The 72,089-nt window shown below is 39.6% G+C and overlaps 2 long non-coding RNA genes across 3 annotated transcripts; one reads left to right on the top strand and one right to left on the bottom strand.

Annotated features, from left to right (window-relative positions):
- The first annotated feature begins 41,398 nt into the window (after positions 1 to 41,398).
- LOC121143096 lies at positions 41,399 to 49,300 on the top strand. The gene is made up of 3 exons (XR_005880206.1): positions 41,399 to 41,548; positions 44,299 to 44,379; positions 49,055 to 49,300. It is a non-coding gene; the product is annotated as an uncharacterized LOC121143096 (long non-coding RNA).
- Positions 49,301 to 51,270: 1,970 nt separating this feature from the next.
- On the bottom strand, positions 51,271 to 64,035 carry LOC110342379. 2 transcript variants are annotated; one of them, XR_005880308.1, is made up of 4 exons: positions 63,988 to 64,035; positions 62,364 to 62,540; positions 61,634 to 61,743; positions 51,271 to 51,801 (listed from the first exon to the last, which is right to left on the bottom strand). It is a non-coding gene; the product is annotated as an uncharacterized LOC110342379 (long non-coding RNA). The 2 variants fall into 2 exon arrangements; XR_005880307.1 differs by lacking the exon at positions 51,271 to 51,801 and adding an exon at positions 59,382 to 60,271.
- Positions 64,036 to 72,089: the final 8,054 nt, after the last annotated feature.

Raw genomic sequence — 72,089 nt, 5'->3', positions numbered from 1 at the left:
CTAGGTAAAAACTGTGGTGGAATTCCAGAGTGTTCATTGAGGCTTGGGGTAGAAAATAAAATGTAGGAATGAACTGATGTATAGTTTTGTGCCTCTGGGAAGCAGAATAATCAGTTGGAATCAATTTTGTACTTTCCTCAAGGTGTCTGGGTTATTCAAAATTCCTGGTGTTAGATACAGGTAGCCCAGCAGTTATTTACTATCTCATAATGTTATGTCCAACTTCTTTGTGCAGCTAACAAAAAGACATACAATAGAAGTAGTGAAATGTGCATTTGTAGCAAAGGCATAGTATATAATCTACAGTGCGTGCTGAGCAAGCATGCCACTCAAGGGCATGGGAATGTTTAGGGGTGTGTTCTATGATGTCAGGCAGAGGGAGGGACCAATCAGGAGGCACAGAAAGGGGTTGAGTCCTTACCATGATCAGCAAATGGACTATCATATGATTTTTAACATTACACGTGAGTAGTCCATGTATTTCATCATTTTAAGCATATGTATCCACTGTCACGTGTACACCTGAGGTGGAGAAGATGCTCTAAAGACAGATTTGCCATTACTGTGCCTGTGTCTAATACTGTTAAAATTGGCCTCATTTGTTAATTGTCTAACAGGACATAACTGGCCCCAAATTACTCACTGGGTGGGAGGTTCTACATGAGGTCTTAATAGAAAAAGGCGGACGCATTGTGCCAAGGAGCTTTGTCCTGGGTTATTGGCTGTCTCTTTGTTGAATGTGTTCTTTCTTCCTAAGTAAATATTGGGATCACACTGGGTATAAATCTAACCTTTCCAGACCTAGAGGACATGGGTGCTGCCCTGTCCTCTCTTTTCCTTGTCTCCCTCAAAGGAACTCTCTGGTCAGGAGAGGAACTCTGACAGAACGAACTGGGATAGAAGAAGGAAGGGAAGGGACTATGATTTCTAATCTTAAAGAATGCCAACAGTTGTCACTTAACCCCTATAGCTGCAAACATCAAGTTTTGTTTATTTTTTCCCTTTAGAATGAACTTCTTGGGGACTCATTCTTTTTGGGGTCTGACGAAAGGCTCACAAGAGGAAGTAATAATATATGTTGATTTTAAGTACAGATGGTGGATTTTCCAGTACTTTCAAGGGTCAAATATGTCCTAAAGTTGTGACTACACTGGAAAGAACTAATTTACTTCCTTCTAGGAAATAGGATGAAATAGATGGAGGTGTTGAAGACCATGGAAGAGATCTGTTTCTGTTTCTCTCCTGTGTACTCTTCAACATTTTCCATCTGTTTTAAAGGTTTTAAAAGATGGAAATATTCTCAAACCAGAAATAAATATCTTCACTTAAGGATTACAGATGAGAATATGTTTTTAGTAATAATTTTAATTGAGTAATACGTAGTAAAACGTTTATTTATAAAATTTGAAGAAATAATTTGGCAGTAAATCTTAGTTAATCTACTCTAAAGATCATTTTGAAGAACCTACAATTTGAAGCTATGATGGCTGAGTCAAATTCAAAATGCTACCTGCACTAGAGCACAGAGACATAGACATGAGTTTCCAGTTCAAAATGCTACCTGTACTAGAGCACAGAGACATAGACATGAATTTCCAGTTCAAAATGCTACCTGTACTAGAGCACAGAGACATAGACGACATGAGTTTCCAGTTCAAAATGCTACCTGTACTAGAGCACAGACACATAGACGACATGAGTTTCCAGTTCAAAATGCTACCTGCACTAGAGCACAGAGACATAGACGACATGAGTTTCCAGTTCAAAATGCTACCTGCACTAGAGCACAGAGACATAGACGACATGAGTTTCCAGTTCAAAATGCTACCTGTACTAGAGCACAGAAACATAGACGACATGAATTTCCAGTTCAAAATGCTACCTGTACTAGAGCACAGACACATAGACGACATGAGTTTCCAGTTCAAAATGCTACCTGTACTAGAGCACAGAAACATAGACGACATGAATTTCCAGTTCAAAATGCTACCTGCACTAGAGCACAGAAACATAGACATGAATTTCCAGTTCAAAATGCTACCTGCACTAGAGCACAGAGACATAGACGACATGAGTTTCCAGTTCAAAATGCTACCTGTACTAGAGCACAGAGACATAGACGACATGAGTTTCCAGTTCAAAATGCTACCTGTACTAGAGCACAGGAACATAGACGACATGAATTTCCAGTTCAAAATGCTACCTGTACTAGAGCACAGAGACATAGAAGACATGAGTTTCCAGTTTCGGACGATGATGCTGCCCTACATGCAGGAGATGTTGTGTTGTTTTTGTTTATTTATTCCTGCATTTTTGTGGATATTTAATCAACTCCTTACCTGATTTTAAGTCGAAGGGCTGTGTGAGGAATAAAAGACAAAAACGTCTTGCTTTCATGAAGCTAACGTTACTGAGAAGGATATAAGAGGCAAGGGTCAAATGAAAACAAAGGAAAGCATAGGCCTTGATTTTGACTCTAGTCAACACAACTTCACACTGCAATTGTGATGGAATTCAGAGATGATGGAGATGAGATGTTGTAAGAGGGACAGGACATGGCACGCTGCCCTTATGTTCTGAGGAGAACAAACAGACTGTTGTGTTGGGGTGACCCACTGGACAAACCAGAAGATAAGCAGGTGACTGGAACCTAGAAGAAAAACTGGCATCTAACCGATGAAGTGTGTGTGTGCGTGCGTGTGTGTGTGTGTGTGTGTGTGTGTGTGTGTATGCGTGCGTGCGCGTGTGCGTGTGTGCATTAGGCACATAACTTTATATATGTGCATATACAAATAAATCGTAGGTACAAAACCACAGCAATCAAGTAGCATAAACTGGAGATAAATACCATAGACAAACAGTAAAGAAGAAGGAGGACCAACTTCTCAATTCCTAGAGATGGGGAATTATGAGTTTAAGTTATTGGAACCCGCAAAGAAAAGTTCCCCTTTCTAGACTGGTGTGCCGCTTAGATTTTTGTCCACAGTACAAACACGCATCCTCTGGCACCTCAGCTGAGGAAATGCCTCCATCAGACTGGCCGGTAGCCAGGACTGACATGGAAGGACCCAGTTGACTGTGTCCTGAGTCACCATGGGCAGGTGGTCCTGGAAGTGTAAGAAAGGTATCTGAGCTTGAGCCGGGCAGTCGGTCAGTAAGCGGTGTTCCTCCTGGGGCCTGTGCGTTAGTCCCTGTCTTCAGTGTCCTGCTGGAGTCCCTGCCCTCACTTCCCCCAGTGATGAACTGTGATCAGGAGGTATAAGCTAAGTAACCCCTTTCCTGCCCTGCTTAAAGTCATGGTGTTTATCATAGCACTAGAAAACAAACCAGGAGAATTAGTTAATTTAGTGTTCTTCATCTTTCCAGCCTGCCTTCGCTCAACTCGGGTCTTCATTTTTTTCCTCTCCTAACTTCACCAGATATGTGGTGAGCATTTTTTCCTCTTCACACATCATCATAACACAGTGAAGAAAACAAATGTTTTTATTACCTGCTTTAAAGACCCCCCCAAGAAGAACATTTAGGTGGTTTTTTTTAATAATTATACTGGCAGAAGATAGACAACATAAATGTGCATGAAAATAAAATGCAATAAAGGAATATATAACGTCACATGCAATTACTAGAATTTTAAGAATTTGGCTCCCAATTTTCTGGTAAACAAAGGCTGGAGAAAAATGAGGGATAATCACAAAGGAAACTTTGTTGGATGACACAGCAGATTTCTGACAGCCTGTGGCAGCTTCTGGTCATCTGTAAAATAGCATGTCTCAGCAAGCTCCTAACCTTCTTGCTTTTCTTTCTATCACTGGTAATTAACTACTGAAAGAGTGTAAGCCTAAGACGCTGGACTTCATGCTTTCCCTGAGGGTGTCTACCACACCCCAGGAAAGTTTCCTCTTTTAAGACACAGTGTCACACCCACTCTATTTCACAAGTCAATATAGCCAAGGAAATAGTAATTCACTGAGAACTGATATCATAAAGACTACCCCTTAGAACACACACCTTCATGTGAACATTGATTTGAGAAAAGATGGAAGAGAAAAAAAGGTTCTACTGAAGACAGCTGGCATGCTACAGTGCAGGAAGATACAGCCTAGCCCGTTTTGGAGACAGTAAGGAAATCCCACTGACTTTGCCAGCTGTTCCAGTTTGTGAAATAGTGGGGCGAAACCCGGGACATATGGAAAAAAAATTGTTGGCTGTAATATATAGTATTTCTTTATGTAAGAGTTCAACCTTTAAATTTCAAGTTCTACTCTGGGGTATATGGATGGAGTTGAAGATGCATGCCTCTGGAAAAGCGGGGAGAGGAATTAAAATAATCAGAACACCTTCATGTGCACAGTCAAACAATAATAGTTTAGAAGCATTTTCCAATGGCTCAGTTATCCCTGGATTCTTTGTAACCTGAAGAATGTCTCTAGACTTTAATTGAAAACCTATTCGAGGTTATTAGAATAAGCGATTCTCTACTTCGCATAAACAAAATAAGCAAAATGCTCACGTATTATGAAATTATATTAAGAACCTGTTCTTGATGGGTAACAAAAGAAGTCCAGAATCTTACTAATGTTGCTTTTGTCACACCAAATGAAACAATCTCAAGACTTTGGCAGATAGAATTTCCCAGTCTTAAGTTTATCCTTCCCAGGGGTTCTCTAAGACTCCTAAAAATGAGTTCCTGTTGAGGGACTGTGTTGTCACATGAGGATCTTATCATCCATCTCAAGTTTTCATGATTATATTTGTTACCCAATAAGGTCATTGCGGCACAAAGATCAGCAGCATCTTCTACCATGAGAATTCAACTATCCTACTAGAAATTCAAATACCCATAGTCAAAACAATAAGGCAAATTCATAAAGGCTTACAGAAGATGATGACAGGCAATAAAGTCATTATCAGGAGAACAGAAGAAATAAAATCAACTGAAATTACTTTAGTATTCAAAAAATGGCTTCTTTCGAACCTAAATCTCTAAGCAAACCAAATCTCATGCAAATTAAAACTAATTTACTACACCAGTTGGCATTGTTTACTTTTGAGTAATTTACATCATTCTTCTTGTGTTTCCAATTACAAAACAAAGTTACCATTAAGTTAAGCTTTATCTGATAGCTGATTTTGCAGTTAATTCATGAAAACAAACTTACGTTTTTCCATAGGAAGTCTCTAAATTATGGAAATTTCATAATGTGGTTATATATGATCACCTGTTTTTACATAGAGTCTTGCCCTTGTTGGTTCTATATGGCTGGATATTTAGTTATGATCTTTCAAACCTAGAATCTGGAGGAATATGCTACATATGCTCAATAAAACTTGCTGACTGATCCTGTGATCACTTACAAACAAGGCGACTGATGTTTCTGTCAGTCACTTTGCTATCTGAAGAAGATCCTGCCCTCTGGCCCCTGGCATTGCTGATATAATCAGGGAGGTGAGCCTTAAGTCAGTCCTACGTTCCTTCTTATTTTTTAACCTTTATAGACATTTTTGTGTTCTGCCTACATGGAAGTCTCTTATCCAAAGACCTTGTATTACTGTTTCCCAGGCAGCAGTGCGGGACAACCTCCCTTCTAAGAGGCATCTTTGTAATGATATCAGTTCATCATCCCATGTACTCAGCCACACTCTGTCCTAATCTCCTCACTTTCTGAGACGCATGAGAGAGTTGAGGAATGGGCCTGGTGATAGAGACCTGTAATGCCAGCTACGTTTGAAGGCTAAAGAAGGAGGGCCATGAGTTCAAAGACTGCCCTGGCTAGACAGGTAATTCAGGGTCAGAAGAATAACTCAGATCTTGTTTCAAGTTTTTTTTCAACTGGGGTAGGATCTAGGGCTGCAACTTGGTGATAGAATGGTTGATCACCATGCACAAGGCCCTGGGTTCAATCTGCAGCACACCAAAATTAAAACAAGGAAAGAGTTATTGCTTAACGGGTGTGCAGTTTTCAGTCTTATGTTTGAGATCTGTAAGCAGATGGTAATTATCAGTCAATAACTATCTAACAATGCACTTGCTTCAGAAAGGGTATTATAGGCTGGGTGTGTCTGATTGAAAGAATGCTTCCTTGGCATGAACAAACCTGGATGTAAGCCACAGGTATGCAAAACTAAAATTAGAAGATTATGGTAGTAAATGTGCTATGCAAGCCTTATCACAGATTTAAAACATTCTTAACCTACCACAAGCAACCATTTCCTCTTTTATAGAAAAAAATGGGACAAAATTTAATATCTCCTAAATATTTATAAAGCATTTCTGAAGTATTTTTCAAACCCATTTAATAATCCCTTCAGTAACTAAGTAATGGCTATGAGTTAGTCCAGCTTTTATAGCCCTCTGTGTATGGGCTCAACTTATTTTTCTGAGGTCTCACAAGTATATACTGAAGCCTTGTTTTTTTAATATGCTAGTAATGTTTAGATATGAATTTTAGCTCATTCGTGTTGTTCTCTCCTTTTAAGAATGCCTTCTTCTTTTATAAATGGTTCTCACCTTCCAAAATTCATATAAAATATTCCTACAGCCTTAAAACCTTGAGGTATTCCAAAGGAAACAAAAAGATCAGATTTCTCTACAAACTTTAAATAAATGCAAATAACCTTATTGAAAACCATTATATCACACACACACACACACACACACACACACACACACACACACACACACAATTTATACCTCCCAGTAGGCTATTTCATAAATGGTTAGCAAGAAAACATTTATTAACCAAAGGGTACAACTCTCTACCTCTTAGATTATTGTAGTACACTACCATAGTAAATGTAAGTTATTACCCTTTTGACAGTACAGCAAGCTGGCAATCAAAACAGAAATACATTGCATTATTCTATTTTAAAACCATTAATTAAAATTATAAAATACTCAGCTTTATTACAAAATGAAGACTTTGTCTGTGACAACTGAATTATATACTTTATAAATTTAGCAAATTGCTCATTGAAGGGAAAATTCCAGATCCCTGCGAAATGTTGTAAAACATGAAGCTCAGTAACTTGGCTATACTATATAAATTTCTGTACTTACTTTGGCTCACATTAGTTTCCTACACTGCTATTCCGTTCCACGTTGCTTAATTCTGGAGTTTGCATGAGTATAATAGCCTAGCTTTTGGTTTAAAAGTTAGATTTTAAAGCCAGTAACTGCCAGGAGTTTGGGTTGTTTGGTCTCTGTGGAAACCAGTGTATGGAACGGGTGCGAATCCGCTTCTGAGAAGTGCTGTACCGTTTTGACACTGGGGGGGGGTGATTTTCTGTCCTGTTCCAGTCCATGCTCATCACTTACACTTTGCAAAACTAATCACGGCATTTGTGGCCCCTACTCCCTTCACTGTGTGGCACACGCTTCCCTTGTGTTGTATGACATTGGGCAGAAGGCCTTAGTCCATTGTTAACAGGGCATGTCAGGGACTCTATCTTTGCTTCCAGTTTTGGTGTGTCATAGGGGCCAGCTTAATCAGAAACCGTGGGTAGGATGTTATCATTTACTTTAATGGTTTGGCTAGAACCTTGACAATAGATGTATTTGCTTAGCACAAGAGTTTAAAGTTACAGAGAGGCTGTTAACGTGTAAATGCTTTCTTCCACACTGTGTCATTCAACAAAGGGGCAGCCAGTACCCGTCAGCAGACCTTTGTGTCCATGTGCATAGTACAGATAACCAAAATGTGTATCAATTACTATATTTATACTAACCACAGACACTATACACATTTTATGCGTCTTAGCTTTTTTTCCCCACTAAATTATCCTGCAGGTTTTTCCTCTCAATGTGTGATGGATAATTCACTATTTTTCTGTTACTCAGTAACTTCTTTTAAACTAGGATCACGTCCTGCATGTGTAGCCATGTTTACTTCTACATATGTATGTGTGTAGCCCCTGACTGCTGTATAGACCATGAATAATACACTACCCGTGAACCTTGTGTATACCTTCCTACTTTTTAAATTCATTTAATTCATTATGTATAGCTCTTTTAAAAATTGACTTTTATATTTAACACTATCTTGCTTTCTTCAATATAATGCATTTATACAATCATCTCATGCTAAATATTAATACTGTAATAGAATCTAAGTCTTACTTCATTCATTTAATACAATATTTAATATACTTTTCATATCAGGTATCTGATTAATCCATATAAATGTACATTACAATATCTCACTACTTTTCATCACCACAGTGGAAAGGAATAAAATTAACCATGCTCTTATTGCAGGAGTCTTCAAACTGGTTCTAAATTTTGTTATTATGAACATTATTATGTTATTGCTACTTTTTGGCTTTCCCTATGAATATGTGACAGAGTTTCACTATAACATATAACTAATAGTGGAACTTCTGAGACCCACACAGGGTGAGCACTAAGGAATTTACAGAAGGAATTAAATTGTTTTCCCAAATGATTAGGTGGCTTTTAAACTACCAACACCACTTTCCTACATTCTCAGAATACTTTTTAGCTTTAAACCAATGAATATAAAATTACAATTCGTTTCTTTTCTACAACTACATACTAAATCAGGCATACTTGCATGCATTTTTAGACACACAATGTTTTCTCTTCTTCAAAGCATGTTTGTGGGATGCACATAGACAATAGGTGAAAATACATCTGCAATTTACAGATTATGACTTGCATGTTTGTATACATGAATGACAAGAAATGGGACTTGTGTAACTACTGAGAAAATGCTGATGGCCCATTGAAGACAGCATTTACACATCTCGTTGAGCATCGAGAAGGATAGCCGGTACCTACACAGAGCCTTCATCTCCACGTGCTGGTGTCCGTCCTCCACATAGAAGAATGAGAAGTCTAAGTCAACCCAGCATGAACCTTTGATCTACAGTGGTGCCCCACCCTACAAGACATGCTAGGGCAACAGTGACACAAAGCTAGTGCGAGTAACCAGGCAGCACTACCTGATTTGATTTAAAGCCTCCCCTATGAGTTGGAATTCTTCCCCTGACCAAACTCTAGAGACTAGACGCCAAGAGAGCCAGAGTAAAACCCAATACTAATGTCTTTCAAACAAACAAGCAAACAAAAACAAAAAAGTAGCCGTAAAATGACTGACTTCCGGTAACAGGCTGCTCTAGTCGCAGATAATTCGAGGCGTGGGAACACTTAGCCCTCAACTGAATGCCTCCATCAAATTCCTCCCCTCAGAACTCAGGGAACGCTGCAAAAACGGAGATCCTAAGAGTGGAAGAGCTGGAGCCAAATGATGTGAGTGTCCCTGGAACTGTAGTTAGAGGCAGCTATAAGCTGCCTGATATGGATGTTAGGATCTGAACTCACAGCCCCTGAAGAAACTGTGCATCCAATTGAACCATATCCTGGTACTTCAATAATAACTACTGTACTAATTGTCCAAATTTCCTAATAAAACACATTGGGTAGCAGATTGCATTAGAATGCAGGATTTATATTTTATTGCTTCCACAAAACAAACAAATCAACAAATAATGAAAACAAAAAACAATCAAACAAAAACTTTATTACCAATGATAGATTCCCTTCAGGTAAAAGAATAGAAAGAACATTCCAAACAAATGGAAGCAAGAAACAAGCAAGAATAACTATTCTAATATCTGATACACGGATTTCAAACCAAAAACAACTATTGGAGACAAAGAAATACATGAAAATAGAAGGAAGACTCAGTGGTAGAAAAAAGTAAACAGTGTGTGGGGGGAAACAAGATTATTATATAGGCTTGGACATGATCAAAGCATGTTATATACATGTATAAATGCCATATGGAACCCCTTGTTTTATACAATTAATAAAATGAAAAACTGTGAAAAGAGGTTCACACCATTCTCTTCAGAATATTTTATTAACAATATATTAGAGATTTAAAAGCAAACCCACTGAAAACAGATATATGCAATTTCATATAAGAAATACTAGTAGTTATAAAGCCTCATATTAATTCAAACTCAGCAATAATAGGTGATTTCAATACATCATGCTCACCAATAGGCAGTTGTGGTGAAAAATGCAGATAAAAACTACAAGTAACTAAGGAATTATGAGAACTTGAGAAATAGTCTTTGTCATTTAAAAGCCTACAAATTTATTACCCAATGCCAAATCATGTAAATATCATATAAACCAACATGAAATAAATAATCTAAAAGATCTGTCAGCAACAGAGATATTGAAGCAGTAACAACATGTCAACCAATTTAAAAATTCCCAAGACCAGAATTCTATAAAATTTTACTAGAACTTCAAGGAATAACTAATAAAATGCTTCTCAAATTATTTCATATGGCAGAAAAGAAAGAATGCTTCCAAATTCAGTTTATGAATACTATTTACCTTGATACCAAAGCCAGATAAGACCTCACGCATGGACATAGGATACATATGTGTGTGTTCAAGAGAGAGAGAGAGGGAGAGAGAGAGAGAGAGAGAGAGAGAGAGAGAGAGAGAGAGAGAGAGAGAAACTACATACCAATCCCTTGATGAAATGGTTGCAAAATGGATCCCAAGATGCAAAAATTGTCAAAAAATACAAACAAAATTCAGCATCATATTTAAAAGTATCATTCGTTGTGACCAAGTAGACTTCATTCTAGTGATGGGGGAAAGATTTAACATAAATAATTAAATCAATAAATGTAATCCATTGAATTGATGGACTGAAAGACAGAAATCACATGATTATTCCAATATACAAAGGAAATTCGTTTGACAAAATCCAATATCCTGTTATGATAAATGTCTTGGAGATATAAGAATGGAGGATATATGCCTTAATATAGCAAAGGCTACATAAAGCCTATAGCCAACTTCATACCATATCTTCAAAACGTGAAGCATTTCCACTAAAATCAAGAACAATACATGAGCGTTCACTCTACTTTAATTCTAATAAGTGCTTGATGTTTTGACTAGAACAACTGGGCAAGGGGAGGAAACAAATACACATATGGAAAGAAGAAACCAACATTCCCTTTTTAAGGATGATAGACGCCAAAGACTACCAAAATCTCTGACAAATACATTAATCAAAGTAACAGGATACAAAATTCACATACTAAAATAAGCATCATTCATATAACCAATGATAAGCATATGGAACATGAAATCAGGAAACCAATACCATACATGATACCCACAAAAACATACTAGTGATAGACTATAGGAACTCTGAGGAAAGTGATAAAAGGATGCTAAGATGAAGATTTTAAGACATTGAATAAATAAATTGAAGAAGGCACTAGAAGCAGTAAAGACATCCTATAAACATGTATTGGAAGGACAAATATAGTGAAAATGATCATCCTACTCCAAACAATCTACCTGTTCAAGAAATCCTATCAAAATCACAGGAACATTCTCTATATACATAAAAATATTCCCCTGCTCCAAAAAAAAAAAACACTGTATGGAGATATAAAAGGCAAAGAAAAGCCAAGAGACTTAATCAAATTATACTGTGGAAGGTATGAACATATCTGTTTTGAAATTGTACTATAGTGCCATAGTAATTTTAAAAAGGCATGATGGTGTCATAAAAAGGACACACATATCAATGGAGTAGAATTAATGACACCAACATACAGTGACCCTACAATAATTATTTTGTGTTTTACAAACATGCCAAAAATATTTACTTGAGAAAAGACAAATGATTCTCAGAAACTGTATTTCACCATAAAGAGAAATAAAATAAAACATGTCTCACCCTGCATGAAAGTCAACTCCAAATAGATCAAGGCCCACTGCATTAGACCTGATCGTCTGAAATAGCTAGAGGAAGAGAGAGTATACTTCAATTTATAGACACAGGTGAAGGTTTTAGGAATAAAACACAATTAACACAGGAAATAAGACAATGAGTTAACACCAAGAACCTTACAAAACTAAAAAGAAGCTTCTGTACAGCAAAAGAAACTGTAAAGAATGGATGACAATATTTGCCAGCTGTCTAACCTACCGAGGATCAGTGTATAGAATAGCTACAGAAATGAAAAACCTAAACAACTTCCTGAGAACCCACAGGCCACTCTGGCCAAGGAAGCAGGTAAGATAACTAAGTTCTTCCTGTCTCCCTCTATCCCTCCAGAGCCAATCCTTCAGCCTCATCCCCAGACCTATAGCAGAACACCTGCTGCAGCCTCTTCTACTCCCGAACCCAATTCCAGTGAATCACACAGATCTTCCCCTCCAAACTTCCTCTCCCCTACTCTCTGCTTTATCTGCCATCACCAATCAGCAGTCTTTATCTAGAAACCCACAGGCCATTCTGACCAGGGAGGCAAGGAGATAAACCACAATCTCCTTCCATTCCTCCAAATCCAACTCCTCAGCCTCATCTCTAGGTCTGTAGCAGAACTTCTACCATGGATAATCCTCACTTTCTGACCCTATTCCAAGGGACAACACAGATCCTGGTGGAACACCCTGCTATCCACCCTTCAGTGAGCCCCCTCCCTAACCCCCAACCCCTCACCTAAGTGTCAACTCCCTATAATCAGAATAACATTTTCCCTGGAACCCCCAGTGGCCACACCTATCAGGACCAGACAATACAAAACCACACAGTCTTGTAAAAAAAAGAAAAAAGAGGGAACTGAAACCAAGGAACAAAACATTCAGAACATTCACTTGAAAAAGACCAGATATCAGATATCAGCACCTAGAATTAAAAATCGTTCTTGATGGTTAGATACCAGCATAAAAATGCAAACAATAGCAGCCAGGACGATATGTTTCTAGTACAGCCCCAGGACCCTACCACAGCACTTGCTCAAGTATTTTACCATAGATAAAACATGGGGAAAAACGCCGGGCGGTGGTGGCGCACGCCTTTAATCCCAGCACTCTGGAGGCAGAGGCAGGCGGATCTCTGTGAGTTGGAGGCCGGGCTAGACCGATAGCCTCCGAAACAACACAGAGAAACCCTGTCTCATAAAAACCAAAAAACAAAACAAAACAAAACAAAACAAAAAAACATGGGGAAAAATGGCTGCAAAACAATGTTTATGTATATGATAAAGGTCCTTAATGAATAAACCCTTTAAGGACATGTGTGGGAACAAACAAACAGTAGAAGGAAATGAATAAAACAATTTAAGATTTGAAGTAGAAATAGAATCAATAAAGAAACACAAACTCTGGTATATCTGGGAATGAAATACTTAGCAAACGGAGCAGGAGCCGCAGAGGCAATTGTCAACAGCAGAATTCAAAAGATGAAAGAGAAAACCTTGGGCATTGAAGGAACAGTAGAAGATAGAGATACCTCAGTGAAAGAAAATGTTAAATCTGAAAACTTCCTGGCACAAAACATTCAGAAAATATGGGAAACCAATAAAAAACCAAATGTATGAAAAATAGAAATAGAAGAAGTAGAAGAAAACCAGGTCTAAGGCACAGAAAATATTTCATAAGGAAAATTTCCCAGAAGTAGATGCCTATCAAAACAGCATATAGACTGGACAAAAAAAGAAAGTCTCCTTGGCTCATAATAGTCAAAACACTAAATGTAAAGAACAAAGAAGGGGTATAAAAAGCTGCAAGGTAAAAAGAGAAAGTAACACATAAAAAGAATTATTAGACGTGCATCCGACTTCTCAATGGAGATTTTAAAAGACAGAAGAGCCTGGAGAGAGAAGATATCTTCTCTAAGAGATGAGAGAATGCTGCCCAGACTCCTATGCCCAGCAAAACTTCTGATCAAAATAGACGAGAGAAAAATAAGCCTCAGTTTAAGAAGCATCCATCTAAAAATCCATTCCTGCAGAAGGTGCTAGTAGGAAAACTCCAGCCTTAATGGGTTGTCTACACTCAAGAAAAGAAAAGGGATGAAAGATCCCAGAGCAGCGGGAAGAATACACACAGACACACACACACACAAACACACATACACATACACACACACATACACATACACACACACATACACACACACAAACACGCATACACATACACACAAACACACATACACACACATATACGCACACACACAAACACACATACACACACACAAACACATACACACACAAACTCGCACATGTGTGCAAACACATACACACACACCAGGAATAAACCATCATTGGACACTAATATTGCTCAACATCAATGGTCTAAATTCTCCAATAAAAGACAGACTAACAGAAAGGATGCAAACACAAGATCCATCCTTCTACTGCATCCAAGAAACACATATTAATCTCAAGAATAGACATCATCTCAAGCTAATAAGATGGAAAAAGATATTCCAAGAAAATGGGTCTAAGAAGCAAAGATCTGGCAAAATAGAACAAACCAAAAGTAATCAGGATAGATGGGTGAGACCATTGCATAACCATTAAAGGGAAAAGGACCAAGAAGATAATGCAAATTTTAACATCTATGCCACAAAATGAGGGTACCAGATATCCTAACTGGAACTCTATAGATTAATTCATACATGACCTTCACACATTGATAGTGGGAGACTTCAATACCCCACTCTAGCAAATAAATAGATTATCACGTCAAAAATTGGACAGAGAAATTCTGGTGCTACCTGACATCATAAACCAAATGGGCCTGACAGATATTTACAGAACATTTCACCCAAACACAAAGGAATATATTTTAGTCTCATTACCTTATGAAACTTTTTCCAAAACTGACTACATATCCAGACACAAAGAAGGTATCAGCAGGTACAAGAATAATGAAATAACTCCCTTACTCCTATCTCACCATCAAGGCTTAACGATGGATACCATCAATTACAGAAATCTTAGAAACCTAAGGAAACTGAGAAACTCACTACTGAATGAGAAATGGGTCAAAACAGGAATTAGGAAACAAGTAAATTACTTTCTAATATTGAAAGAAAATGAACACAGCATACCCAAAGGAGTGGGACACAATGAAGATGTTCTAAGAGGCAAGTTCATAGCTCTAAGTGCCTACCTAAAATACTTAGAAAGATTTCATCTGAGAACTTAAAAAGCATACCTGACAACTCTAGAACCAAAAGAAGAAGTCACACCCAAATGGAGTAGACAGCAAGAAATAATCAAACTCAGGGCTCAATTGAATAAAATAGAAACAAGCAAACACATAAAAAATACTAAGAATAAATAAAAATAATTTTCTTTGAGAAAATCATTAATATTGACAACTTATATCCAAATTAGTAAAGGCAGGGAGACAAAATCCAAATTAATATTAGAAATAAAGAGGGGGGACATAACAAAAAGACACTGAGGAAATCCAGAGAATCATAAGGACATACCTTAAAAACCACTACTCCACAACATTGGAAAAACTAAAAGAAATAGATAATTTCTCAATATTAATTGGTTGGATTAATATAGGAAAAAATGAAAACCCTACCAAAAGCCGTCAGAGGGTAGATCTCTCCCTCGATAACTGAAAAGTTCAGAGAGAGAGTTCCAACGAAGCTGCATTCCTTTACCTCCCATCAACAGAGTCTAAGTGTCTCCCTTTGCCTCTGCTACACTGCCATTAGTGGCTGTGCTCCTGCCAGAGGCCATTCTGACTGATATGAGGTCAAAAAGTGAGTGTGTTTTAATGTGCATTTTTCTGATGATTAAAGATGTTTGCTTCACATGTCAATCCCAGCTCCCTCTCTCTCCCACTCTTCCCTCATCCTCCCAACAACCCTCCACCCCCCTCTCCCAATCCTCACTCTTTTCCCCAGGGAAGGTGAGGCCCTCCATAGGGGGTGTCCATAGTCTGTCATTTCAACCTGGGCAGGGCCTAGACCCTCCCCCAAGAGTCCAGGCTGAGAGAGCATCCCTCATTGTAGGATGGGCACCCAAAGTCTATTTGTATGCCAGGGATGAATACCCAAGGCCCCATAGATTGCCTAGGCCTCCTCACTGACACCCCCATCAGGGGGTCTGGATCAGTCTCATGCTGGATTCCCAGAGATCAGCCATCAGTCTGGGGTCCAAGAGCTCCCCCTTGTTCAGGTCAGCTGTTTCTGTGAGTTTCACCAGCCTGGTCTTGGCCTCTTTGCTCATCAGTCCTCCTTCTCTGTCACTGGGTTCCTTGAGTTCAGCTCGGTGTTTAGCTGTGGGTGTCTGCCTCTTCTTCCATCAGTCATTGGTTAAAGGTTCTGTTTCCCACACTCTATGACAGTGGGACTGTAGGCTGGCACTCCCCAGATCTATGTCTAAAATCCATATATGAGAGAGTACATACCATGTTTGTCTTTTTGTGACTGGGTTACCTCACTCAGGATGGTTTCTTCTAGTGCCATCCATTTGCCTGCAAATTTCAAGATTCCATTTTTTTTCCATTGAATAGTACTCCATTGTGTAAATGTACCATATTTTCTCTATCCACTCTTCAGTTGAGGTCCATCTAGGTTGCTTCCAGGTTCTGGCTATTACAAATAATGCTGCCTATAGCACATTTTAAAATAGAATTGTTTATTTTCTTTTAATTTAAATTGAAGACCTTTTTTGAAACTATCACACATGAATACTTGTTTACATCATTTCCATACCCTCCCCACCTATCAAGTCTTCCTTTGTTCAGTTCTACTCTCATTCAAATTACTTTAATTATTTTAATATTAATATTTACTCATCAAATATAATATTTACTATATATTCTTTAATTTTAAAATAGTCTTTAATGTATTTATTATGCAAAAGGCTTTTAAAGGATAATAATAAATTATAACAAAATAAAATATAATAAATGAAAACCAAAAGTTTCATATCAGAGTTGGGCAAGACAAACAGATGAAAGGAAAAAAAATCTCCAAGACAGGGCATGAGTATAAGAGTCCCACTTACTCCCACACTCAGGGAACTCCTAAAAGCGCTGAACTGGGAGCCACAACATATGCGCAGAGGACTTAGCACAGACCCGTGTAGTCCCTGTGAGTGTGGCTTCAGCCCCTGAGTTCATACGAGCTTTGCTTACGTTAGTTGACAGAGTCAAAACAACCCTTCACAATAAAGGAATGTCTGGAGGCATCACCATCCCTGACTTCAAGCTCTATTATAGAGCCATAGTCCTGAAAACAGCTTGGTATTGGCACAAAAATAGACAGGTAGACCAATGGAATCCACATACCTAGGAACACCTAATTTTTGACAAAGAAGCTAAAATTATAAGACAGGAAAAAGAAAGCATCTTCAACAAATGGTGCTGGCATAACTGGATGCTGGCATGTAGAAAACTGTAGATAGATCCATATCTATTGCCATGCACAAAACTTAAGTCCAAATGGATCAAAGACTTCAATATAAATCCAGCCACACTGAAACTCTTAGAAGAGTAGGTAGGGGATACCATTGAATGAATTGGTACAGTACACTGCTTTCCAAACATAAAACCAGTAGCACAGACACTGACATTGACAATTAATAAATGGAACCGCCTGAAACTGAGAAGCTTCTGTAAGGCAAAGTGTGATATCTAGTCAGGTGATTTCTCCAGTCCTTTTCAATCTTTCAAAGTCTTTCTCTCCCTCTCTCCCTCGCCCCTCTCTCTGTGTGTTTATCTGTCTGTGGGGATATCATGCTTGCACAAATAAAGCCTGTCTGAAGATCAGAGCATGGAGCTTGCCACTAGCTAACCATAGAGGTCTAGAGGTCTGCCATTGGGCACCAAAATGTAAAAGGAGTTCTTAACTGGTCTAAGTAATGAAAACACAGAGTCAGATACTGAGGGAAATGCTGAGAGGTCAGAAGAAGGAGCAAGCCACAGCCACACCTCACCTACTCAGAACCTCAGCAGACCAGAGAGGGAGTTCCTGTTTCTTTCCTCTTACATCCTCTCCCCACCCAGCCACCTCACTTCCTGTCTGTGCCAGGCCGTCTCATTTCCTGTTTCCACCTAGCCACCTCACTTCCTGTCTGTGCCAAGCCGTCTCATTTCCTGTTTCCACCTAGCCACCTCACTTCCTGTCTGTGCCAAGCCGTCTCATTTCCTGTTTCCACCTAGCCACCTCACTTCCTGTCTGTGCCAAGCCATCTCATTTCCTGTTTCCACCCAGCCATCTCACCTCTTCTCTTTTTCCCAGCCATCTTACTTCCTGTTTCTGCCCAGCCACCCAGCTTCATGTCCATCTCCACGGACCTCCAAACCTCTATGGTTAGCTAGTGACAAGCTTCATTCTCTAGTCTTCAGACAGGCTTTATTTGTACAAGCAAGGTATCACCATATCTGTCTGTCTTTTTGTATGCATGTATGTATGTATGTATGTATGTATGTATGTATGTATGTGTCTATGTGTGTCTGTGTGAGTGTATGCCCTGTGTTTGCTGGTTCTAGGGTTGTCCAGAAGCGTGTGTCTGGAGTTGCAGGCTGTTATGAGCTGCCTGGGATAGAAGCTGGTAACTGAACTCATGTCCTTTGAAAGAGCAGCAAGCATTCCACACTAGTGAGCTATCTCTTCAGCTCCTAACATAAATTCTTTGACTTAATAAATCAAATGACACTGATGGGTTGAATTAATTTTTTTGCTGACACGGTATATAAATATTTAACTTTTGTTTCTCTAGATAATTTCCCCCTTTTATCGTGTTTTATAGGATTGATTAATATAGTGTGTGTCAAATATGATCAGTAAAATGAGTATCCTTTACTTGATACTGACTTTAAAGGAAATGGTCTTTATTGTATCAGTACCTAGTGTGACATTTCTCTAAGCTTGAGTAGATACCACGGACTAGATTTGTTGTAAGATAGTATCATTATAGAACTCGGTGGGCAGTGAACTCAAAATTTTCTTTTCTATCTTCCCAAGGGCTCATATTAGAATCCTGTACCACCATGCCTGGTTTATAAAAAATTTTAACTATTTTATTACTACATATAGATTTTAGAAATAATGGGTTTCACTGTGGCATTGGGTTGCATATAGCATAATATAGATATTTAGGCCACACATATTTTTATGTATTTGAACGTAGATAAATTTAAATGTTACTGAAACATTTTGCATTGAAATAATCAAAGAGTTGAGAGCATTGTTTTCTCCTTCCATTTCTTAATGGGATGATGTTAAATCGATTTTATTTGTAACTCCTATTCTCATGTATTTCTTTAGAGAAGAAATCCAATTTCCTATTATATTTGTCACAAAACTGAAGTGTCACATGAGCCAAGAATTGCAATAAAACCTTCTGTGATTCAGATACCCTGATCTCAGTGGAGTAGTTCAAAGTTGGATCACATACTTATGTGTGTGCTGAATTATGATTTTATTCTTTATTCTATAACTGTGAACAGTATAGGTATGTATTTAGGGTGCCTTCACTCTCCTCACCCAGTCTATATAATTTTAATAGACTGTGGCACTTTGAAAGCACATTTTTGAGTGAAATGTTTAGCTAACTACCTGATATTTCATAGGATTGGTGGACATTTTCATTCTGATCTACTTTTACCTCATTGCTTGCAGTATGGCTCAAGTATTAGATATTTTTGTCACTATGACAGGCGCCTGAGAGGAACATACAGGGAGAAAAATTTATTTGAAGTCAATATTCATATATTTCAGTCTAAATTCAATAAGATCTACTACTTTGGGCTGGAGGCAAAGTAGAAAATCATTGGTAGAAATGTATGGCAGAGGTTGTTTACCTCCTGATGTCCAGGAAGAACGTGGAGGCAGAAAGGGACTATAAATAGTGAATATTTTTCCAGAACATACCTCAATGACCTACTTTCTTCAGTTACATCCCAAGAGCTGCCATTTCCATCACAGAATGAATCTACCAAGGATTTAATATTTTAATTAGTTCAGAGCCCTCTGGATACAGTAATTTCTCCAAAACCTATCAAATTTTTGACATATGACACTTTTGTGGAATGTTTTATATTCTAACCCAAATATTACTCAACAGTGATTTTCTGGTTTTGGTATTATTATTTGCTCATTATTTGTAACAGAGAATATATTAATCAAAATTTAAATTTAAATCTTCTGCTTTATATGTATTGGAATTGCTTTTTAAGTTGGATATTCTAAATTGTTGCTTTTACCATCTTTTTTCCCTTAAATTCATTGTCATTTTGGTTCTCTACCTATAACTTATGAGTATACAGGTCAAGTCTGGTTCCCTGTAGATATCTGTTTTTGCTATTGTGAGTAGTTTTAGAGAGCCCAGGATGAGAAGCACTCCTCCGCAGACACTTCATTTCCAAGATGTTAGAATGAATTATAGCATTCCTTGAGCAATTGTGAGTTCTTTCAGTAGCTGAATTTCTATGAGTCATACATACATAAAGAAAGACCACAATTTTCTATGGAATGAAAGTATTGCCAATTATGTATGAACCAGGAGAATATCATTCAAAGTACCATCAAAAGATAGGACAGGATCTCTCTCACTTCAACATGTTTAGAACATAAAGACAGACACAAAAATTGTTAGTTATGGTTATCATTTTAAAGCGATATCATTGACTCCTATTAGCTAAGATCTCTGTGATTGTAAAGTCATTGAACAGTAGCCAAGAATTTTCTTTTGCACCTAACTTGTTTGATCCCGTCACTATTTCAGATGCCACATACCTCTGTGACAATATTAATATTTCCGTCTTTAATCCTATTTTAAAGTTGTATATATGAGAGAGAGGGGCCAGAGAAAAGAGAGAGGCACTCTGACAAATTCTTGTAAATTTTTCAACCTTGGTGTAATGATTTGTTATTCTCCTCTAAACAGAACTATTTCCTGCATGTGTTAGAATGAAATCCATAGCTGTAGGCATACAAGATTATGTGGTCGTCTGTCAACATGTAACATAGCAAGCGTGAAAACGATGGTTAATTCTATAATTTGGAAAAGCATAAGTAAATTAAGCACTCTTTTGTCTGCCAGGAAGACAAATTAAATTGTCTGAGTTGGTTAAGCCGAGTTAAATTAAGACAGCTGGAATGTCCCTGACATTTTTATCTGACTTAGGAAACAGGGGAATATTTCCAAGTCATTTAGCATCTTATCTTTTATTTTTCCTATCAAGTTAAATGTCAGTACAGTTGAAGTATGTATATAAGCACATCATCCAAAGAAATCCAAAACTATGTTAGCCCACCAAAATATGGAAAGAAGACAAAACTATGCTTACACATTTGGTTCCATTTGATTTAGGGTAAGTTTTTCTAAAACTTTTTGTGTTGTTAGCTGATCTTCACTATGGTGAGTTTCCAGAGGTTACCATGAGGCTCAACTTCTTAAGTAAGTTTGTTCTAAGACAACACTATTTGTAGTAAGCACTGCCAGCTCAGGTAGAAAATAAATCGAAAACGTGATATCACCCTCATTGTCATAATTAGACCTGTCATCTATCTGGAATGCTTTTGTTGTTATTAGTCCACCATTCAAAGCTGCGTGATGGAAATCATGAATCATTGTGATATTTTCTGGAGGAGGAAATCCTCCACCAAAGAATTTCCTACGTGTATGACAGGTAAATACTGAGTAATTATCTCATCAGTAGAGACTTTTCCCACTGCCATGCTGTATATTAGTTAAAATATCTTTTTAACACGGCATAAATTAACTACTTAATTTACTGAAGATGGTAAAGAGAAGACAAAGTCTAGAGGGTTAAGAGACACTCTGATTTTTGTGTTTCATATACCTCAGAACCAGGAAGGTAAAGTTAAGAAAAAAACATAAAACTATGAATAAGCTACATAACAAAATTTTCGTTTTCTTTAAAGTTATCTGTTTCAATCTCTTTATAAGTCTATGTTAGTCACTTTCTAATGTTCTGCTTGGTCTCACTTTGTTTTACTTGATTCACAACCAAATGAGTTCCAGCTGCTCTCTTTCCCTCTGCTGGGGTGTATTTCTAAAGGCACCTCCTTCCAAACTACACATGAGATGGTCTTAAAATATTGTGCACACGTTTTGGCATAATTCTTTTTTCAACAGTAAAAATTAAAAGTTAGCTTGACTCAAATTATAAACTATTTAAAAGAAAGCACAAATAATTTTTATGTACTCTGTTTACAAAACAACTCCAAAATAATATATTCTCACACCCATATTATCAAAATGAATAGCTTTTATGACTGTAATAAAAACTTAAATATACTCAAAACCTATGTATATATACATATACATTGATGCCAACATGTGTATGCGTATATTTAAGGATCATGTACACATGCAACAGCAGAAAGAGTAATACCACAATACTTAATGGTGTTTATGATGTTATAGTGGGGTTATATCTAAGTTTTAATTGTTTTTCCTATTATTTTAAGGTGTGTTCCTTTCGTTTATGTTCTGGAACATTTGTTTACTGATGCAAAGATGTGTTTGATCAAATAAACTTCACCTGTGGTCAGTTGGCTGGATCAGCAGCTGACAGAATGTTACAGGGAGGAGCCAGGTGGAGAAGGGTTTATAAGGAGGGGCAAGAAGGATCAGGAGGACTTCTTGGGAGATGAGAGAAGGTGAGCTAAGTGAGCTGCTTTATATTCAGTCTCTCTGCGAAGGAGGATTCTACCTCAACCGTTTGAAGCTTGAGTTCCTTGGCAAGGCTGAGATTTAAATAAATTTCTTTAGTAGTTTTGAAAGAATTGGTGCTTGAGGGAAGAGCCTACCTGCTGCTGGTAGCAGCTGGGTGCCAGTTGCTGAATAGGATAGCCATAGCTTAAAAGGGCAAAACAATTAAAGAAAAACAACACTTGTGTATTATAAGGAAATCTCTGGTGGGGAAGAGTGTGAGTTAAAGGTGGAATGCTGTCCATTGTCCTTGACTTAAATTTAAGGTGGTTTTTCAGAGAGGGCAGGAAGTCATTCAAGAGCCAAGCTGTGTTTGTTCAGTAATCAAGCAAAGAACTAAAGGAAATAGGAAGAAAATTCATAGAACGCCCAAACTAAGGACTGCACAAATATTTGAAAAAGGACTACATTCTGTGAGAAGTTATCACACTCAAAATCTACATTTAGACTTGTATATCCAAATCAACTTTCAAGACCATTTTTCCTCCATTGGGAATGGATTGTTTTTTTTTCCTCACCACCCAGAGAGCTAACTTGACATTTGTGAAAATACTGCCTACAGTGTAAGAGAGTTCTTAGAGAAGGAAATGAAAACTCATCATCAAAGTACATCGTGTTCTTTCTTGCCATTCCCATTCAATACCATCTTCAAACACAAATGTTCCTTTCTGAAAAACTGATTGCTGCGGTAACTTTAGTGTCATGTTATTTTTGGATTTTGTTTGTTTTGTTTCCCGTAAAAGAACTCTCCATTTATTCTTAGATTAGGGATTTTTTCCCTTAGTAATAGATCAATTTTGAAAAAACAAAGTTTATTCTTCTAAAAGGAAAATTAAGCTAAAAAAATCACAGAGAAACTAAACTATTCTTTTAATTAAGCAAAGGACGAAATACTAAATTGAAAGAAAAAGTGGCATATGAGAATGAACAGTTTATAATACACTGAAATTAAACTCACAGTAGAGAAAATCCCAAATCAGAGAAAGACTGATATTAAATATGTTTTTCTATTTGAAAGACCATTTTATCTTTCAAGCATGTGAAAGATGAATTATCTCCCTGCTAATATTTTTATAGTATCAAATGACCTTATTGCACCAGAGAATGACCAGAGAAGAGAACATGAGTAGTTACACGCTGCGTAAATAACTGTACCCCCATTATGTTTTGGGAGTTCTACCAAGCCCTCTGAAGCATTTATCATTCTCCTTCAGGCCATTTTGTCATCCGGTTCAAACATGTTTGAGGCCAAGAAAAAAATACAAGATGTTACAACGATTTTTTAAAGCTCAAAATACTACATTTTATCAAAAACTTACTTTGTTTTACTTTTCCCCTTCTCTATTTAGTGAGCAACTATTAAACTGTCCTGAGTTTATCAAGGAAAAGTTTAAAAGTGATGCACACACGTGTGTATAGCACTCTGAAACTAGCAAGGATCCAAGAAAGACTACATGCCAGGACTTTTACTTTTCTAAAGTTTAGTTTTATTCTTACTCTGTCATAGAGCCTCCAATAGTCATTAAACAGGCCACTAAAGATTTCAGATTATACAATGATAAATAATTCTCAAAATCAAGAACAAATCATAGGAACAAAATGGTCTCCTAAATTTCAGTGGACTAATATACATCTGTAAAATTAGGGCCATAAAAAGCTGTAAGTCAGTAATTGCTTGGGTTGAAACTAATTTATCTGATGTTTGGATAAAGATCAATCCCACTCATTACATTTGTAAAAACACTAATTTTGGCTCTGTTATTTTGTTATATTGGATAAATTTGCAAAAATCTTATGGCCACATGATCTCATTCTATAAAAACAAATATTTCAAGTTCTTAGATGAGATTTTTAAAAAATAAACAGAATTAATTTTGAGCTTCAAGTATAAAGTACGTCTTGGTTTAGCCATCCTTCACCTCTGGCTGAGGTACAGAAATCAGAAGACAAGGGCAGCCTACTCAGAACTCAGCATTGATGACCCACTGTATTAGTGTGGAGAAACTGTAAAAGCAGGAAGATTCTTGCCATGAGTTTTACTTGGGGTTTTATAAATTTAGAAATGAAAGGAGTAAACATTTCATTGCAGAGGCTCTCTACACCCCAAGTAGTAGAAAACAAAGAAAGCTAAATATGGATGTACAGGATTTAAGCTTGTGAATTTAGGCAACATAAAATGGTGTGTGTGTGTGTGTGTGTGTGTGTGTGTGTGTGTGTGTGTGTGTAGGTGTGTGTGTATATTCATTTTGAAAATACAGCTTTCCCATCATCATAGAGGATTTCATCCTGTAGCAGGTGGGAACAGTGCAGAAACCCACAGCCAGATGTTATGCAGATAGAGAAACCTTAGAACACTCAGCTCTAAATAGGATGTCTCCATCAAATCCCTCCACTCATTGCTCATGGAAATCCATGGAAGAGGAGCAGGAGTGAGGGAGGCAGAGAGGACAGAGGAATCCAGGAGAGCAAGGCCTTCTAAAACAACTGAGCAAAGCTCATGTGGTCTTACAAAACTGGAGCAGCAAGCACAGGGTCTACACAGGTCTGCACAGGTCCTCTGCATGTGCTATAGCTTTCACTTTGGTGCTTTTATAGGACTCCCGAATGTGGGAACAAGTGGGTCTCTGATTCTCGTGCCTGCTCTTTGGGCCCTTCGATTTTTTTCTGTTGGCTTGTCCTGTCGAACTTTGAGGGTATGGCTGTTATTTTTCCTTATTATATTTTATTGTCTCATATTTTGTTGTTATCTCTTAGAAACCTGTTCTTCTCTAATGAGAAGTATAAAAGGAGTGGATACAGATAGGTGGGAAGGTGTGGAGGAATTGGAAGGAGTAGAGGGAGGGGAAATGGCATTCAGATTATATTGTATGAGAAAAGAATATGTTTCATAAAGTATGTGTGTATATATTTACACTTTAAAAATGAGAGAAAATGTGGATTTCCCTCTACAGAGTTTAAAATATGTTTCTAGTCCCCAAATAATTTTCCTTGTTTTCCACAGTATATGCTCCCCCATTTATTGAAAATAGGTTATTTTTCCCATGTAGTATATCCAGGTTATGGTTTTCCCTCTGTCTACTCTTCCCAAGTCTCTCTTTAATGCCCTCCTTTACAGATCCACTCCCTTGTGTCTCTCAGTAGAAAACAAATAGGGTTCTAAGGGATGATGATAAAATATAGTGAGATAAAGGGAAAACATTGGAATTGGGCAAAACAAGCAAACAGAAGGAAAAGCACCCAAGGGAAAAAAAGAACAAGAATAAAAATCCCACTCATTTCCACACTCAGGAATCCCATAAAACCGCAGATTGGATGGCATAATATATACACAGGGGATGTAGATGGACCTGTGTGGTCCCTGTGCATTCTGCTTCCATCTCTGAGTTGATATGAACTTTGCTCACGTTGGTTTACAGGCATCCTCCATCCCCCTCCAGTTCTTACTCTCTCAGTTCCTCCTCTTCTGCAGGGTTCTCCGAGCCCCAAGTGGAGGGATTTGATGGAGACAGCCACTTTAGGGCGTCTCTCTCGCTCTCTGCTTAACGCCTGTCTGTGGATCTCTGTATCTGTTCCACCCGCTGAGGGATGGGGCTTCTCAGATGATGGCCTAGCAAGGCACTGACCCATGAGAATAGCAGAATGTTACCAGGAGTCGGTTCTTTTATTGCTGTATTTCATTTTGCTTGCTTGTTTGGTTTGGTTTTACCTTAGGTCCCTCATGAATCTAGTCTCTAGTTCTTGGTCACCCAAGAAGTGTCAGGAAAGAGTTCAATCTCATAGAGAGAGACTTATGCCCAATCAGATACTGACTGGTTACCTCTACAAGATTTGTGTCATCACTGCCCTAGCATGTCTTGTAGGCAGGGTACCATTATAGATCAAAGCTCCGTGCCTTGGTGATACTTGTTTCCCTGTCCTGTACCACAGAAACTAGCTTGTGGTACAGGAATATTATGCACACACACACACACACACACACACACACACACATTTCAGATTTTTCAATGTTCAATGAGTTGTGTAGGTGTTGTCTTCAGAAATTGGGACCATGACATAAATTTGTGCAAAGCAATCTACGGTCTTGGCAATAACCTGGGTTGTTTGGGGGAATTCATATGGGGTCACTTTCACCAAGAACTCAATTAGATATAACCCAGTCATGGAACAGGAGGTTTCATTTGGGGATGTGAGATGACAAGTTAGGACTCTGTTTCCTCAATTATTTGGTGATTCCATTTGGATCACCTCCATATATGCATATGATTTAATATATTTTAGGAAGCTTCCGTGCTACCCTCTCTACAGCCTTTAATTTTAGCTGTCTCCCTCTGTCCCCCCTTAGTCCCCTTGAATCCTTCTCCTCCCCTGTTAACCCTTCAGATCCATCACCCATCCACCCATAACTGTCTGTTTCTATTTCCCTTTTCTACCAAGACCTATCTGTATCCCTGTTTTCCCTTATTCCATACCTAACCTTTGTGGCTCTACAGATTGCAGTTTGTTTATTATTGACTTAGCAGATAATATTCACATGTGAGCAAATAGATAGATTTGTCTTTCTGTGTCTCAGTATGTTTTACTAGTTAGATTCAATTTCCTACACATTTCATGGCATTTTTATAATGGCTCATAACTGTGTTCTCATAAAAAAATGGAGCAATGCTCCTTCTGTTTCTATTTTGTGGAATAATCTGAGGAGTATTAGAGAAGTGTTAACACTTCTTTGAATGTCTGGTAGAATTTTGCACTAAAACCATCTGATCAGGGCCTTTTTTTCTTTTAGTTACTGCTTCTATTTCACTTATACTCATATGATATTGATGTTTACCTTTGTAAGCTGTATGTATTGAGAAATTATCCTTTTTTTCTTTTTTAGTTTTTCCAACGTGGTGGAGTACAGATTTTGAATATATGTCCTTATGATTTTCTGCATTTCCTCAATGTCTTTTTATGCCCCTCTTTTGATTTCTAATTTTGTTAATTTGGATATTAATTACATGCCTTTACTAGTTTGGATAAGAGCTTGTCAATATTACTGATTTTCTAAAAAAAAACCAACTATGTTTCATTGATTCTTTATATTTTTTGTTTGTTTGTTTCTATTTTATTGAATTCAGCCCTGAGTTTGATTATTTATTGCTGTCTACTCCATTTGGTTAAGGTTATGTTCTGGAGTATACAGATGTGCTTTTCAGTTGCTAGTATGAGATCTAAGTTTATTTTTTTCATTTTTGTAGGTGCTTAGAGCTATGAACTTGCCTCTTAAAAATGCATTCATTCTTGTCCATGCTTCTTGATAGGCATCTCCTTTAGGTTTGGGAAACTTTCTCTATAAAATATTCTCTGTCTTTGCCCTGGTTTTCTTCTCCTTCCTCTAGTCCTATTATTCTTAGATTTTGTCTTTTTAGAGTGCCTCAGACTTCCTGGGTGTTTTGTGCCAGAAATTTGTATGGTTTAATGTTTTCTTTGACCAAATTATCTACTTCTATCATGTCTTCAGTGTCCCAGATTCTCTCTTCCATCCGTTGGTGAACCTTGACTTTGAGACTTTTGTTCAAGTTCATAAATTTTTCATTTCCAGATATCCTTCTACATGTCTGTTTTTCATTAATTGTATTTCCACTTTTAGATTCTGTTTTATTCATTTTGCCCACTAGCTGTTTGCATTTTAGTAGAATTCTTTGAGGGATTTATTCATTTCCTCTTTAAGACCTCTGTCATACTCATAAAGGCTGTTTTAAGGTCTTTTTCTTGTGTTTCAGCTGCTGGAATACTCAGGGCCTGCTGTGGTAGGGTTGCTGGGCTCTAGTGGGGACGTGTTGTCCTGGCTGTTCTTGAATGTGTTTTACATTGTCATCTAGGCATCTGGGTTTGGTGAGATTGCAGTTCTAGGTTCTGGTATCTGCTCTTTTCTTTGTTGGATGGATATTTTGTTCCTTGGTTTCCATTGCCCTCTCTGGTTCTTAGGAGACAGTGATGACTGTATGCCACCTGGTAAGAAAATCTGTTATCCTGATGGATGTGGTCACTATTTCCCTGGCTAGAGTCCTGTCCTAAATTCTTATTCTAAAGTGTCTGTTAGAAAAGGACTGTCTAATTTTAAGTCTTGAAAAAATTTTAAAGACATCATTATCCACTCTGTCAGATTTTACACAAACTAATGCCTGGGAGAATGTGCAATCATTTTCATGGTTACATATTAAAAATAGCCATACGAACTCACAGTTCAGTAATATAGACCCCAAGGTACTCGTTGTGAGTATTTCAGTCACAGAATAAATACTGAAGTCAAAGGAAGGCAGACATGGTCAGCCACTTTGTAGACATCTGGTTACCCACAGGCCTCGCCCATGCACAGCCACATTCCCAGAGACTTAGACATGTCTTGTTTCATAATGAAACATACTTGTTTAGACAGTTCAACAAATTGTCAAATGTGCACAATCTACCTATACTTCAAGCTTCATGCATATGTTGTCCAGTTAAAATACAAGCCACAAAGAGAAACGTAATTATTCTATTAGCCTGGAAACAGAAACCGGTGACACCATGTGTTAGAGTGGATTGTAATTTATTCTAGTCCACTAAAAAATTTATTTCTTTTTTCTCAATATAAGCTACAAAAATTTGTTACCCTGTTTTATGAATACAGCATATATTTGATACCAGCAAGTTAGTAAGTTGGACGCTAAGCTCGTCTCAATCCAGACAGTAACACACCAGGTATCCCGCAACGTTTGTGGGCAGTGGCTGCCACACTGGACAGTGAAATTGACACTGTGTCTCCTTCACTTACCTTTTAGCTTCTGAACTAAAAAAATGGTAAAATAATTATAAAGTACAAGAATTCCTTAACCTGACTTGAATAAACAACTGACAGACTGTTTCCATACCGGGCAGTTGCAATAGAGCATTAAAATTATTGTCTTGCCTGAGGCCATGTTGGTCTTTGAGGGTCAAGCTGCAGCTGGGGCCATACAGACCTAGGAGGTCTAAGCCACTACCCAGGGCCACCGTGTATTCTGGACCTGAACTGCTGCTCAGGGCAATGCCTGGATCTGTGGCACTTCTACAGCCAGGGTCTGTGTTTAAGTTAGTGGTTCTGGTTGTCACTGAGGGCCAGCTGGATGCCTGGAGTTTGGACAACCACCTGGAGACATGGTGGTGTCCCAGCGCCATACCACCACTGGAGCCATGCTAATAGGGACAGTCTGCAATGCCAGCTAGGGCCATGATGACATCCGGCCTGGGGATGCTGCCAAGGACCATATCTGGGCTCACCGTCCTATTGCAGCCTAAGTCTGTGTTGATGTCTATGGCCCGTGTTGCCTCCAAAGGCCACAGGGAGTCCCAGGATCTGGGCTGCCACCTGTGGCAACGTTGGTGTCAGAGACCTGTGCTGCTGCCCGGCCCACTCAGACTTGAGTGACTTCTGTTGTCACCCAGGGCCATGGTGTTTTACGGCCCTGAGCTGTGGCCTGGAGCCAAGTTTGAGTCTGTGATCCTGCTGCAGTCAGGGTCTGCATTGAAGTCCGAGCTTCCTGTTCACAGGAAGCCGTGAGGACAGGGCTGTATGGATTAGGCTTCACCTCTCACTGGCTAAGGCACCAGGGATAACCGACCTTGCCTGGGCAGTGTGTTAGAGCTGTTCCTCTGGGCAGGGGTGAAGGTGAGCCAGCCCTGAAAGCGTGAGAGAGGGGAAAAGCTAGCTCTGCTATCTGTCCTGTAGCGCCAGGGATGAGGGAGAGGTACCCACCTCACTTCCTCGCCCCTATGGCAGGCGGGATACGCTGGTCTCAGGGTCAGTGGAGTGGGAGAGCTGACCCCGTCCCTCGCTGACTGAAGTGCCCAGGAGAACGGGCCCTGCACCTCACCCGGGCAGCACAGTAGACAAGGTTGCAAATGATCCACCCTGTAAAAGTGGATGGGAGACCCGGCCCCACCCTCATGCACCAAATGGTAGAGTGGGCAAGAAAGAGAAGACCTTTCCCTTCCCCAATCCCATGCTGCCTGTGGGGAGGGAGAGAGCCACCTTGAGTTCATATGAGTAGGAGAACCTGGGCAGCTGGGCAGCACCCCTCTGGGTAGGGTCACAGTGAGCCTGCCCTCCGGCTTGAGAGAAAAGTTGACCCTGCCATACGAGAGCCACCACACAGAGACTTTTTTCTTCTTGTTCACTTTTTGGCGGGCTGTATGTTTTTTGGTGGCTATGCTTTTAAATTTTGTTTTGTTTTGGTGGTAAGGTCTCAAAGGCAAAGGAGGGAGTCAAGGGGGAGGGGCCATGAGTGGGACTGGGATACATGATGTAAAATTCAGAAAGAATCAATAAAAGATAAAATACAGTGTTGTATTATTCTGATTTGCTAGGTTTTTGCCTTATTGTATTATATTTTGTTATTATTCTCTATAAGTCTGTTTTATTTTCTTATAAGAGACAGAAAGAGGATGGATCTGGGTGGGAGGGGAGATGTAGAGGAAATAGGAGGAGTTGAGGGAGGCATGAACAGGTAAACTATGTGAGGAAAAAAACTGTTTTTAATAAAAGGATAATATTGTACTTGAAGTTCTAGCTAGAGCAATACAACAAAAGGAGACCAAGGACATACAATTTGGAAAGGAAGAAGTCAAACTTTCACTATTTGCAGATGATATGATAGTTTATATAACTGACACAAAAAACTCTACCAGAGAACTCCTACAGCTGATAAATACCTTCAGCAAAGTGGCAGAATACAAAGTTAACTCAAAACAATCAGTTGCCCTACTATATACAGATGATAAATGTGCTGAGAAAGAAATCAGAGAAACATCACCATTTACAATAGCCACAAACAACATAAAGTATCTTGGGGTAATGCTAACCAAACAAGTGAAAGACCTGTCCAGTAAGAACTTTGAGTCTTTAAAGAAAGAAATTAAAGAAGATACCAGAAAATAGAAAGAGCTCCCATACTCTTGGATAGGTAGGGCCAACACAGTAAAAATGGCAATATTGCCAAAAGCAATCTACGGATTCAATCCCCATCAAAATCCCGAGACAATTCTTCACAGACCTTGAAAGAACAATACTTAACTTTATATGTAAATACAAAAAACCCAGGATAGCCACAAAAACACTGTACAATAAAGGAACTTCTGGAGGCATCACCATCCCTGACCTCAAGCTCTATTATAGAGCCATAGTCCTGAAAACAGCTTGGTACTGGCACAAACATAGACAGGTAGACCACTGGAGTCTAATTGAAAACCCTGATATTAGCCCACACACCTAAGGACACTTGATTTTTGACAAAGAAGTTAAAATTATACAATGAAAAAAAGACAGACATCTTCAACAAATGGTTCTGGAGTAACTGGATGCTGGTGTGTAGAAGACTGCAGATAGATCCATGTTTATCGCCATGCACAAAACTTAAATCCAAGTGGATCAAAGACCTCAACATAAATCCAGCCACACTGAACCTCTTAGAAGAGAAAGTGGGAGGTATCCTTGAAGGAAATGGTACAGGAGACCACTTCCTGAACATAACATCAGTAGAATAGACATGGAGATCAACAATTAATAAGTGGGAGATCTAGGAATTCTAAAGATGACAATCAACTTTGGTGTTAATGATTTATCAACAACAAGACAGATTCACTGGGGCAGAAGAAGAAAAAAGAAACCAAAGGCAAAAATAAATGTTGCATTCTGGGAACATTTTGTGGATTTATGGACCTCCTTAGCCAACACCTCACATATGCTGGACAATTGGCTATAGCCTCTCACCTGAGAGAAAACCAAATAGAAGGTGATTTTTCTCCTTGTTTGTAAGTGGAAAAGGAGATCTGGAGAAAAACAAGCTTGCCTATATCTATAGACAATTAAATGTCATGGCTAAAGTGTCTGAGAATAAAAAGCACTGTTGAAATAGTCTTAATAAAATTCTTGTTCCACATGATTAAATGTGCCCACAGTAATAGCTACTTCCATGCTAGCAATAGTGTCGGGGCATCTAGCCAGCATTATGAAACGCCAGCTTCTGTCCTGACAGTTATCTTAACCACCACAGCATTTCACAAACAAATAATTGCACAAAGAATTTTGTTACTCATTCATATCCCTCAAACTAGCAATAGCTGAATTCTCCTTGTGCATAAGACTTATCACTTTGAAGCTATATCACCACCCATTGCACTGAAACATGCTGCCCAAGACTTGGTGGTTGGAACAGAAAAGGGTGGGGGTACTTAATGGGCAATAAAAAGAATGAGTTGCCCAGCAAAGAGGTGAACAGTGGATTTCCAAATGATGACCAACCTTTTAAAACCCAGAGTGTATCCATTAGCATCTCTTTCAGAAAGCAACTACTGTGCAAAAGTGTATTTGATAAACTGACTACTTAGAAATATATGAAATTGAATACGAAGAAACTTGATATTTGAAAAGTCGTGTGGATGATTAACCTCAAGTGTATCTCAGGTAATCCTATATAATGTTTTATCCCATATCCCCAGTGGTGGTGTGGAAGATTAATGAGAAAAATCAGTTTTCCCTGTTAGTGGGTTTTCAGGCCATTTTCACACATTTCCTCCATGTTAGCTATTTCAAGTCTCTCTGGATAATTACAGCCAGATCTCCTTTTGTGTAGCCGATCAATCACATTGAATCTTGTCATTCTCAGGCCCAGCCCCAAAGCTGCTAACGAGGATGAGCTAATAAGAACAGCTAAGGGTGTCAGTACACCCCTGTGGACAGCAGGAGTCCCAGCTCTCTCTTGACCTCGAATGTCACGGTGTAGCCGGTACTCAAAGGCTGAACTTGTGTGAGTCCCTCAGCCTGCTGCCCTTGAGCACATGTAAAGCTCCTGACACTCCACTGCGACCATCTCCTTATCCCCCTGACTCCCCAGCGGATCCCAGTTACAGGCTCTTGGTTTGTTCCCACTGTGCCCACGGCGAGCCATCCGCGGGGGGGGGGGGCCTCGACAAGCTGCAGAAGCCCTCAGCTGCCGTTCGTGCCTTCCATCAGTGAGGATGCAGACACCGGTGCCACTTAATGCCTCAAAGCCATGACCCTGCAAACGACACCGAAGAGCTTGCTGCCTTTTCCTGTACCCAAGTCCTAGTCATTCTAACATTAGCATCTACATCAGGGGCAAAAGATCTTTCGGGTGCTAATGATAACAACAACAACAAAAGTGCTTCACTCCACACAAAACGGTGGGCTGTGCGGCAGTATTTGGGACCTTATACGGAATCAGAGTCCCAGGCTCTTGTACGCTAAGAAACTGTCCCTTTACCCACCCTCTATGAGACAAGTATGAAGAAGGGGCTTATGATCTACTAAGCTCTTCTCCCCCCAGCATTGGATTCTCTCTCTCCTGGCACAATCAAATTACATATATATTATTTAATTATGGTGTGTGTTGGGGGGGAGGTATGTGCGTTCGTGTGAGTGTGCGTGTATGTGTGTACATGTGCATTTGTATATGTGCGTGAGTGTGTGTGGGTGCCACGGACTACCCCAGTCGGGTATGGGGAGTCCCTGGAATGAGGGTTCCCGAAGACTTGGTGGGTAAGGATTCGGCGGTGACAAACACAGAGGCGGTTTGAATTGAGTGTATTTTTCAGTTCTCAAACAAGCTGTTTTATAGAGGTATTTCCTCAAGGGATGTTTTTGTTAAACAAACCCAAACATATGACATAACTGTTACTTGCCACAGTGATGCCGAAATCCAAAACATAAAACATCTAGGGTTAAACACATATTTCTTAAATCAAATTAATATAGTTTTATGGTCAGTTATTATTTAACATCTATTACCTGTCCTGGCGAGTTTTTGAAATATTGAGCTATTTAAACTATTTTAGCTCTTCCTCATTAAAAGCTTTCATTACCAGACACTTAAGCCCACTCTCGATGAAACATGTACAGCCATAGGAAATGTTATTGTTGGGAAGGTTTTTACTATTTGTACTTACGAGAATGATGTGAATGATTTGGAAAGCACTGGTTTTTCCTGAGATGAGGTCATGGCTAGTGACCCCACCTCAGGGGATGGTTCCTTTTCTCTTTCTTTTGTTTAAAATGTCAGCGTAGGCTTTCAGGAACATTCCATTAATGTGAATTAAAGGAGTGGAAGAACAAACAGAAATTGCCATGAGAATCACAGACCGAGATTTTTCTCCAGCTGGGAGTTCCACAACCATTTCCAGGAGACCTCCTACTTTTGAAATTATCACCTCAGTCTGGGGAACTTGTCACACAGAATCTACTGGATTTGGTGTGGCATGTGGGTGCATGTGTGAGTGAGCACATATGTGTGTCTATACAAGTGTGTGTGTGTGCACATGAGCACATCACAGTGCGCACTTGTGCAGGTCAGCATAAAACTTTCCAGAAGCACTTTTTTCTCCTTTCATCACATGATCCTAGGGAATGGACTCAGGTTGTCAGGCCTTGGCAGGAGATGCCTTCGAATCCCAAGCTGTCTCTCTAGCCCAAGAATGAGTTTCAAACCACTGTGAGATTTGCCTTATTTTCAAATGTGCATTGTCCCTATTCCAGAAGCACCAATATTGGTCTGTTTCATGGTGTTCTACGTGAGCAAACTGCACTTGATAACTGATAATGAATTCTATAGCACTGTCAGTGAACACAAAAGCAGTTGAAGAAAAGATAAGCGAGCTTAGGAATAGAGTTATTTTTACCAAGTAGCTTAATTTCTCACCTATGTGGCTAATCTATGATTAGTCACACCTAGTAATGGGATTTTATTACTATATATAATTATGTCATATCTTCAATTTTAAAATCACAGAAATACTCTTCAGTCAAATAAAACATTAACAATGCATCGACATAATGCATTTTTCAGAAATTCATAATATGCAGCATAATATGCTTTTCTAAACTTTTGGAAGTTATATTTATAAATGTCAAGACGAGATTTTCATTCTCACCAACACCCAGGTTTGGATAATGAGTTAAATGCCCTCTATGTTATGTCTTGTTAGTTCCAACAAAGGTCTACCGTGCACACCAAGCTCCCTGTCACTTGTGGCTGTTGTAATCACCTCTCAAATGGACTTCAGTGCAATGATGTAAATGCAGTGGTCTGCTTTTCTTTTCTCTCTGTGCTGTGCAAAGCTCCCTCTGCTCACGCCACCATCACAGCCATGAGAATGAGTGGGAGTCCCAGTGAAGCAGAAACCAGCAATATAAGGCACTGTCTTTGCACCCCTTTCAACATTGGTCTGATAACTGCATGAGACAGAGCATCAGGAAACATGATGTATGGCTTGGCATGTTCATAACTGGGAAACCTATATTATTCACAATGATAACACTCTTACAAAGCAGGTAAAGAAATAGTTGCACTAGCCTCATGTTAAGACTGCAGTGGGTGTCTCAAATGATTTTATTTAGTTACTATAAAATGGTCCTTTTAAGTTTGTTTTAGAAAAACACTCCCATTTTCATTTTAAAACATAATCCTGCTTTAGTGTGGATTACTTTTGTTCCTGTGGTACCAGTTAAATTACAGCCTTGTAACATGAAACGCTCTTTAGTGACTAGCTTTCTGACTAAGAGTAAACACAGCTTGAAAGCGCTGCCAATGTATTTCGATCAGTAACTCCTGGGTGCTCTTTATGAGGTTCTGTAACACAGGCTCATCCGTGGTTTCTCTCTGTCTCTGTCATGGAGTCTTGCCTGACTTATTTCGAAGGCATAGGTTGTTTGTGTTAGCATGTGCCTAATGAAATGGCCAGGAATGGCACCAATGGCTAGATTATACCTTGGAATGATGTTAATTTAATGCCAGAAAAAGTAGGTAGGAGGGAAACTAGTAGCCAATCAGGAAATTTTGTACACAGTTCAATTGAGGAGTTCCCCTGCTTGTCTTGTTTTGATATCTATATTTTGCAGTTCACTTTATAGACAGTCCAGTTTTAAATGCACCCTCTATTTAGAGTTTGACACATTTCTTTCACGTGTGGTTTTTGTGCTAGCGGTGCTGAAAAGATGTCTAAGCTATTACCACTGGATGCATGAAGGGAACGCTAGGTGGGTTTCTAAGCCTGTGACACAGCAGTCAAGACCTATCGATAGAATATCCAGATCGGTTTTCTGTGCTTATTTGGCTAGTCAATAGTAGGATAACTTACTATGAAGTAAATCCTAAGTAACAATGTCTCTATAAACATTTCCGCTTATATACACAAAGACATAAGGATTCTTTGAAGTCCAACTCATTTCTGTAATTTTACACGCCTTTGAGTTATTAACTCTGCCAGGCTTCCTCACTAGCCCATTAAAAGGCAAAATTCCTGAGGATCTGTACGTTGAAATCCTTTTATGACTATTTGCTTTCCCTTCCCCCTTCCCCTCCTTCCTCCCTCTCCCCTGGTCACCTTTGTAAACTATATCTGCTGACAAACAGCAAGTCTGACTGAATTCTGGAATTCTGTAGCTTCGTTCAACACACTAATCATCTCCCGTTTATTAACTCTTCGATTAAATCTAGGTAAAATATGAACATATCTGTTTTCTGCCTCATTGTTCATCATAGTGCATAGAAAACTAGAAGTTGATCGTGAACTTCATTCTTGGTCCATTATTCCTTTCAATACATCTACAGGAACACACTGGCTTATTTTCCCACATAAGGCAGCTGAAACAAGACAGCTCAGAGAGAGGAAGATTAGAGAGTGGGCTGAAAGAGATCCTCTTTCATGTCTGGAACGGGGGTGAGTTAGCAGGGAGGCTCTCCTGCAGACTAGGTCAGTGTGTTTTCATAACTGCATGGTAGCATTCTGGACCACACCCAAGAGAAGACCAAAAGACACCATTCAATCAGACATGTTGTTCAGAGTAATTCTGGCTATTTATCTTTGGTAAATTTCCCCCAGACACTATTTCATAGAAGGTAAGCTTTTCAAATGATGACTTTTTTGTTTTTGCTGCTTTTCTGACAACAACTCTACTACATAAGGGTGAAGCAAAACAGAATCTCAGGTCCACTTGGGTCTTACATGTAATTATCTGTCCCTGAAGCCTATGGGTCCTAGAATTTTAATCTATTAATGCCAAACCCCTTTTGTGTCCTGGCTTACAAAGTGGCAGCGAGTTAATACTTGTCTTCGCTATTCACTGCTTTCTCCTGTGTTTCAAATGAGCAGTACACAAAACTTTAGAAAGAGACTGACAATTCACACACCAGTAAATAAGATATTCATTACAGGATGTAAACTAGCAGAGCAATATAAAAGTTTAAAATATGTTTCAGGAAGGACTTTTTTATTAGCATTAGCTCATGAGATTAAATAAAAACATATCAATCCTTTACTGCCCATCTTTTACTTAAAGGGATGCCTAAGCCGTGTGCCAGGATGTTTGCATGTTAGTTTTGATTTTAATAGCTTTTAAGAATGTGAGGTGAGTTTAATTCTTGATACTGTAGTGAGACATATTCCACCGGTCTCCTGTGGTTTTGCTGGTGTTATGAGTACAGACATCCATTATTGTTTGTGGGGACACCAGACCTTGAGCAGAAACCCACTTCCCCTTCGGCCTGGGAGCAGGCATCTGTTAATGTTTACTGAAAACAATTCAGTGCTTTAAAGCTCACTGAAATACCATGCCTTTCACACCTCCTACGGCTAGATGCCTCTTCCTGTTTCCCTGTGGTGTCTCCCCGATTCTGGGGCCAGAGATTAAACCACCAGCCAGGAGAAAAGAATGGTATGTAAATGAATGGCAGAAGTCCTTAAAAAGGGAAGCTCCTTTTTCTTAGAGGGTCTTCTCCTGAGAGCTGTCTCCTAAGCGGACTGGGGTCTCCTCCTAAGCTGACTTGGGAAGCATAAAGTTTTCTTAAAGCAACCGACCGGTCTCTGTGTCATCTATCCCGACCACCTCGCTACATTCTCGGATGCACAGCAGGTGCGACAATTGTTAGTAGGACAAGACTGTGCTTTTGAAGACATTTGCACAGGAATACAGAAGCTGAGCAGCCCTTCTCCTCCTACCCCTGCTTAATCAGGCTTTCTGTCACTTCAATCACACACCTGACCAAAAAAATGTAAAGGAAGGAAACATTTCTTTTGGCCCATGGTTCAGACTATTATTAGTGAGCTTAACTGTAAGAATAGGATGGTGACACAAGATTTTAGAGGAGTAAGCTGCTCCCATCATGACCGACAAGGGAGCGAGGTCAACGTATGGTCCCAAAGATACATCTCTAGTGGCCTGCTTCCTCCAGCCAAGCTGTGTCTTCTAACACTTCTACCAACTTTAAAAATACTGCCACCCTTTAGCATGGAAGCGTTGGGAAGGCACATTTCAATTGCGAATCAAGGCATGCCAGGAGAGATGACACACTCTTTTGCCTTTGAATATAATAATTATTCTCTCTAGCTATGGGTGAAAAGGAGATTGTTGCTTTCACAACCCATCACAAGCTATACCAGCTGCTGAGCTTTGGCTTCTCAAGTCTACTATAAAGTCACTCACTGGGAATGACAGACTCTAGATATCCCCTATGTGGAAGGATTTGGCAATAGGGTGGGAGGGTGGGGGGGAGGGGAGTGCGGGAGGAGGTGAGGGAGAGGGAACTCGGATTGACATGTAAAACAAGCTATTTAAAATTAAAATAAAAAATGATAAAAAAGTCACTCACTGGGAAAGGGGATTTCATGTAAATGTGTGTCTGTTAATTTATGACCAATTAAGTGTTTTGTTTCCTATCCAAAAGTCTCATAGCTTCTGCTGGTTGTCATAATACTTTGGTGAGTTGATTTCATAGTATACAAGCTAAGGAAGACGTATTTGGTCCTTCTGAGTTAAGGAATTGTATTGGTTGGATTAATTACGTAACTGTCTATTCTCAGTGCAAAGAAGAAATTGAGTCTTGGCTTATGTGCTCAGGAACACTAACATTTTGCAGAGTATCATAAGCACCGTGCCTTCAGCCTGGTTGGTAGTGAGGAATGACTGAGAATGTGCCCCAGTTTGTATGTAGATTGTCTCCCAAAGGCTCATGTATTTAAGGTTCAGCCCTCCACATGTGACTGCTGAGAATGAGTGGACACTCAGATACGGAACAGAGAGGAGATCAACCAGCTTTGGAGGCAAGTTCTTTAAGGGAACTATGAGATCTCCACCAACACCAACACCAACACCTGCCTCCTCTTTCTTTTTGGCATGCGATGAATGAGTTTCGTCTGCCATAAAGTCTCACCATGATACACCATTAGAGACTTGTAATCAATACACTAATACACAGTACTGAAATCCACAAAACTGTGACTCAAAACAAACCTTTCCATTTTTATGTAGATTATTGCTGGCATTTTGTTAAAGTAATGGAAAGTTCATGTCTACAACTTGGTTGGAGAGATAGATGTGTTTAAACATGAGCAGAGTATGTAAAGATACATGATTGTTTAGACTGAAAAGAAGAGGTTGGGTAGAGTTTTACTTTCCAGGACTGGGAAGACTGGAAGATGGGATATAGAAGAGAATCTGACTGACTTCAGTGGTAAAGAGGTATGCTAGTGTGCTAATAATGAAGAAAGCACTCTCATAGTTCAGAGATCTCAGTGCTTTGTCACTGAGGGCCTGTGGTGATAGAGACAGCCATGAGGAGGAGATTCATGGTGGAGCACATCTCCTCACCAAATAGTGGCCGAGAAGAGACGAAGAAGGAACTGGGAAACACATCATTTCCAGGCACGCCCCTGTAAGATACTTCCTCTAATGATGTCCCACCTGCTGCGGTTTTGCCAGCTCCTAATTGTTCATGGAAATGTGAATCCAGCAAGGAGTTGATCAGAGCCCCTACAATCCAATTGTTCCTCCAAGTCCCATCAGCTGGCAAACAAGCTTCTAGCACACAAGCCTCTGAAGAGATGCCTCCTGCACAAATAGCAAGAAGACTTAGTTTCAGGAAAACACCCTGGAAGTACAGGAGTAAGAAAGTTACTGATACTAGCAGTGACACAGAGGATGGAGATAAGATCCTTCCTTCTACCTGGCATGTCCCTCTTCGTGGCTTCATGGGAATTCTGTTTGGTGCATCTCACACGGTTTTCTCTCCAAACAGCAGCTTAGAGACCATGGTGCTTAACAGTAGATGCAACAGGTGGCGGCCCCAGTGTCATCACTAGAGAAGGCTTTGGCGACTCTGTGGAGCTTGCTTACCTGTGTGCACTTGGAATGGTCATGGAGAAGTAGGATTGTTTGACAGGAGGCTCTCAGGGAACTAAGCTCCATTTTGATCAGGTTGATAAAACACTGAAGCAATCTCAGCCATTCTCGTGATATGGCTCCAGTTGTACCCATGGCCAGTGAGGTATGAGGAAACTTATACTACACAGTAAATAGAGTGAAAGGTGATGGATATTATAGCAGAGCTGGGCGTCATGGAGACCGTGTGGAAAATGTTTGAGTTAGATCTTAAGGAAGGAGTAGGCTTTTCGATAAGCAGCTAATAAAACAAACACTTCTTTATAGAAAAAAAATATGATTGCAAGAGAATATGCTCTGTATTCCATTTCCAAGCTGACTCTTAAATTGTTTTAATTGTTAATGCCAAATAATCAGCATTCCATAGTCAGATTACAAATAAACTACTAATAGCTAAGGGAACTGTGCTTAAGGGAAGTATTCTATGTGAGTGTGTCCCCGAAGCCTTTCACCTCAAAAAGTTATGTACAATGTGTCTCTCTCTCTCTCTCTCTCTCTCTCTCTCTCTCTCTCTGTGTGTGTGTGTGTGTGTGTGTGTGTGTGTGTGTGTGTGTGTGTGTGTGTCTCTCCCTGGTGGTTTATTTCCATCAGACAGAAATAAACTAGAGTAGAATAGAGGAGAAATAAACAAGCTAGAGAGTCACCTGGGGAGAGGGACCTTCAGTTGAGAAAGTGCCTCCATCAGATCACCTGTAGGCAAGTCCTTGAGGTGTTCTCATGACTGAGGATTGATGTGGGAGTGTCCAGCCCACTGAGCATGGAGCCACCTCTGGCCACGTGATCCTGATGTTTCGTAAGAAAGCAGTCTGAGTAAGTCATGGGGAGCAAACCGGTATGCAGCATGCCTCTATGGCTTCTTCTTCATTTCCTGTCTACAGGTCCTGCCCTGGTTTCTGTTCTGACTTCCTTTGATTTTGTAGTATGATATGAAAATATAAAATTAAATGAACCCTTTCCTCACTTAATTCTTATTGATCATGGTGTCCATCACAACTGTAGAAACCCAACCTTTATGTGCCTGTATATGCATTCTTTCAGTCTTTTAGTGTGTTTTATGTGTTAAATATAATATTCCACAAATTGATATATCAATTTCATATTTTCAGTGAATGTTTTACCCATTGATTTTCTATCTGTTTGGTCTTCTATAAACTGGTCTGGAGATTTTCATATTTAATAAAATTGTTATAAACATCTTAAAATATTAGCAATTTTGCTTTAGATTTTATTATTGAGACATTACACAAAGAGTGAGAGACCTTGTAACACTCAGCCCTAAATGGGATGTTTCCATCAAGCCCCTCCCCTTAGAGCTCAGAGAACCCTGCAGATAAGGAGGAAGAAAGAGTGAAGGAGCTAAAGGGAATGGAGGACACCAAGAAAGCAAGGCCCTGTGAATCAGCACGGCAAAGCTCCAGTGAACTCACAGAGACCAAAGCAGCATGCACAGGGCCTGCATGCTCTACACCAGGGCCTGCATGCTCTACACCAGGTCCCCATATACATTGTACAGCTTCCACTTCAGTGTTTTCATGGGATTCCTGAGTGTGTGGATGAGTTGGTCTCTGGTTCTTGTGGATTTTCCTGTCTTGTCCAACATTGATGTGGTGGCTTTTGTTTTTATCTTACTTATAGTTTATTTTGTTATATTTTAAGAAGGAATGAATGCCTAGCTGCTAAGATAAAGACCAACAAATTGAACTGTCATTTACACCTGCTGGCAGAGGGAAAATCTATTTTTCTCCAATGGAGTGACATTGGATATATCAACCACTCCAGGGAAGGCTTCATGCTTAGGATTAGTTGATCAATTACATAATTGACTTCATAGGTGTGTGTGTGTGTGTGTGTGTGTGTGTGTGTGTGTGTGTGTGTGTGTATGTGTGTACTTTTATTTGATAGTAGTTTGGTGAGATATTTTTTATTTCATTTTTGGGTGATATTTTGTTATCTTGGTTTGGGGGATTGTTATATTGGGTTCTGTTTCTTTCTTATTTTTTTCTTTCAGATTTTTTAAATTTAAATTAGAAACAATCTTGTTTTACATGTCAATCCCAGTTCCCTCTTCCTCCCTTCCTCCCATACCCCCCACCAATCCCCTATTCCATCCTCTTTCTGCTCCCCAGGGAGGGTGAGACCTTCCATGGGGGAATCTTCAAAGTCTTTCATATCATTTGAGTCAGGGCCTAGACCCTCCCCCGTGCATCTAGCCTGAGAGAGTATCTCTCTGTGTAGAATGGGCTCTCAAAGTCCATTCTTCTGTTAGGGATAAAAATTGATCCACTAACAGAGGCCCCATAGATTGCCCATGGCCTCCTCACTGACACCCATGTTCAGCGTGTCTGGTTCTGTTCTATGATGGTTCCCAGCTATCAGTCTGGGGTCCATGAGCTCCCCCTTGTACAGATCAGCTGTTTATGTGGGTTTCTCAAGGCTGATCTTGACCTATTTGTAATTTGAGAACACTTAAATGTGGGTGAGTAGGGATGGAGTCTGGAAGGACTTGGTGGAGGGGAACAACATGATCAAAATCTATTTAAATTAAAAATGGCTTTGAATAATAAAAAAAGAAAAAATTACTTTTGCTATGTTAAATCACTCTGCTTCATTGACGTGAAGAATTTTCTCATCTTAAACAGTAGAACTAAGGGCTGGAGAGGAGTCTCAGAGGTTAACAATGAATAACCCCCATCCAGAGTACCTGAGCTGGGTTACAAGCATACTCATTATGCATTTTACACTTTATAATTCCATCTACAAGCGGATCTGACTCAGCAGACCTCACAGGCATTCATTCGCATGTACTTGAACATGCTCACACATAGACGTACACACATAGGCGTATACACATAGGTAATTAAAACTAATAAGAATGAACCTTAAAAATAAATGCAATAGAGTGAATATAAAACTAACATCAAATTGCCCAATAACCATGACTATTTACTTGCAAGTGGGACCAGCTATCCTTGCTCAGTGTTCCACCTTTGTTTGACATTGATGCCTGTGTTTCTTTTGCAGTCAATATTTTATGGCCTCCAATGGCATCATAATTCAAGGGAAAATATGTTGGGAATCTAGGAGGTGATAGCAAATGCCATGCTATCTCCTCTTTGTACCACATGGCTTCCACACCTCTCCCATTGTTATTAAAGTCTGTTTATTACCTTTAAACTTGGATGGCTTGTGACTATAACGGGAAGAGCATTATGCCTTATATAGACCGACACTGGAAAAGGTTGTACATGTTACTGCTGTTTCTTTGTCATACTGTGAGGAAGTCCTAGCAGTGTATTGAAAAGGTCCAGTTTCCCAGTGAGAACTAGCATCAATACACTAGTCATGTGAACAGAGGAACTGTCAGATTTCATACTATTCTTCTCATTGTTCTCACTGACATATTATACTTTGAAGAGTAGGAAAAAAAATCAATGTGTAGTGCTTTGGTAGTTTTGTTCCAGTACATCGATTAGTTGTGTGCCTCTGTTTCATAAGCTGAACTTCCTTTTTCTCTACCATACATGGGTAGAATTAACAATTAGATCTTCTTTGTCACCCAGATGTGACCACTGGAATCCACAACAATGACCGGTCTGGAAAGGTGTGCCCACTGATACAATAGAGGAATGAACATTATGAGAGTAAGTCATCAACCACTTTTTGACTGTAGATAAGAACCTCTTCTTGAGATGGAGGCCATTCCTGGAACTGTTAACAGAACCAAGATCTATAATGAAATGATAAGTCATGCTCCTCCCTACGGGAGAGCCTAATATTATTATTATTTTGATGAATGGACATGATATTAGAACTTTCCTAACGATTTCTTGTTCTGCCCATAGTAGGGATACACGCGTTACAAAGGCAGAGGACAGTTCTCAGAAGAGGAGTCAGTAAGGTTGTAACCAGAGATGTTGGGTGACTTCAAGGAAACAGTGCTTTTCAGATACAGTGGGGCAGCTGCACATGTGAACTCACGGTGATTGTGACAGCACCAGCACATGCAAGACCCACACAAGCTTAAACCTGACAACAGCTTGGCATGTTGGGGAGTTGGACACCAAATCCTACTCCTAGCTGAAAAGTTTTTGGAATCTGGTAGCGTATGGGAGAAGGGGCGCGAGTTTTCTTCCATGGTGTGACTCCTGTTGGGCAGACCACACTCCAGAGCAGGCCCTATACACGAGATTTGTTCAACACAAAAACTGGATTTGATGGGTTATTTTGTTATTGTATGTTTGCTTTTAAGAAGACTCAAAGTTGGGCAGATAGGAAGGTGAGGGTGGAGAGATCTGAAAGAAGTTGGGGCATGGGGTAAACATGATCATAATATACTTCATGAGATTCTCAAAAATTAGTAAAAACAATTTCATATCTGTATACATTTATAACATCCCATATTAATATTTGAAAAATTATATCAGGGTTTCAGTGGTCTTTGAAGACTGTTGACAGTCGGCATTTAATGTTGCTAAGTATAGAAACACTAGCTAAGTAATGATATTGTCATTAATACAGTTCCTTTTCAATGTCTGTAAATATAATCTGGGTAACTCAAACAGGAGCCTCCCAAGTGAGGAATTCTACTCTTGGCATTCCTTTGTTGGAAAAAGTAGACACTTATGGGTGTGCCCTTAAAAATACTAAAATATTCCATTTGTAGAAAATTTCATGTTGCTACTTAGAAAAATCCAAGTGAAGAGAATGAATGCATGTAGTTTTCATTGGTATTTAAGAAAATGAAATAAGGAAACTAACGTTTCTGGTGTGGTTCGGCCACACGTTGCTTTCTGCTTCCCCAGTCATCAATGCTGTGCTGTCTGAATGGCAGTATTTACAGCTCTCAGTTCCTCACACTGCTCATTTCTCATGGAAGACAAGGAATTCACTCTTAAGCTATCGGTCAGCAAACGATGATTCTATACAGAACAGCTCATTATGTGAGCTTGTCCAGGAAGTTGGATAGTACATCCAGACAAGAAGTTCTAAGCAATTTATTTGCTTTGAAGTGCAATACTCATCTTAGATAGTATGTATTGTGTGTGTGTGTGTGTGTGTGTGTTTGTGTAAAATGCACCCATGCACACAAAACTTGATGTGTCGTTATAAGGCCAAAATAACTGTAGAATATGCAAGTGCATTTTCCTCTAATTTTATCTCTTATAAACAACTTATGAGCCTCCCCCACTGGACTGTAAATTGCAGGGAGGCTCAGTGTCGGCTTTATCTTGCTGCTTTGTCTCACACCTCATATTCAGTAAGATCAAATACTTGTCAAACCAATGAAATGGCTTCTTCTAATTACTGTCTCCTTTCCATCTCTTAACGCAATTAGCAAAACCAGGCTTCTCCCATTCATTATTTATCCCTGACTTTAGGCAGCATCCTTCTCACTTTGTAGAAACACTTTACACCTAACCAAGTGAGCAATACTCCTTTGCTTGCCTAAGTCAACAGCATTTTATCAGCCCCCATGCTGTTGGATCTCTTTACAAAGCTAAGCACTTATCCACGCCTCATATTTGAAATTCCTTTTTCCCTTTTGGCTATTGTCAACCTATTACGCCCTTCTCCTTCTGTGTGAAAACATTTCTCTTTTATGTTTGTATTACTAACTCTTGCCTATAAGTCTATTTACTGATCACTTCACTTGCCTTTTCTGGACATTTTCTACCACTCCTTGGCCTCCAGCTGCCGTACCTAAGTTGACAATATCTAAATCAATGCTCACATGCTGGCATTATTTTCTCAATATTTTTCTCTGTGTAGGGATTATTCAATCCAAGTATAATTTGAGGCAAGTTTAATTTCAGAAACTAAGGGACCCTGGCTAGTTTAGGCAAAATAGAAGAAAGGGAGAAAAGATGCTTGCAGGAGAGGTTACTGGAAAATGCCAGCAATCCTTTGGGGGGAAGGGGAGGTCATGGTTAGACAAAGAAGTCAAAGTCCCAAGAGGAGGTGAGAAGATATCCCCTCTGTCTCTGACTGGATTCCCTCCTCTCTCCTTGTCCTTGTTTGTGCCTTCTCTCATACAGATGACTTCTTTCCCCCCTAGATCAGTGCTTTCCCAAGTTTGCAAATCCCAAGATTCAGCCATTCAGAAAAAACATCTGTGTTGCTTTCTCTGTTCCATTTAAATAATCTTAGGCCATGACTTCTAATGGGGTTTCCTAAAAAAAGAGGTTCTAGATGCAGAAAAGAATTGGTTAGAAAAACTGACGGCTCCTTGAAGACCATGCGCAGTGGGAAAAGAAATAGTAAAGGATAAACTTCACTTGACAAGGCTAACCGATTCCCGTTCCACTATCCTAGACAAGCGGCATGCAAAATCCAGTTGCCCAACTTAACCCTCATCTGTTGGCCCAGACCTGCCTCCCCTCCTGGAAGAGTGGGAGAAAAGCGCCCACATCTCTTCGGGAAGGGTGTGTCCCTGCCCCGTTAAAGGTGGGAATTGCTGAACCCACCCACCAATATGCTACTATTTTTTCGTCCGTTGGCTAAACACTGAACCGCCTAATGGTTCTGTCTTCCTCAGCCTATTGACACTGCCTTCCTCTCTTCAAGCTGCCCTCCCAGAACTTCCCTTCCAGATCATCATTTGTTTTTCCAATATCTACCTAGAAAAATTTTTACCACATCCTTTGTATCTTAGAAGCCTTCACCACATATGCGATAAAGCAGATGAGCGAGCTTTATGCAGCTGCCCTTGATCCCAAGATCACTGCCACCTCCCGAGGCAGCTTTTTTTCAGGAGTTTAAACCATGGTGGTCTGCACAGCATCCCGGGCTTCTGTCTGTGTCCATTTCCAGACTTGAAATGGCTTTGTCCCCCATGCTAATTTTACAAAGTCTTCTGCTGTCCTCTGGGTTTCACATTACCACCCAGGTCGCTCGTCATCCTCTCCACGAAGCCTCTTAGCACATTGTGGAGCAAGGCAAGCCATCTTACCTCTCAAATTGCACTCTCAGTGCCCCTCTCTGTGCTGGCTTCATGCATTAGCACAACCCTGATGCTTATTTTCCCTTCCTCCTTCAGAGCTCCACACAAGGCCTGGAATAGAGACAGTGTCCATGAATATTCATGAATGAAAAAAAGACATGAATATTTTTCCTGCTGACTAGAGACTTTTTAAAGCATTTTTAAATTACAGGGAATCTGATTTGGGCGAATTTCCTCGTAAGAAGAATTACTTGATTTACAAATGATTGTCAAGCTCTCGAGACCTCTGTAATATTTGCGCTTTTGCAATAGCGGGACTGCTACCAGTTTTCGTTGTTAGGCTGAGGGTGATACACAAGGATGCGGCATTATTACACGTTGGGCTAAAAATACTAGAGGCTCAAGAAAACATTTCAGGAGGAGAAAGGGATTAACTGTGGTAGTTAATGAGCGTCACAAATGAGCTGCACAATGCAGAGGCTACATAGCTTTAAATGGCATCCAAAAGGTCATCTAAGTGAACACTGCGCTTTTCTCATTTCTGAATACATATGGCACCATGTAGTGTACAGATTCTGTCCTCTAACTACTAAATTATTTTTGTTAATTTACAGCCCCAGTAATGATTTACGGTGCCAATAAAAACCAAGCCTAGACAAACATTCTCAAACACACAAAATACTCATACATACATGGCTGTAAGTATTGATCATTTTCTTGGCTGAACTTCCAGGAAGCCTTACAACTGAGCTAAAGAAGAAGATTGACATGCACCAAAGTGACAGTTTACTGAGGTATGGGGGTGGGTGTCGGGATTCCCGTGCAAGGGCCCCAAGTCAAATACCAAGTCAAGACACAGTGGTTTGCTCCGATCTCTAGATTTAGAACTCATTCATCAAGTATTTGAAATCCAACTTAATGGCAAAACCTTGCAGAGTGCAGCACAGTGTTGCCACACACCCCGTTATCACATGCGCTCAGAATAAAACAGCAATAAGCAATCAGAAATTTTGAGAAAAATGAAGGCTAGTTAACGATAAAGACTTTACTTTCCCCAACTCCCTCATTTCTTCACTGAGCACTGGCGTTGGCTGCACAGTAGGATCTGAGCATGGCTCAGGCTGCCTGTAAGACCCCTTGCTCTGAAGCTTTGCTCGCTCGCGGCAGTCTGAATGAATACCCTATGTGATTCTGATCGAAACACGGACCTTTGTTGAGAGGCCCCCTCCTATATTCGCATGATGACATTGTAGCCCACAAGGTGTTGTATTAAGAAGACTCTGAGTCTGTGATGGGGACCTGACCCGAGAATGGGATTGCTGGGACCTGACCCGAGGATGGGATTGCTGCTCTTGTGACATCTGCCCTTTTTCCAGGTGAGAACACGGGAAAAGGACATCATCTGTGAACCAAAGGCTGGCCTCGTCAGACATCTGGTCCAATGGCTTTAATCTTAGACTTCTCAGACTCCAAAACAGCGAGAAACAAAGGCCTGATATTAACTTCAAAATAGAGGAAAATGTCAACAAACTGTAAAGCAGATACTGTTTCTCACTGATTTAATTCACCTAGTAAAAAGCGCTTCAAACAGAGAATGAACTGTTTACATTTATTCCACAAAAAGTGAGATGGTTATATTTGGAAGTTTATCAGATTTTACTTTAAAATACTAATTTTAAGCAGTCAAATTATCTCCAAAATGTACTACATTAATTTTAATCAACTAGGTTAATTTTACTGTCAAATACTTAGAATTTCTTTTTCAAATTGCTCATAGTTGTGCTTTATTTCTTTCAGTTGTATTATTCTGAAAATGCAGTTTTAGTTCATACATAATAAATTATGACTAATAAGATCCAGATATATTCCCAAGTGATTCCATTCTTGACTATTCATGACACATTTTTGTTATTGTTGTTGTTTTAATTCATCCGGTAGGGTAAAGAGTTCTAGGGAACAAGGCAACTTTTCCATTCTTGACCGGTAGAAGATGGAAATGTATTTTCCAAGAATGACCACACTGTTGACCATTCCTAATACACATCAGGGATGTTTGTGTGTGTGTGTGTGCATGCACTCGTGCGTGTGTGTGCGTGCGTGCGTGTGTGTGTGTGTGTGTGTGTGTGTGTGTGTGTGTGTGTTCTTCAGCCAGGGCAGGCCAGCATGGCTGTGATGCGCACGATAACGATACCTGGAGACCCACTCTGGTGGTCTGATGTACATGACATCTATCTCACATCACATTAGACCTTTAACGTTTTAGAATAAGTTTATTTACAAGAAGGCACGGGTGGCAGCGTTTACATGAGTTTGGACACCGTTAGCTGTTCCCTTGTGTCCATTCCTGGCACTCTGGAAGCCCTACCGTTTCATCGCTGTGACATCACAAGCTTGGTTCCTATGAACTCACAGATTCGTGCATCAGCAGGCATTCATAATTCCTTCTGCACGTTGACATTTTAACAGCTGGAACTTTGACATCTCCAAAGAAAGCTCCCACGGGAGTAAACTTCTGGGAGAAAGACACTTTGTTACCCAACCAATACACATTGAGTCCTGCCCCAAGCTGTTCAACATCTGAGGACAGACGGGAAGTCAGAGTGGGTACTATTAGCACAACTGCAGGAGAAAGCTGAATTTCTGGATTCTCTTCTATTCTAATAAGACCTTTGTGCTTCCCTTGAAAAACCAACAAATTTAAGTATAAAATTGCTATCACGATTTTCAGATCTGACATGCCCCCCCCACACACACACACTTTTGACCTCCTTGCGGAATGATGGGTCTGTTGACAATGTTCCCCCCACCCCTCAGGGAAACTTTTTGCTAATATCAGCTCTGTGTAGGTACACACCATCCTCCATCTCATTCATAAAGACCTCTTAATAGTTGATTCTCACAGCAAAGCAGTGATTCTGTCTATACTTTGAAGATGAAGTCATCCACAACCCAGGGACTTGTCCCCCTTCCCAGAAACACCAAACTATTCTCAGCCAACCTGATACTGTTTGTCTTAAACCAAGGAGTGAGGGAGTGACTAGGTTGAGTTTAAAGTTGATAACCAAAGGATCCTTTATGGGTTTTGTTAAGTTCATATATTTAAACTAATTTTAAATCATTTGATAAGCTAATATTGGCATTATTTTTCACTACTAACACAATTATTAATCTGTTTCTGTCATACGCTGAGGACCAAACTAAGCTTTTAAGAGAATGAAACTTACTTCCTATATGTATTTCATAATAATTCTTATCTAGATAGGGAAAATCAGGGGTTTATCATGGAACTCACAGAAGAAGAGAGAATTAAACCTACTACTACTTAAAATAATAGATTTCCTAGTCCCGTAAAATAGCTGGTATGATAATTTGAATTTGGGATAATGAGACATAAAATGGCTACTGCCAAACCTTTAATATTCATGAAGAACTAGAATTTTAAAATTCAGAGTCTGGTTCTGAATGAACACCAGTTCCCACCGCTTGATTTTCTTACACTATCTGCTTCTGCTTTATTAATTACTTACCGTCCTTTTTGCCAGAAAAATACAGTGCTTTGTGTTAGAATAACAAACAGGAGGACTGGTTTCAACAACCGTTTATTACTGCTCAAAACATTATAATTAACCCTGCTCCATTTGTTCTCACACACATAAACATTGCTGAAGGGAGAACTAATGACTTCTCAAAGGAACAAATAATTCAAAAGTGTACCTAATAATTTATCGGTGTGCATGGCCTAACTACCAGAGCTGTTGCAGGCAGAGCTTGCTCAAAGCTTTTGGCTCCTGGGATGCAGAAAGAGCGTAACAAACAGATAGTTACCAGGAGCAGGCTCAGTTGCTAATTAATGAGTTCTAGGCAGGACAGGAGAAAGGGAGTCTTTGCTTCTATAAAATTTCTTTTAAACAATGGTCTCTCGGACCAAAGGCGTCCTTCTAGACACATAAATAAGCATTGTCTGTAGCTGCTCCTTCTTCCGTGGCTTTGACGCTTGTCCTTTTCCTGGTGAGACTTGCACAGAGTCCTATTGCACTGTCACAAATCAACACTCCTGATATGGTCCTCCTTGCAGACCAGGCTCACCAGCAGCTACACTCTGTGCTAGATGTTCCCCAGAAACCTGTGTTTGGTCAATGAGAACAAAAATAACTCCCAGAGGAAGGTGCTATCAGTAATTTAGTTAATAAGTTACTATACAATAATGACACAGCTATAACCATAATGATTGAACTTTCCACCAATTCTATCATTGCTAATTAAAATAACTTAGGGAGTTCTTTTTTCCTGTTTTTCTCTTTATTTGCTTCCGTGTGTGTGTGTGTGTGTGTGTGTGTGTGTGTGTGTGTGTGTGTGTGTGACACAGGCATAAAACCAAGGCCTTGAATCCACCAGAAATACAATCTATTTCTCTCAGTTGGGAAATTATTTCAATTTTTGTTTTAAATACTGAACAATAAAATTATTCTCCACCAAAATTAATGTCCCTGCTTTTTACTTTACCATAAACAATGAACACAGGCCAAATGTTAGCTATTATAAGTTATTTATGAATGAACATAGCAAAATGTTGGCTTTTACAAGTTGGTTATGAATGGGGACTTTCTTAAGTAAGAGTAACTTTGCTACATGCTTGACCAACAATAAAACCAGAGGGTATTTGCATTTTCTCAATTGAGATCCCCTCTTCCCAATGATTCTAGCTTGTATAAAGTTAACATAAAACTAACCTTTATATGTACTAACGATTGTAGGGCCTGGAGAGATGACTGAGCATTTATGAGCACTGACTGCTCTTCCAGAGAACCCAAGTGCAATTCCCAGCACCCAAATGGCAACCCACAACTGTGTGTATACATCTCTAGTTCCAGAAGACCTGACATCCTCACAAAGACACACATTAGACCACAATGAATATGAAAGAAAATCAAACTTAAAAAAAATAGGTTGCACATTGGAAAACAACGTTTTTAACTCAGGGTTCCAAGTTCATGGTAGTAATCATTCCAGATCCCATGGGTTGATACAATAGGCCAAAGTAGCTGACCCATATGAAAAATGACACTTTGATTCTGAACATCTGTAACTCTTAGTGGAATCATGAAAAGGGCTTAATGACTTTCAAGACAGAAAAAACATTACCCTTTAATTGTTTTACTGGGCATGTACACATGAGACACAGAGATCAAGAGTCCCTGTCCTGTGAAGATAATGTCAATATGAAATCTCACCCATGCTGTCACTTCAAATGTTTAACAGAGCCACTGCTTCTACCCCACATTCATATCCAGTTCATGGTTCACATCGAAACCAAACTGCATTTTTTTGACAGAGGGTTCTGCTATTGTACTCTCACCCACAGTAAGTCACATCCAACAGCACCTGGACAGTACATCCTTTAAAGGAATCAGTTAATCCATTAATCTTTAGTCCTTCTGTCCAGTCTCTGAGTTGGTATGTATGGATATGATAAAATATGTGGGGGCAGTTTTTCCTTTTTTTGAGAATTGGACATAAAGAAGTTTCAATCTAAGGTACAGAAATGAACTGAAAACAGTGTAGAGAAACGACCAGGTGAATGGGAAATTAAGTACTGGTTTTCTCTTACCAGTCATAGCTGAAAATCTTTTCAGTTTTATGTTTTGTTCTCTTCTTTAAGTACCTTGACATTTTTCTGGAAAGAAGATTTTTTTTTCTCCTCTGCAAATACATCAGAAAAGAAGTTTCTCCTAAGCTGCCCATGTTATTGACCAGGCAACTAGTTACATATCCCCTTTCTCTACTCTTCCACTGAGCTCAGGGAGAATCAGAGAACATTCTGCCCACATGCGACTCAACTCTGAATCAATATTATTTTAGTAATAAAAAAGTTTTTCTTTTTGTAGAGCTTTTGAGAATCAAGATTTTTTTTCTGGTTCCAGGTCATTCAATAGTGCATTAGGGATAAACTAGGGGGAAAAAAACACATTGTGTTGCTGCGAAGCATGGTACGGTTTTCCAGCCCCAGTCTTCTTTAAAAGCACCATAGACGTGAGGTAAATGCATAACTGTAATTCTCATCATGCAGATATGATTTTATCTAATAACCCAGGCAGTCACAATCATCCCACCTGAGACAATCAGTCCCATGTCCTGGAGATGCAATTCACTGCAGGAGCATTGGCTCAAGCATGGGCAAGGTCTGGGTTCCATCCCCAGTCTTGTGGATAAATGACCTCCTCAGCAAATGATCAAGGGAACTGTGAGATTTTTATTTGCTAGATAAAGAGGAACCACTTTGACACCTTCAGTTTAGAAAGATGTTATTATTGGGCTAACATTACAGCTATAATGCAAAACAGAAGCAAAACCATAGCTTCTTACGTGTGCAGATAAAGACTCATAAAATGCTGCCCTACTATGAAGCCAATTTGCATCATTGTGGTGAATGAATAAAAGTGTGTCTACTTTATCTACACAATTCATTGAAGCTATAATAAAAATAAAATAAAAATGAATATTCTTATTCCTTAGACATCTGACTTGAAATAGAGAGCTCAATGATAGAGTGATTGCCCAAAATGCACAGGAAAAAGTGTAGGTAACTCCCACCCCTAAAAAGGAAGAAAGAAAGAAAACTTAATGTGTGTGTGTGCTTTCATTGTGACACATGAAATCATAATAATTTTTATAAATACCATTTTTTAAAAAATCAACATAATCCTCTTGTACAGAAGGAAAAGCAGATAAACAATGACAGTCATTGGTAACACAGATTCAAAAAGACCCAACAAAAATTGAGTATAATGCTACCAAGAATGCAGCGGGGAGAATACTGTCAATATAAAAACTGCATCTTATTTTCACTTTATGATTTAATGAGTTTCTCATGCTCATGGAACCATCCAACCCAATTCTGCTACAAGCAAGGTACAACATTTTGCCATCATTCCCAAATGGTTCATTTTGCTTTTTTTATTCATTCATTCTTCTCCATAACAGGCAACAAGTGGCCTGTGTTTAGTTCATATTTTTCTGGAATATAAATCATTGCACTGTGAGTTACCCTGTGTCTGATTTCTTTCCATCCGCAACATTATTTTGAGATCTTTCCAAATTGTTTCATGAGGCTATAACTTATTCTTTTTTATTGCTGAATATTTTTCAGTTGTATAAATACTTCATGTCTCTATCCATGTACCTATTAATTAATAGTTGAATTGTTTCCATTTTGGAGCTAACTTTAGTAGAACTTCTACAAGCACCCATGCAAGTCTTTATTTAGATGTATGCTTTCATGCCTGTCAGATAAGTACATGTGAAATATATTGATAACTTGTGAGATGATTTTAATATCTGAAATTACTCATAAACAATTGTACTATTTCTCACTTCCTCCAACAATACATTACTAGTATTTTTATAGTTTGTCTTTTCGATTTAGGAATATACTTTGTTTTGTTATAAATAGAGGTAGAAATCAGTGCACTTTGTTCGATGACACTAAGTGAAGAGTTATGCCTTCCTCTCTGAAATGAAATCATACATATGAGATTATTTGTACTTACATTTCTTCATCTGATTTTTTTTTTTTTGGTTTTTCGAGACAGGGTTTCTCTGTGGCTTTGGAGGCTGTCCTGGAACTCGCTCTGTAGACCAGGCTGGCCTCGAACTCACAGAGATCCGCCTGCCTCTGCCTCCCGAGTGCTGGGATTAAAGGTGTGCGCCACCAACGCCCGGCTCTTCATCTGATTTTTTTTTTTTTTTTTTTGGTTTTTCGAGACAGGGTTTCTCTGTATTGTTTTGGAGGCTATCGGTCCAGCCTGGCCTCGAACTCACAGAGATCCGCCTGCCTCTGCCTCCCGAGTGCTGGGATTAAAGGCGTGCGCCACCACCGCCCAGCTTCATCTGATTTTTTATGAACTGCTTTCATATGGTTTTCTTTAAACAGGTGCTTTGTCTACAAAAAAATAGTGTTAGTTTTTGGGACTCTTTTCATGTAACATCAGTGCTACCATTATGCCTGTTCCAAAAACAATCAGTAAAGTCTTATTATCAAGCAATGTTGAGTTTACTTCCTCAATAGCAAGTTTATTGTGCTACTATACGCACAAGAAATTTTACTCTGACCAAGTACAAATGTCTCAAAAGGACCCCAACCAGGGAAGCCTAGGTTTTAGGGCCATAACTGGATCATTTCATTTTCATCTTTAAAGGTAAGATAAAAGCTGATTTGGATTTAAAGGTAAGGTAACAGTTTATGGTACAATAAGTTGAAGCTGCTTAATACACAAATTGAGGATGAAAAAGACAGTTTCGAGTCTGTCTTATTGTGTAGTTTGTAAGTCTAGTTTAGTAAACTACTTTGGTGAACTATTATTTATAGTAATAATATTTTTCTGTAGCAAATAGCTAATCAATTTTTGCTTATTCTTGCTGTGGTTTAAAATATGACCACAAACATGCCTGATTACAGTAGTTTTTGCCTTTTTATTCAATGTGGATTTTTTGTAATACAAGATACTCTAATGATGGTTTCCCTTCCTTCAACTCCTCCCAGATCCTCCCCACTTACCACCACCAAGCCACCCACCCAAGCTGCACCCTTTCCTTCTCTTTCTTTAGGATACAAACAGGCTTCTAAATGATGATGATGATGATGATTAGGTAAAACCAAAACAAACAAACCGGAACAGGAGAAGTCAAACAAACAGAAGGAAACGAGTTAAAGAAGAAGCTCAGGGGACACATACAGACACCGAGACACACGTTTTTGCAATACACAGAAGCCTCACAAAACCGGGAGCAACAATAAACGTGCACAGGACTTGTAAGGTTAAGAGAAACCAGACAAAGCATTACGAGTCAAAGAACCTTCACAAAGTGACACTGAGTTCACTTTGTGCAGGCCATCTAGTGCTGGCCGTGGGGCCTGCCCTTAAGAGTGGTTTGTATAACCAGTAAGACTCTATAGGAGAGAACTAACTTTTTGCGAGCAGTTACCACTGCTGTATCCTGGTCCTTGCAGTTGTTAGTATTTGGTCATCTGTACTGGCCTGTCCTTGGGGTTCTGACAGGATGTGCTCTCAGCTGCAGCTACATTCACTGTGTTCCCTTTTAAAAGGGTCCTGCCCACCTTACATCTCTCTCTCTCCCTCTCTCTCTCTTTCTCTCTCTCTCTTTCTCTCTCTCTCTGCCTCTCTCTCTCTTCTCTCTCTCACTCTCTCTCTATTATCTATTTATGTGAGTCTTTCTCTCTCTGCTTCTCTGCCTCTCTCCCTCCCTCTCTCCTTCCCTCCCTCCAGCTTTCTCTCTGCCTCTCTCTCTTTTCTGTCTCTAGTACCCCCAGAGGCCAGTCTCCCTTCTTCTCCCCTCCCCCTTTTTTCCATTCAATTTGCCCCAATAGAAAACTGCTCTACCTGAGATCTGTTGCATGACGTCTTTCTCTGGAGTGCCACTTTTTAAAATCACAGCAGCGGTGTCCATACAAATGATTCAGATGAGACACATTGCGTGCAATGTAGAAGACAGGAAGAGTTTACTGTTGCGTGGAGGGCAGGGCACCATCAAGAGAGAGGAGGAAAGAGTGATCATCTGGACCATTACTCAGATGTACATTGTGGTCAGATGTCACATTATTTCTGAACTGTCAGGAGCGAACAGCTTTCCTGAGGTGGGTTTTCTTGTCAGATAATTGACAGGAACGTTTGAGTTCAGTCAACAGCTTTCCAGTTCTTTAACAGAAGCCCAGCCTGCTACACAATGATCTGGTAAGGTTTATGGTTCCTGGATCCAGATTTAAATAATTACCTAGTAATGGCCATCTGGGAAATTTAGGATGTTACTCTCCTCCCAGTAGCAGAGATGGGGCACCTGCCTGTTCTTCTGACCAGTGACTGAGTCCTGCAGTCCTCATTCTTGGTTTTATATGGCACTAAGTATGAAGAAAGAGTCCATCTCAATGACCTACAAGCCTGTGGACATCTATAGATCACCACACAAGAGCAGCTTAATATTCACTTCAGCAGAGGGATTTTTCTTTTAATTACCCTGAATCATACATGATACTATCAAGATAAGTATTGTTACTTCATTCATCTAGCACAGGAATGAGAATGGGGTCCTCTTGAAGACTCTTGCTCTAGGAAAGCATTCAGGTGACCCAGTTGACTTATCATGAACCTGACCTTTGTTGAATGACCTAGAACTTACTTCCAATGTCTTCCATGGATGTCCAAGCATCTATCACAAAGAGGGGTGACTCACAGAGCTGTGATGCTCTACAGCATCTTTGGCTTTTGTTGTTAATTTGAGATAGTCTGCTGTCATCCAGACTGGCATCAACTCTCCATCCTCCTGCTTCATCCTTCAGAGTGCTGGTCTCAAAGGCACACATCAACACACCTTATTCTGAAGGTGCTACTTAATGGTTAGCAGGCTTCTTGCTTTCCTCTTTCCACTAGAATCAGCTCTGGACTCTGAACTATAGTTTTACGATAACTCTCAAAAGCAGCCTTATTATTTGCATAAAATCTTGTTCCACTGACAAATTTTATCAGTTTAAGCAAAGCAAACACTTTTGAAAGCCTGTTTTTTTTTTTAACTGAAATCTCCTTGGTTTCGTGACAGACTGTTGTTGGAAAACGATGCCTGCAGTTCACTCAAGACTGAAGCATTAGTGAAGACAGTCACGATTTTTCCATTTTCATTGTTCGCCGGTGCTTTCCGTTCTCCCGGGGGTGAATTATGCAGAGGCAGAAAGGACATGATTTTCTCCTACCTTCCTTTCAAATTGCAGCTTGAATAATGTTATCAGATGTTTAGTGGTGGTTCACAAAAATTGTACTTAGTTTCCTATTTCAGAAAGATATTCTTTGAAATGTCTTGCCTTTTAACAGATCTTCACAGACTTCATAAAGGAAGCTTATTTAGTGGCATTTGTAGATGAAGAAGAGGGCAATAAGAGAAGCAAGAAAGAGGTGACGACAGGAGATAGTGCCCTTCGGTGAGCTAAATGCCATTCTTTACCTACTTGATGACCTGTTCAAGTTATATGGCTTATAAATAAATTCTGAAGATGGCAATTATTTTGACCACAAAAAATCCAATTTTTATTTTATTTAAGGCATGCAACACCTCCTGTCTTGATTCACAAATACAAATAATTTTTCATTCATATATCCCTTAAGAATTCATTGAGCACTATATATTTTCCAAATAAAACGTGTCTTTAGTTAGTGGGGGATGCCCTTCTGTATGCTGTGAATAAATGTTTCTCTTGTTGGTTTATGAATAAAGCTGTTTCAGCCAGTGAACAGGCAGGGTGTAGCCAGGCAGGAAGTATAGGTAGGGCTACAAGACTAGGGGAATTCTGGGAAGAGGAAGGCAGAGAGTGAGTCTCAAGACAGACACTGCCATTTAGCTGCTGAGGAAGAAAGTGGCTTGGGCATCACTGGTAAGTCAAAATCATGTGGAAATACATAGATTAATAAAAGTTGGCTAATGATTAAGAGAGAGTTAGCCAATAAGAGATCTGAGTCATTGACCAAACAGTTTATAATTAATAGAAGCCTCTGTGTGTGTTTATTTGGGAGTAAAGGGCTGAGGGACCAGGTATGACAGAAATTTCAGTCTATATTTAGTGAAATTAACTCACATTATTTCAATAACATACTAAAATAAAGAAAATATCATATAATAAAGACTGAACACAAAATACAAATAAAACTGGAATGTTATCGTTTAATAATAATATACTGCATAATATGCAAATTTATAGGCAAAGGTTCTATAGATACAATGAAAGATGGCATGATGACTCATCCATGTACGTAACTATATTCCTAAATATTCCAAACACAGCCTGCTAGGTCCTGATAGTGTTACTTGCGATTACATTTCAGTCCTGGCAATTTGGTTATGTATAAACATTTATTGAGCTCTTCCCTAGGAAAGATGATTTCTCCTTCTCTCGGCATCCTTTAGGTAGATTTCTCCCTCTCTCAGCATCCTTTAGTTACCTGTAGTTCTTTGGTAGGGTTGAGGCCTCATGAGCATCCCTCTATCCATGTTCACATATCTGTTGATGCCATCCTTTTTCAGGTCAAGTTTAGGGAGCTATGTTGGTGAGACTTTACAGATGCCCCTTCTAACATTTCTAGGAGACACAATCCCACAGCAAACTCCGTGTAAGTCTTTCTGTCCCACTCCCACAATGATTCTTGGAACTTAGGTTCAAAGTGTTTTTTTTGCAGATATATCAGTTATATCATAACTCTGTAGTTTGTTTAGTTGTGATTTTCTGCAATGGTCTCCATGTGTTTCAAAGAGAAGTTTCCTTGATGAGAGGTGAATACCACACTTATCTGTAGGCATAGAGACAAATACTCATACTACGGTCAGGAATTAGGCTGGTTTAGTAAAATAATGGTTACAGATTTTCCTCCAAGGTCCATGATTTCAACTAGGCCTGGGTATTTGACTATGTTTCCAGTAATGGGCATAACTTCCCTCTTGTCGAGTGAGTCCTAAGTCCAATTAGAAAGTCAATTCATGGACCTCTAACAGAGAAGCATCCTGGTTTAATCAGACTTGAACTGACCAACTAGTCTTGCCTAAAAAAATGCAAAGTAAATTTGTAGTTCCAGTATACATATTATGTATCAGTAAAAACAGAAATATGTAATGACTTTTTTCATATTTCCATAATATTTATAAATTCTCTATAAAGGCGATAAGATTATGAAGTTAGACTCCAGACAATGGGGAAAAAGATTCAGTCATCACTTTAGATAGAATAAGAGCCAAATCTACATTCTGTCTCAGTGTGTTCCTTGGCTCTTCTCAGTACAACCTCTTGATCAACAGTTAAGTTTGCCTTGTCAAGAAAAAAAAATCAAGAAAGGGGAAGAAGGATGACTGTAAATGGGGCTGAAAATACCGTAATTGCAGTAATATCCTGATTCCTTCAGTCAAAACAAAAATGCAAACCAAGCAAACAAAAAACCCCACACAACTATAATTTTAATATGCTCTCTGAAGATATACTTATCTAATACTATTTGATGCTTATGAATTATAGGTAATATGATTTAAGTTCATAGAGTGAACATGAGCAAAATAAGTGAACGGTTGGTAGAATATTGCTCAATGTTTCACAATAATTAAGTTTTGAATTTATACAACTTTGTAATGTATATCCTTTGAGCACAAGAGAATATACTATTTTACATTTTGTTTTATGAACCATTTACCAGATGACCAAGTCTAATAAATGCTCCCACATTGCCTTTTTCCAATTACTGCTTAAGTACACTAGAAATGCCAAAAAAGTAAAAGAATGTGGATGAAATTATGATAGTAAGTTTTCTTAAATGGAGGAAATGAAACAAAGGAGCCATTAAAATAATTCAGAAAATCGGGTCTAGCTATGTTGTCTCCATAGAGGGAGCATGGGCTTTAACATTTCTCAAGTTACATTGTTACTTTTACTTATTAACATAGGTAAGAGATGTGTTACTTGTGATACTTTTGCAGTTGTTATTTAGTTCTTATCTGTCCAGTTGTTTGTGATTTTGTTTCTTTTCTGCTTAAACTGTACAAACGTCTGAAACCAGATCAGTAACCATTTACAATAGTACAAGACCTTAAACTTTCAGAAGATTCACATACATAAGCTAACAAATTATAAAGTTGAATTTGCTAGGCAGAGATTCCAATACTGGAAAGCCAGTAGATAGAGACTGCTTTATCTTATTTATTCTGTACCTGTGAAGCAAAACATCTAACTAGAGTTTTATAAAATTAGAAGACTACAAAAGTTGATGGATGGGGATACACAAAGAAGAGAAAAGAAACAAACAAACATAGCAAAGACATGAAAACGCCAGTCTAAAGTCTTACTGGCAACCTTTGCTCTCTGTACTTCTGGTAATAAATTGTCTATTGAGATGTTGCAAAGCGGGGAATGCCCTCACCTCTAGTCCAACAGGCGATCCTTCCGGTGCTAACTGCCTTGCTGCTATACTTTTTCCATGTGTGGGGAGGAATGTGCAATCTTGGCAGTAAACAGAAATCCCCTTCAAGCCTAGGAGGGAATATGCAACAGAAATCCACTGTGGATGAGGATCCATGCTTCCAGGTTGCAACTGTGAGCAGTTGGTTGCCATGGCAATGGTTAGAGTGAAAAAAAGTAGGCTGAGAGGGTAACATAGGCACAAGAGTAAGTAATGGCTCCTTAAGAGAATGAGTGGGTGTCAAGGAATGGAGAGACTGGACACATCGATTTCCTAAGACTGCTCTAGCAGGGTACCCCAAAACTGTGTGGTTTCAAAAGCCAGAGATTTATGTTCTCTCGGTTATTTGTAGGCTACGTATCCAAATCAAGGTGTGGGTAATGCTACATTCTATAGAGGAGGAAGATAGTTCCCGTTTTCTCTTTGCTGTAATTTATGTGGGTGTGTGTATATAAGCATCCGTACATTCATATATGTATAGACAGAATCTTTCCAAGGTGGCTTATGGTGCAACCCAGGAGAACCTCCTGCTTCAGACTCCCAAGCATCTTGAATTACAGTACCACAATCCCAATTTACCTCTCTCTGAGACAACAGATCTTATATCAATCTCTGTTTCCATGTGTTGTTTTCCTTGTGTGTTCGTGTTGTTAGAGACACAGCAGTCGATGGGAAGAGAGGCCTGCCTTACCCCATGATGGCATCTTCATGACCAGTTGCAGATGCAATCACCCTCTTTTCAAGGTCACATTTTGAGGTACTGAGGATTATGGCTTCATCACATCGGCTTGGGAGGACACGCTATAACTCACAGCAATGACTAATCGTTGTTGAGTGACTAATTCTGAGGCCTGGCCGTGGATGTGAACTGCAGGAAAGTGGGAAGGAAGAGGCTGAAGTCTGAGTCAGGCCAGCAGGGTTCAGGCTGGAGCAATGAAAACTGTGGGTGTGGCTCTCCTGGAAACCGCTGAAACCCCGCATTTGCAGAAGGGAGGGCTTGCTTTGTCAGGCTCTGGCATATCAGAGGGAAGAGACCGGGGAATGTTTCATTAATATTACATAGTTTGGTTTTTTATTTTCACGTTTCCTTAAAAATCAAGGACTTTCTGCAACCCTCTACACTTTCAGTTCTGCAATGTGTTTCCAATGCTGTTAATATTTAATGTGCTACTCATGAGCCCTCCTGCTTTAGAGTCCTAGGTTCCTTCTTTGAGAGGAGCAACACAGAGGAAGCTGCTTCCCCACGTTTGTCTGTTTCTTAGGCAGAGCAATCTGCAATGCAAAAGAAGGAAAAAGACCAGGAAACGGAACCCTGTAAAAAACAAAAAAACTAGTGTTGGTATGAGTGTATGTGTTCAGGTAGAAGAGCCTACCTACATCTCTTCACTTTTAAACCATGATTAAAGCAGAGCATTTAAATAGAAATGCCAATGAGTCACTAGTAACAGCCTATATCACACCCGTATTGTAATGTATGCACCTGTAAATTTTGTTTTGTTTTCTTTTTTTGTTTTTTGTTTTTTTGAGACAGGGTTTCTCTGTATTGTTTTGGAGCCTATCCTGGAACTCGCTCTGTAGACCAGGCTTGGTCTCGAACTCACAGAGATCCGCCTGCCTCTGCCTCCCAAGTGCTGGGATTAAAGGTGTGCACCACCACTGCCCGGTGCACCTGTAAATTTTTAATGAACAAGATGAAATTTTCATTATCGCGCCGTCATCTTTTTGCTCATATTTTGATGCCTGCTCATCCTCATCCCCTCTTTCTAAATAACACATAGAAAACATTTCTGGGGAGAGAGAAAGAAAAGGTGGGCATGAGAGGTTATGAGTGCAAATAATTAAGGAGGAGAGTGAGGGGGCCCGGTACTGCCTCTACAAGGCTACAAGCACATGGTAGAACCCGGTGGGCGGCGTGGCCTGGAGCTCTTGAAGGTTCCATGCCCCGTGCTCCCTACCCTCATCCTCCGAACTCACTGCCTAACCACAAATCACCCTGACTCTGAGCTATGGCACAACGACACGTTGGCCTCCGTGGTCCATGTAGCTGCAGGGGGACGCGGGCGGGGTGAGTATAGATGTCCCTGATCTGTGCTGCTGCCAGAAGCTGTGTGGATGTCTGTGGTCCCTGCTGCTACCCGTGGCCATTTTGAAGTCTGTGGTGTGTGTAACCACCTGAAACCATGTGGATGCTCATGGTCCTTATCACCACGGGAGGATGTGTGTGTGTGTGTGTTGGCTTCAACGGACGCTGTAACGATACGCGACACACAATTACTGAAAGTAACGCTAAGTATTTTATGTAGAAAATTACTCACAAGTTACCAAACCCAGAGAAGCCCAGCAGATCTCAGCTAGCGACTGGACCGGAAGCCGAACTCCAGGAAAAGAGACCGAGACTTCCTGTGTGCTGTCTTTTATGCCTTCCCCCGTAACGCCCCTAGCCATGCCCAAAAGTGGGTTTGGCTAGTGACGTAGTTCCGCCTACGTACGTATACGTCTTTACGTCCAGCCGTATACGTCTTTAGTCCTGCCTAAAGTGGGTGTGGTTAGTGGTGTGGTAAACCGCCCTTTTATTACCTCATCTGTATGCGCCTCTAGTAAGTCACATGTTTAATGGCGGCATAGACTTAGTAAGTCACATGTTTAATGGCGGCATCAGACTTCCTCCTACGTGTGTGTGTGTGTGTGTGTGTGTGTGTGTGTGTGTGTGTGTGTGTGTGTGGCCTAGATTACTGCTGGAGGACATGTTAATGTCCACATTTGGTGCTGCTGCTGGAAGCCAGGTAGAAGTTCTTCATCTCTGTTACTGCTGGCTGTTATGGGCAAGGAAGCTTCTTTTTGCAGTGCTGTCAATGACTGCAGACTCATAACTGAAACTGAGAGCCACCGAAAGCTTCTGTCACAAGCTCTCCCCAACCCCCCAGAAGGGAACATTCTAGACGAGAAGCCATTGAAGAGAGTCCTTTAGAGTTGTGACAAAGATGCTGCAGAGTCACTCTTCACAGTGGTGGCTTCTGGGGTGTGGGTGGGAAAGAGGACTCACTCATCTTTAAGGGGCCATGGGAACATGACCGTGCTCCAGGGAGAATATAAGCAACACAATGGACTTGGTGTATTACCTCCTTCTTCTTTCCGTTTTTCTTTGGGAGGAAGGCACAGAGTACGGTTTCCAGGAGTGAAAAGCAAGTATGATTGGGGTGCATTGCATGAAATTCAGAAACAGTCAATAAAAACACGTTGACAAAAAATGAAGTGCTGTTTATTCCAAAAGCCTTTTCCCTACCAACAGGCTTATAGAAAGACTACTGACAATCCACCACTGAGGACAGAGGCCAGGGCTCAGCGGATCCTAGTGTGCCTTATATTTACAAAAAGCCACAAGGGCGGTCTACATGTTTCTGAGTCTAAAGGTTAACACCCCAGTGACTTCAGAAATTTATCCTTCACCAGGTAAGTGCACAAATAAATGATCCACTTTTGAGATTGGAATTTGACTAATCACTGTTGTTTCAAACACAAATTTAAAAAGAACAATAATAAACCCCGAAGGGAACATAAACTAACAACCAAGTTATGTAAGAGTGTCAACTGGCAATACTAAAGTAGAATTCAGTAAAGAGACAGAAATTCTGATGGCACAATATTCTGAAATTAAGTTGCGAAGGGATAATTCCGTTAGTTCAATTAAGTTCAGTTATAAAACTCACTGGTACAATGGATCATATGGAGAACAGTACCAGGACTGGAAAACAAGGGTTGTTTAGTCGAGGAAAATGACTAATTAAAAAAAAAACAAAATGACATCTCATGCAAGATTTTTTGGGATAACATGAATACACCATAACAGTAAATCATGGGCACAAAAGAAAGAGAAGAATTCCACACCTAAGGCACAGAAAACATTTTCAATAAAATTGCACAAGAAAATTTCCCAGACCTAGAGAATGAAAGATGGCCTTCCAGGTACAAGTGGAATACAGAAGTCTGAATAAATAGGACCTCAATAGAAATGCCATTGCCATTTTATGATTAAAACGCTAAACATGCAGACCCAAGAAGGCTTATTGGAAGCTGCAGCAGGGAAGAGTTGACTCATCAGAACACCAGTCGACTTTTCCATGGAAACTCAAAGCTCCAGAAAAGTAGGAAAGGTACATTTCCACCCCCCGAAATAACACCGTGTCAACCAACATTATTGTACCCAACTAGTTTGCTTAGCAAAATTCCAGGGGAAATAACTCTCTACAGACTACAGCAGTTGATGACTGCTAGGTCAGCTGTACGCAGGGTGGTAGAAGGAATAGCGCAGACTGAAAAGACAGACACCCTAAAGAGACTCCAAAGAAAAAAGTGAAATGGTGCAAACACAGTTATCAAGCAAAAGGGGGAATAAGGAAACAAGAAAATAAAGGAAGTTGTTATGGGAATTAAAGCACGTCTTTCCACAGTAGCCATCATCCCAATGGCCTCGATTTCTCAAATGAAAGACACAGAATGAGCATACTTGGATCAGAAAACAGCAGTTATGTTTTCGTTGCCTTGGGGGTAAAAAAAAAACCACACGTCACACCCAAAGACAAACACTACCTAGGAGTGAAAGGGTGGAAGCAGCCACTCCAAACAGAAGGAACAGGAAACAAGTAGAAGCTGCTATAATGACTCATAGCAACACAGATTATAAACTGGTGCTGGTCAGAGGGGATGAGGGACTCTCCACAGTACTGAAGCAAAGGAATAATTCTTCAAGAGGTTATTACATCTGTAAGCACATGCACCGAACTCGGGTGCTCCCGACTTCATTGAACTAACATCACCAGACAAGAGGTCAGAGATTTATCCCAACACAGAAACAGCATGAGACTTTAATTGCCACATGCTCATCATGCGGCAGGTACTCAAACATAAAATGAGGAAGCATTAGAGTCAAGTGACATAGAACAAATGGACGTAGATGTCTACAGGACATTCCACCCCAGTGTCTCTGAGAACACACCTTCTGAGAATACACTTTCTCAGAAAACCATAAAATTGATAATATGCTTGGATGTACAGGATGTCTCAATAGATAGTAAAATGTTGGTTTAGCTCCCTGCATTCTGCCTGACCACAACAGGAAAAAAAAAAAAACAGACAAATTCAAGAAGACAAAGCATAGAAAATTCACAAACTCAGAGACTAAAAACATACTATTGAATGATGAATATCATTTTGAACAACACGAGAAGAAAAAAATCAAAGTTCCTAGAATTGAATGATAAAGATAATGCAAAATATCAAAACCTATTGGGTACATATTAGAATAAACCAGTCCTAAGAGAGAACAAAAGATCTCAAATAAATAACTCAATTGTGTACCTTAAGACAGTGCAAAAATAAGTCACTTACCTATGTACCTTAAGACACTGTAAAGGCAAGATCAAACCAAATCCAAACGTAATAGATGGATAGAAATAACTAAGATCAACGTAGAAATTGATGAAATAGAAACAGCAAAACAATACAAATCATCAATGAATAAAAAGCTGATACTTAGGAAAAAATAAAACCATGGTCCCTTTTTATTTAATTTTAAGTGAAAATAGCCTGATATTAAACAGCTACCACAATTTAGATACATTCCCCTTTATAGCATAGGCATGTCATTCAGTTCAGAGCCTTTCAGACCAGCATCTGCACAGAAGATACCCAAGTGCGCATGCTGGAGAAGAGAGATGACTAGACCCTTGAAAACATGAATTGCTTCTCCAGCTGGTCGTAGCTGCCTGTGCCCCAGTTCCAGAAGATCCAATGCCCTCTTCTGGTGTCTGGTCTGTCCATTGCTTCAGGCTGGAATACTTCCTTGCGACTGCTAAAACATTCCCTTTCCATCTGCTGAAATCACTGTTGCTACTTCCTCTGTGGCCTCTAATCTCCGGCTCAGCCTTGTTTTACAAATTGTACATAGTGGCTGCTGCGAACCTTCATATTTAAACCAAAGCTCCAGTGACAAATATTTAAACTATAAAACCTGAGAGAAGAATTATTTTAAATTTGATGAAAAGCAGTATGGCAATAGAACAGCTACATTTTTGTTTCTCTTTTGGTTCTGGTTGTTTTGTTTTGACTACGCTGGGCTATGGTGTTACAGGCAAACCTCTCAGAGTCATAATGCTCTCCCTTCAGCCTCCAGAGTTCTGGGATTGAGGCACACAGCACCGCGCCCGGCATCATTAGTCTTCCTCCCTGTTATCACATAAAAATCACAAATGCTCCTCCGAAATATAAAACAAGCCATGCAGCGTCATAATAAATATTACATAATGCAATTTGGATTCGAGCTCAGTTTATTTTGATATCTTAAACAAGTTTCTATGATGCTGGGTGAGGGACGGATTGAATAATCAAATTAAACTAGACACTACCACTGGGTATAAGAAAGTGAACAAATCAGAACAAACAGCATGCACATTCCTGTTTTCCTTATGTGCACTGGGTCCTACAAGGTTTCCTCCTGCTTTATCTTTTCTCAAGTGTTGAGCAGGAGTCCTGGGAAGCCTACATGCTAATTAACATCTTACTGCAGCATGGAAAACCTTTGCCAGTGTCCCCTCCCTGCTTCAGCCGGCTTGCCCTAAGCCTTTCTCGTCTTCTGCACAGTACATGGGCTCAACAAGCCTATGTCTCTAGTCTGCACTCGGCGTTTTTCTCTCTTCCTTCCTCTCTGTATTCAGTGTGGGATTTTGTTCAGTTTTGTTGTTGTTGTTGTTGTTCCTGTAGGTCTATCTTCTGGTTCACTAAACTTTGGTTGTCTTCTGTCTGCTCAGCTGCCAGTTCATTCACTGGCGCACGACCTCAGTTGTGTCATTTCTCTGAATTTTCAGTCGTGGGGCTTTTATTTCATTTCATTTTTTTGTATTTTTTTAAATTTAAGTTAGAAACAAGCTTGCTTTACATGTCAATCCCAGTTCCCTCTCCCTCCTCTCCTCCCCTGCTCCCCACTGACCCCCTATCTCATCCCCTTTCTGCTACCCAGGGAGGGTGAGGCCTTCCATTGGGGGATCTTCAAAGTCTGTGACATCATTTGGAGCAGGGCCTAGGCCCTCCCTGGTGTGTGTCTAGGACTTTTATTCCACAAAGAGAGCTACTCTCTCAGTTGTGGGCTTTTTAAAAAGCCAACTTGATAAAATACAGTCTTGGTGACAGGCAGTCAGGTCCGCTAGGCCTCATATTCCCCAAACTCTTCTGAAACTCTCCATCTTTCACTCGCCTTACTGGATTTGTTTTAATTGCAGTTGTTTTCAACGTCTTTGCTGGTGCCCTGATGGCCTATCGGATGCACTCGGTTCCCATTTCTGTCTCAGCTCTATGATCATGCGGCGCTGTTCTTGTATTTCCATCCGTCTCCTCCTGGCTTCTCGGTGTCTTCATCATGCCATTTTAGTACTTGAGCTCATCTAGAGACCAGAAATGTTGCAAGTTTTCTCTACAAAGGGCTAACGGTGCTGTAGAGTGGGCAGCCAGGAAAGCCACTGCATTCTCCCTTTCTTAGGCATAGAGCACCTTTCATCCCAGATGCAGATTCACAACAGGACACAGCCAGGACTGGACGAGGCACCCGTGAGAAAGGCCATTCAGACGTGCACCCCCCCAAAGCATTTCCCTTCCTGGTATTGCACTCTCCCTCTGCTGCCTGCTTGCCAGAAAAATGAGCTCAGCTCTTGCCAGAGGAGTTTTATGGTAGTTGGATGGGAAGGTTTATACAAAATATGATGTTGGATGCAAACTGAGATTTGTTGGATTAATTTCTTGACCTTGCTTTCCCCTCCAGGCTTGACTTCATGGTATGCAGATGGTATTATGCCCAGTTGAAATTCCTGAAATGACACTAGTGAATGTTTCTCCTGTAGTCTTTAGAAATACTAGTGCAGGGGAAACGTATGCTTTCCATGCTTTGCTTCCAGAAAGGAAGACAAACTGGGCAAGGGGACGCAAGGTTTTCTCTATAGCTTAAATTGTTTTTATCATGCACGTGCTCAGAGTGACATATGTAACAACTGGAGGTTTGTTTTTTTGAAATCTGTTATCTCACGTAATTAAATTATATTTCAACAAGTCTTGCCAATGGATTTGTCCAACCATGGAGAAATTTCCTATCTTAATCTAAACTCTATTTCTTTGTCTATTAATATAATGATTCAGATCTGTAGAGTCAGGCTACCAACTTGTCTTATATTTCCATGGTAATTATGCAAATACAATAAATACACACACACACATACACACAGACACAAAATACCTGTTTGGCTGGGGAGATAGTTCAGTCACTAAGTGCTTGCCATGCAAACATGGAGACCTGCATTTGGACACCTAGTACCCAACTTCAAAATGCATACACTGTAGCATGTATTGGTGAATACAGCTCTATGGAGACATAGGTGGGTAGACTTTTATATTGTACTAAAACGCTAAGATGCTCACTTCGGAGGACTCCAGGTGGCTGTGTTTGTGGACTGCTCCCTTACTAATGCCAAAGTGAAATGTGAAAAGTTGCTTTTGTGTGATGACTCTTAAGGTGAGAGTGGAGGAGTTTACTCGAATCACTGTGCTAGTCAGTCTTGATTCACTGATGGCCCTCTTCACAGCATCTGTCAAGACACAATTAAGATAACGAACTGTGGAACAATATAAGCCATTGTATGTTAACCGCATGTTGGTTTTATTTATTTATTTTTTGAAAAACAATGGGAAGTGTTATCATTTCTAAACTCCAGAAAGCTCTAGAGGCTTACAATTCCCTCAGAGTTATGAGGTAGGTTCATAGCATGCTGAAGGGTACGCAATGTCATAAAGTATCTCAGTCCTTAATTCAGAACCTACTGTCGTCTTTCAGAATGCTACTGGGTTTACTAGTTGGTAATAGAACAATTCTATGTTTAAATGCCCACTATTTAATCAAACTTATCATGAATAAAAGATTCATAAAAAGTCATTGGAACTCTCTTCTTTATCTTTATTCATGAGCGATTAGCATATTGCTGATCAATAAGAATACCCATCCTCTATTTGTTCTTACTTGCAAGTATCTGATCATCCACTAAAGTTGTAGCTTTAAATCTAATACATCAATATATACATGTTTTAATGTTTACATATGCCTAATAACAAGGAATGCATTATTTTAAGAGATAATGAGTGACTATAAAATCTAAAATGAGATTCATCTTAGATAGGGGAGAAAAATACAGAGCAAGGGGAATATCTTCAAGGTCTTGTTGAACCTGTTAAAAAGACCGCAGAGACTAGGTTCAGTTCTATACAACAGACATGTATGTGTTTTTAACCTTCCAGTGGAGTAGATGTATTAAGGGACATTTTTGCTCATTTGCAGAATTGTCCTAATTTTAGGCTCTCAGTATTCTTTAATTTGCTGATAAACTGTAATTAGAAATGAATGTTTCATCAAGGGAAATCGATGCTCTGTCTTTTGTTTCTACACTTTCATACAGTTTCTACTCATTTTGAAGCCGAGACATTTAAAATACTTTTTTTCACAGAATAAATATGAAACGTCATGAACTGAGTACTCAAAGGCCGCGAAGAAGACCCAGTCACCAACAGCTAAGTGTGCGTAGGAGGAAGTGATACACCCCTTGTGTGAAACACAAATGACTCTATACGATTCATTTTCACTGATCCTGGCACATGCTACTATGAACTCTGACAGCCACGAACTTGCCTTCCTCCTTACCATTGGCATTACCATACCTTCCTGTGAAAGTCATGACTGAGTGATGATTTGACATCTTGGATAGAAAACTGAATAGCTGTAGGAAATCAAGCAGAAACCCAGATCTCTCTGCTGCGTCTCACAGGAACATGTAAAAAATGACTCCCATAGCAGTTAAGATTTTTCCTAGATTGAATTAGGATTTTAAGAGCATGTTTATTTCAATCAACATGACTCAAGAGATTTGAAATCTTCTTTCCCTCATAGAATATGCTGACATCTTGAGTAGGCAAATTATGCATATGAAATGTCCTGGAGAGACATGAGACTATATGGCGATTCATTTTAATTATAAAATATTCTCAGATGATACACAAAAAAACAAAATATTCTCAGAATTTTCCACTTAAAATCAAAATAACTGTATCTTCATTAGTTTTATTGTCATTGCTAAATATTTCCCAAATGTTTACCAATTGCTGAAGAGCAAACTGAGTGTCAGCATCATAAGGCATATGAAGCAGCCTCTACTTGTAAGACATACCATCTGGTTGGACAAGAAAGTAATTTTACCTGGACAGATGTTCCTATCACCCCTATTATCCTTTCCCTTCTTTGGGACTACACAACTACTAAGCCTTTAGGCTTTGATTTGGCATAAATTTTCATTTCTTTTTCTCATGCCAGAGGAAACAAGGGGAAACCTATCTG

This window comes from Mesocricetus auratus, unplaced genomic scaffold, assembly GCF_017639785.1.
Source record: "Mesocricetus auratus isolate SY011 unplaced genomic scaffold, BCM_Maur_2.0 Super-Scaffold_100011, whole genome shotgun sequence".
NCBI lineage: Eukaryota > Metazoa > Chordata > Mammalia > Rodentia > Cricetidae > Mesocricetus > Mesocricetus auratus.
The sequence above is the reverse complement of the archived record's forward strand: the minus strand, read 5'-3'. Positions and strand labels throughout refer to the sequence as shown.